The sequence below is a fragment of the Cibotium barometz genome, chromosome 41, assembly GCF_041138505.1.
Source record: "Cibotium barometz isolate CiBa-2024 chromosome 41, ASM4113850v1, whole genome shotgun sequence".
NCBI lineage: Eukaryota > Viridiplantae > Streptophyta > Polypodiopsida > Cyatheales > Cibotiaceae > Cibotium > Cibotium barometz.
In genome coordinates, this window is record NC_141086.1 from 5253706 (window position 1) to 5325794 (window position 72089).

Sequence of the window (72089 nt, forward strand, 5' to 3'; positions counted from 1 at the left end):
GGTAAAGCAGGCCATCACCACTTTGCGTACTCCCACTGGATGCATGAGATCATTGAAGGAAGCCTTTACAACCACTAAGAAAAGAGGCGTTGAGCAACTATATGGGTTGAAGTCCCACGATTGGCACAAGATGCTCCAAGTAAGTGTTTTCCAAGTCTTGTACGTTGAAATTAAATTTTGTAATGCCATAAACCATACATACATGTGCTCTTATCTGCGCAATTCATACTACCTACTAGCATCGACCATTCTGCAAATCAGAGTTTGAAAAAATGTATTTATAAGATGGGCGAGCTTGTGAGGTATGTAAAACCCATGTCAAATCACCCTTCATTATACCTTGCAAAATGAACGTGCATGAGTTATAACGTACTATTAATTTATTTTTCAGATATGTTAGTTCCAAAGCAATTGATCTAGCCACGTTGGATGATGCGCGTGTTATGGCACTGGAGGTGGTTTATTTGGTAGAGGAGACTTTTCCGCCATGAACCATTCTCACGTCAACTACATCTCATTGTGCATTTAGTGGACGAAATTGCTTTATGTGGCACTGTGCATGCACGTTGTATGTTCTTCCTAGAGCGCTTCATGAAGACCTTAAAAGACTTTGTGAGGTAAAGTGCAAGGCTCGAAGGAAGCATGGCCAAGGGTTGGTTGATACAAGAGTCTCTTGTATATATTTTAGAATTTCTTGGTCAGGTGGACAGCTCTTTGCTACGACTATGGAGCAATGAAGAGGACTTGAGGATGACCTCTATTGTGCCTCAAGGAAAAGGACAGAGTAAATAATTGATAGAACATTGATTGATGATCTCAATTTCACTTGCATCCTTAATAGTGATGTGATGAGCAGATGGGTTACAAGATATGAGAATGCAAAGACAAAAAGGCAAGCAGAAAGAGCTCTCTTTTGGAGGCAACATGGCTCTCGTAAGGCATACCCTAAGCATCTAGCAACACTTCTGAATGATATCCATGTTGATTGGTTGCATGAGGAAATGGAGAGAGCAGAGAGCAACGAGGGGCTGCATATCACGGCGGAAGAATGGGAGTATGCACGAGGACGCATGTTAAAGGTACATAGAACTAATGTTTGCATTAGTTGTAAAGTGATTTGCTTTTAATAGTTATTCACATTGCTTACACAAATATTGCTTCTATTTTGGTCCAGTGCACTTTGTTCAATGCTATATGGTGTGAAGGCAAGCATTTTCGAACACAAAGAATTGATGAAAAGAGGAATACACAAGATTGCAGTGTCATTAGTAGTTTTGAGAGAGCTAATGGAAAAATGGATGATTATTGTGGCACAATCCAAGACATATTTAGGCTTGACTTTCGTCGCTTCTTTGTGTATGTTTTGGATGTCAAATGGCAAATGAACGTGGTGGAAAAAGGGCCTAATGCAACGATAAAACGCCATGCAAGTGGCTATGTAACTATTGACTCTACAAAGTTTTGGCAAACAAAGAAAGATAGGCTCGTATTGCCACAACAATGTGAGCATGTATGCATTTTTTTACTAATGTGTTTCATGTACATATATATCTAAGCTCGCGTACCCCTTGACTTTTGATATGCTAATTAATTACTGCAATATGTGTATTTGAGTAGGTTATCTATCTGCCAATGGTGCATGACATTAAATGGTGGTACGTCATCCCTATTGCACCACGTTCCAAAGTGATGTATAATACATTCACTGATATGGAGCATATGGAGGATGTAACAAGCCGCAATGAAGATGATGTCGAACATGCCAATGAAGATGTTGTGATCGATGATCAAGAGATAAGAGATGATCATGATATTGAGGATGATTGTGCCATTTCTCATGATCATGAGAATGACCCAACCATTGAGGATGATGGTGATGTTGATGAGGATGATCAGGACATCGATACCATTATCAATGGACAGAATATTGATAGTGGAATAAATTTAATCGTAGCCTTACAAATTGATCAAATGGATATTGATGTTGATTGTTTGGCCAGGATGGATCTTATTGAAGATGAGATTGAACCCTAACCAATCCATCACTGTATCGTTCTAAATTGATGACATTTCTATTGTATATGTTGTCTTTTAATTATCTCATGATTTATTTTTAAATATATTTCATTGTTGTAAATGCATGTAGTGGGATTGTGTAATGATATATACTGTAATGTACTATGAAGCCACTAGTAGATCTTCTATCTGAGATACTACCAGTCCAATCAGCATCTGTGTACCCATGTACACATATCTCTATCCCAGTCTCATAAAATAGTCCACAATGCAAAGTAGACCTCACATTTGGATGCATCTCAATGCATCCAAATGTGGTTTCCGTGCAACAACCCACTTGCATCCAATGGCTTTCTTGCCTTCAGGCAATTGCACTAAATCCCAAGTCTCATTTCCATATAGTGCATCCATCTCCTCATCCATAGCTTTCTCCCAACACACATTTCCAACAGCCTCATCAATGCATGTGGGCTCTACAACCTGCACAACCTTTGCCATATATGCATAGTGATGTGCCACATAACCATCATAGGTAAACCTCTGCACAGGGTTTTTCACTCTTCCAGATCTTCGCAGCTTTTCATTCATGGCTTCCATAGCCTTCTTTACACCAGGTGTTCTCATAGCTGGGATCCCAAGATCCTCATCAAGGCTCATCTCTGAGCCACTAGACTCTCCATCAACATGAGAATGCCCTTTAGAAATGTCAGGCATACCAAGGGGCTCAACCACTTTCTCTTTTCCTTTACGTGAGGTACTAATCACATTTGCAGGATTGGTATTATGACGCAACCTGCCACTCCATGGTCTATCAACTTACCCACTAGATGAGGACTCTCCTGGTCCACTCAAAGACTGTGATTGCTGACCTGCATTTTGTGCAACCACACTTCCACTCACATCAGCCCCAACAGCTTCTTTTTCAGCAGCATACCAGCTGCTCATCTCATCAAAGACATCCCTGCTTACCCTCAACTCACGTGTAGCAGGGTTATAACACCTGTATCCCTTTTGCTCAAGGGAATATCCAATAAACACACATTTTTCAGCTTTTGGATCCAGCTTAGTTCTCAGCTCATCTGGCACATGCACATATGCAATGCATCCAAAAACTTTCAGATGAGACAAATCAAGTTTTCTGCCAGTAAACCTCTCCTCTGGAGTTACATCATGTATGGCTACAGTTGGAGTCCTGTTCATGATGTATACTGTTGTAGAAATAGCCTCAGCCCAATAGCTATGCGGCATATTCTTCTCTTCCATCAATGCTCGCGTAATCTCAGCAATGTGCCTATTTTTTCACTCAGCAACTCCATTTTGCTTTGTGGAGTGTATCTGCATGTAAACTTTCTCCGAATACCATTCTTCTTCAAAAATTCAGAGAACTCATTGGAGAAGTACTCTCCCCCTCCATCTGACCTTAGGCACTTTACATATTTCCCTGTTTGCTTTTCAACCAAAACTCTAAAATTCTGAAAGTGAGTGAACACCTCACTCTTCTCCTTCATGAAATATACCCACACTTTCCTTGTGTGGTCATTAATGAATGTCACATAGTACCTGCAGCCTCCCATAGACATGGTTTTCGTAGTAGGACCCCATACATCTAAATGCACAACATCTAGTGCATTTCTGCTCACATATCTGTTACATGGAAATACATGCTTTGTTTACTTTCCAAATTGGCATGCTTCACATATTCTCTGCATACCTTCCACTTTAAATTTTGGTAGCCCTGCCACAATTTCTTTAGTCTGCATAGACTTCATTCTTTGCACATTCACATGTCCAATTCTTTTATGCCAAATGTATGTGTCTACAACAATTCCTGAACCATTTGCAAACATCACAGCACTCATTTTAGGCATGTCTACATTCAACATAAACATTATGCCCACTCTATTGCCTTTTGCAACCAACCTGCACTTGTCTTTAAAGTCTTCAACATAACAACCATCAGGGTTAAACCGAACCTGCAAACCCTGCTCAATCATCTGGCCAACTGAAACCAGATTCTTTGTTATGTTCAGAACGTGAAGTACATCTGCAAGATACTTCACTTTACCATCCTGCATAGACAATGGCACATCTCCAACATGGGCAATCGGATGAGCAGTGTCATCCCCTGTTGTTTCCACAAAACCTGGTCGTTCAAGGTTTTTCATCTCCTTGAACCACTCCCCATGACTTGTCATGTGGTTCAAAGCACCTGAATCCACATACCATACATCATCTTTTTGTGCTGCTTGAACATTTTCAGACATGGCATTCACGACATGCTGCATAACAGACAACCTTTCATTATCCTCATTGTTTCTGCTTGAGGATGCATAGTTGTTCTGCTGCACTTTCCCATTTTGCATGTCAACCTGCTTCTTGTAACATTCAGCCTGCACATGTCCAGGCTTACCACAATAAAAGCATTCACGTGCATCATTATATTGCCTTTGCCAATTTCCACGTCCTCTTTGACTCCCCCTACATCTGAATTTGCCTCTTCCACCTGTGTGTTGTTAATGTTGTTGTTGTGTATTCTGGGACTGTTGTTGTTGTGCTGCTGCTGCTGGCCATAATTTTGATTACCTGTTCGGCCACCTCTTTGACCGCGTCCACGGCCTCCTCTACCTCGTCCTCTACGTGAACTTGTGTAGAAGGCGTGTTGCTCTGAATTGTTTTTGTTTTGTGAAGACTGTTGGTCTTCACCCAAGCTCTTCTCTTCTATAATCAGCATAGACACCAAATCTGTAAAGTTGGGAATGTTTTCCTGAGTCTGAATAGACATCTTGAACGCCTTGTATTGTGGCCCGAGACCACGTAAACAGACTTCCACCTTATCATCATCATCTACTGACACACCAATAGATGCAAGGGATTCCAAAATACCCTTTATCTTCAATGCATAGTCATTCACAAACATGCTCTTTTTCTCCTCAGTATGTTCATTCTTCAACTATATCTTACGTGCCTTGGTATTTGTTTCATAGAGTTTTACCAAGGTGTCCCACACCTCCTTGGGGGACTTGGCATCCTGAATGTGCCCAATCATGGTGTCCTGTATACTAATGGAGAGCCAATACATAACTTTCTTGGCTTCTTGGTTCCAGTCTTTAAACTCTTTCACATCTGTAGCAGTCGGATTTATGTCCGGTATTCATGCTCACCTTCTATGTAGTCCCAATAGCCATTTCCCACCATCAGAAAATTCGTCAACCTGAATCTCCAAGCATGGAAGTTGTTCTTATCAAGCTTCTCAGCCACAATCTGGGTTATGCCATCATTTGACATCTTGCCAGACACACAATTTTACCAGAAACAACACTCTGGTTTGTCCTACACAAACTGTTGTATTTTCTAGAGCGGTACTATAGTACTCTCAAATGTCACAACCAGTGACTTCAATATGCATACATACACCCAATGGCAACTGTTGACCTCTTTGCAGCACACACTGTGTCTGCACAGCCAATCTGTCTTCCTGCAGTTCTTAAAACAGAGTTCTACAGAGAATCGATGACTTACCTGCTGTGCTCGAAAACGTCTGCTTTCTGAAAAATGGAGGTCCAAACGCGCCCGAAACGCATTTTTGGCCGGGAAATTTTGTCCGATAGGACAATATAGTTGCCCTATCTCAACCTCCTCCATGGTGCAAAGGCAACAGTACATTTTGGCTCAGAGAGATGATGCTTATCTCTCTACAAACATGTACTTTTCTTCTTAGAACTAGGTTAAAAACCATGGATCTTTGGATGAAGATCAAATATCTCAGGGTGCTATAAGAAAGACTTGCACATTCTACCAAGATTCCAGTTATATGTCTTATGAATATGTTGTGAATGTGCAAGAGTGTTGTCTGAGAAGTGAGATTTATGATGGATGAAGGTATTGGTTTTGGATAAAATTATAACTAGATAATGTGTGTTGAAATTAGTGACTATTATGTTGGTTTTGCTATTTATGTCAATTATCTTGAGTAAATGATTAATTATATTGATTCAACAATTTTCTTCCATTTTTTGTTTATGACTTCTTGTACCCTCCACGTTTCTACGTGGTTGTGTGGATAGTAGCTTTGGAGTTTCTAAATTGTATATATGTTTCCACAAAGTTTAAGACTTGTACTATTAAGCTAAAAAAGGAAAATTCAAAATATGCATTTTCATGGAAGGTGTGATCTTTTCAACACATGTTTTCAAAATGTGAATAATACAAAAACATGGTAGAAAATGGAAGCATGATCTCAGTGTTTGGATTAGCATCTACTTCTCCTCAATGTCATGTAGACCTTACAACAAAATGTTTGCCAAGATTCGTTCATGCACCTCCGTGCAGACACGATACACTGTTCTATGGCCTTTAACCTTATACTTTACTTGTAACATTGGGAACTTGATTACCAAAACTGCATCATCATGCATTATTTAAGTGTTGCATCATTTAGTAGGAAATAATTGCTTATGCTACCCATAGGAAGTTTTACATAATAGATTCCATACACGACTTCGTCTCTAATGTAAAACACATTGCCCCAGCCATCCTTCACTTGCTCAGAGAGGAATATTTTGGGTTTCTTGCACATCACCATGTAAAAGTCCTTGTTATCTTCATTTGTAGGGGACCTAAGTACCACAAAATGGTCACGCATGTCAAGCATGTCAACCAATTGGTCTTTAATCCATTGAGTATGTTATATCATCCTGATGTAGGTCTATTACATTATGTCTATTGATGGGCTCTAGCTTGTGCAAGGTCCATAGGCCCTACATGAGATAATTTGGTACAATTATCCCATATGAATGTATGAGAATGAAAAAAATCATGATAAGCCTCTAAACAACGCTTGTGTAGGATCTTTTCCTGACTGAAACCCAATATGCACTGTGTTAAGTGAGTTCCTTTGATGGTATGGCATGTCCATGCGTTAGACCTGTCAACATCACCCACATTCACTTTGACGAAGAGCCTTTTCTTCACATCATCTCCCATCTTCCAAGTCAACCATTCCACGTCGTGTGCATTTTATAGCTTTGCACCATTTGCATCCAATTGTTCGGCGGTTAGTGCATGCTTTATGACTACATGGCACCATCATGTTCTCCCTTGCCATGGCATAAACACATACATACATACATACATATGTGTGTGTGGTACACACACACACACACACATGTGTGAGTGTGTGTGTCTATATATATATATGTACATATACACACCTATGTGTGAGTGTATATATATATATGTACATATGTACATATATATATACACATTCACACGTGTGTATATGTACATATATATATATATATATAGACACACACACTCACACATGTGTGTGTGTGTACACACACACACACACACACACACACACACACATATGCATGTATGTGTATATGCCATGGCAAGGGAGAACATGATGGCATATATATGTATATATATATATATATATATATATATATATATGTACATATGTACATATATATATATATATATATATATATATATATATACACACATGTGTCTCTATATCAAACAAAATGTATGCAGTAATTTTTAAAAATGTTCTTAATATCTATAGGCTATCAAAGCATAACTTTGAACAATAATTTACCACTCTACATTCACGTCCATGTGCTTCTATAAAAATGATCAAAGTACTATACTCATGAGCACAAAAAATTAACCTCTACATTCACATCTATGTGATTGTATAATGTATCAAAATAATATGCTCATCATCACTAAAAAAATGTATCCTATATAGAATGATATGGTCTAAAAGGATTCATTTTGTTGTATGTGTGAAACTAACAACTTCAACTAGTATATGAGAAACTAACATTCTATATGGAATTCTACTACCTAAAAGGGTTGATTTTGTAGTATTTGGAATGATATGGTCTAACATGGTTCGTTTGATAGTTTGTGTGAGAAACTAACATCTTCAACTAGCATAAGAGGAAGTTTTCTTATATCACTAAATCTATCTCAAATCTAATTTTAAACTCCAACTAAAGTGTATTGATTATAATACAGGTTATGTTACAATATAATGGAGGATATGTTGTGTATGACTTCAATTTTCTTATTTATATTAGTAAGTTGTTTGACTAACATTTTGAGAAATATAATTTATTCACACATTTTTGGCTAGAATAATAGCCTAAAAGTTTTCCACCATGAACGATACATGATAGCCTTGTTTCACTACCATATGGTAATTTTTACCATACTTGATTGTCAAACCTTGCATTATTTTGGGCCTACAAAAGTAAAAAAAAATCTCACAACTATATGAGGTTATGTTGGATAAACTATACTAATGTTAGAATTGTAGATCTATACATAAAGTATCATGAATTTCTTTTAAAATTTTTTTACAAGAAAGTCATAACATCTTACAAGAGCCATTTGTTTTTGCAATTTGTGATACATTATCCAAGGTTTGAAAATTTGGGAAGATTACCCAAGTTGGCTTTTTTTTTTTTAAAGGTTGCATAGAAAAAACACTAACTTGTTTCTTATATGCAAATAAGTTTTTTATGAAGGTTTATAAATATTATGGTTTCTTTTTTATAAATGCTTTGAAGTATAAAATGTGAGAATCTCAATGTACTCTTTAGTATAAAATAGATCCCATCTTAAGAATACATGTGCTACCTCATGTACTAGTTGATGAGCCACACAGACAAATGGAATTTTTGGGCCCATTCAATAGAAGTTATTTTTTATTTTTACTTTGAGACTTTTAAATCTCAATTTTCATATCAAATCATATGCAATTCAAAAATAAAAAGAATACTTTTTGCAATGCCTAAAAAAAGTAAGAGACATGATAGACATGATCACTTGGCATTGAACTTTTAATCAAGCCCAAATGACTAGGGTAGAGATCGAACAATGTGGAATGAAACATATCAAACACAGGTCTAAAGTAGGCTTCCTTAAGAAGGTTGGATATAATGCAAATTTTAATGCATTTGACCTAGTGCAATCTTTTCATACATTTGCTTTGATTAGTTTATATTTAGAAGAGATCCTGGGCAAATTTTCTCAAATATCAAGGTTATAAAGACCATCATATTATTAAAAGTGATCTTGACATTTTAACCACCATGACATGTATAATTATGACAAACACTAATGCTCATTATGTAGGTACTGACATCAAAGATGGATTTATACTGCATGTGTATAGGAAAATCATACATGAATAATGTAAATTTTTTATCTTGGTGTATATGAGTAATAATGTAGATGTCCTTTCTACATAAAGTTGTTGCAGACAATTTTACTTTTTGCTTTTCTCTAAAGTAATCTTCTCCTAGTCAACAACAATGCATTTCACACATGAAACACTATTGTTTCATGTGATCATAAAATAATATTGTTTTGGAAATGTGTGCTCTTAAAATGCTTGATTATAAAAATAACTAGAAAATTGTATGATAAAAGAAAACAAATCAATGGACATGCTTCGCATTTGAAGCCTATAGAGCACCAAATTCACACATCTTGCAACTCATTCAAGGGTACAATGAAAAGAATTATTTTGAGATTTTGTAGTCTCAAGGTTATACCCTAGGCCATGGACATTGAATTAGATGGCAAAAGGCAACAAATTTGAGGGAAGGAGGTAGTTCCACAAACATGCTTTATGTTTAAAGCTTACATTGTATCTTGAAGACACCAACTTCAACTAATATTACTAGAAGATCTAGCCTATAAATCTCAAGATCTCAAAGTCTTCACTTCCACAATAAAACTCCCAACTTATCGAGGACTCTAGAAACCAACCAAGTGAAATATTAGCACAATAGACCCACTAATTAAAGCTTTACCCAACTAGGTGAAATATTACTACATGAGACCAACTAAAAATTTCACGTGGTGTAAATTCTCAAGTGAGGCCAGATTTATACAATGTTGTAATTACATAATTGAAAATGTTAAGAAATAGTGAAAGAGAAAGAGGAAGGGGGGAGGGAGGGTGTGTGTGTGCATTGGGAGGGGGGAGGGAAAAAAGAGGAGTTTGTGTTCAGAGAGTTGAGAAGGTGACTAAAGATCATAATAGTGCTAAAGAAGTGTTTTATTTTCAATCAATCAAATTAAAGGTCATGCTCCATATGTATGTTTGTATGTATATATACATGTGTGTGTGTGTGTGTATGTATATATATATATATATATATATATAATCAAAATGTAAGATATTTTATCATCAATTCCAACAAGGGGAGGTAGGGAGGGGCCTTGAAGAAGAGGAGTGATATATATATATAATGAAAATTTATGATATTTATCATCAATTCCAACAAGGGAAAATACACCACATAATTTTGAACAGTGGGTCATGATGTTGGGGGTAATAGAAGGATGGTGCAAGGAAATAAAGGGTGGGCATGGGTTAATTGATTGGAAGTTTGGAGACGCTAGAAGGGGACGTAGGGAGGGGCCTTGAAGAAGGGGAGTGAGACTTGTTGGTAGTCAAAGTGAAATGCAAAGCAACCGACCTTACTTACAACCTGCCCCACCACCATCCACTTTGGACATGACGCATCATTAAAACGAATTCACATCAAGGCTCGAGCCTAGAGGTGCCAAATAATTGCAAAGGCAGGGTGATGGAGAGAGGACACCCATGCAATGGCCTTCTACGGCCGGGTTGAAATGCTCATTACTATGATATCATTGTGTAGCTATGATCTCTCTCATATCTGTATATACATATATGTTTATGTAAACATGCACACGAGCGCCCCCTACATTCTTTACAAATATTTCACCACCTCACGAATGAAAGCAAAACCTAAACATAGGAGAGAGAGAGAAGCATTGAAAGACTAGAGTGTAAATAGCTCATCAGCTCACGAATGAAAGCAAAACCCAGAGAGAGAGAGAGAGAGAGAGAGAGAGAGAGACGATTCTGCTTCTATCTAGCTCTTCTTAGGTTTTTCGTTGAATCAAAACCCAGAGAGAGAGAGAGAGAGAGAGAGAGAGAGAGAGAGGGACTAGAGTGTAAATAGCTCACGAATGAAAGCAAAAGCCAGGATGGAGAGAGAGAGAGAGAGAGAGACAGAGAGAGACGATTATGCTTCTATCTAGCTCTTCTTTAGGTTTTTCTTTGAATCATGAGTTAAGGTGTGTGTAGGGAGCGCTCGTGTACCCTTTTAGAGAGTGAGAGTGTGTCTGAGAGGAGCGTTGACATGGAGGGAGAGAAGCCAAGATGTAATTGTGCAGCTACGATCTCTCTGTCTTCTTTTTGAATCGTGAGACGCTGAGCTATGTTGTACAGGGAGCGCTCGTGTGCACGTTTAAATGGGGGAGAGGGAGAGGGTGTAGAGAGAGGTAGATGATATATATATAGAGAGAGCTCTTCCCTAGGTTTTGCTTTGAATTGCCCTATTCGCGACTCGAGCCATTTACATATATAGAGAGATACTGGCGTTTATAGAGAGAGTGAGAGCCTTGAGTTGTAACATCAGTGAGGTGGTCTCTGTGTACACTGTATAAGCACAGTGTACACAGCGCTCGTGTGCACGTTTATATATATACATATATATATAGAGAGAGAGGGAGAGAGAGAGGGAGAATTCATAGAGCGCCCGCGCTACTATCGTTTACATGCGCTAAACTAGAGAGAGAGAGAGACAATAAATGAATATAAATATAAATATATGGAAAATTACAATATATAAATATAAGTAGAGAGAGAGAGAGCCAATAAATGAATATAGATATAAATATTTATATAGAAAATTACCAAAATGACCCTACTCACTGGTGAAATTCCCAAAATGACTCTCATATTTTCAAAAAATGATGCTGAGAAATTATAAAATTGGCATTAACTTTTTCTTGAATTCCCAAATTGACTCTCATAATTTGGATTTTTTAGATTGAAATTGGGTATTTCAAGATTGATTTTTTCCAAATGATTTTTTCCTTGGGTTCAATCAAGGAATTCCAAAGTATAAGAATCAAGTTGGGAATTTAATAAAAAATAAGGTCAATTGAGTAATTTCGTAGGGTCATTTTGGGAATTTTGAAAATATGAGGATCATTTTCGGAATTTCACCAAAAACTAGAATAATTTTCTTTAAATAAATATATATATACACGTATATACATACAGAAGACCTAGACCTGCTAGCATTTACATAAAGGGAGATCAATTATATATATAATTATATATATATATATATATACACACGTATATACATATAAAGAGCTACTAGCATTTATACAGAGTATATGAATAAGTAAGGAGATTATATATATATCTAACAGGAGAAGGATGCTAGAGTCAAAGCACTTACTTGCGCCTTTGAAAACCTTTGATAAACACTTGCGTGCGGCATCAAAGTTGCTTTATTAATATTTCACACCGTTTGGAGGTGGTTTAATACATGATATTACGAACCCAGCTCATTCACGCTAGACAGAGGTTCTCTTTTTCTCTCTCTCTCTCCCCTTCTCAAGCTTCACCTTTCTTGCACTGTGCATATCATGTCAACCATGGGGCCTCCATTTTTTCTCCAATGCTTGCAATAGACCCTACCAAGCTGCTAGCGCGGAACACAACAGTAGTTTCACTCGTTCCTCCGATTTGTAACAGTCTATAATACTCCTTGCAGCTAGATTTATAAGCTTGGATAAGCTAATTGTCAATCCATCCATCACATACAAGCTAGGATAATTAGCAAATTTAGGAAGAGATATAATCTCCTTGATGCTATAATAATTACCTGCTTGATTTGCACATGTTATGATAACCAGCTGCTTGAGATGCACAGGTTATGGTGATTAGCTGTTGGAACCTCAGTCAGCAGATGATTTGCTGTGAACAATTGACAAGATTTGCACAAACTTCTTAGTGAGGAGATTCTACTTTGCTGCGATTAATTGATCGCAAGCATATCCTATCAGAATGAGGAAGCGCTTGTGGTCTCCTGATGAAGATGAGAAGTTGCAACAGTATGTGTCTCAGCATGGTTTTGGTAACTGGAGCGAAGTGGCCAAGAAGACAGGTAAAAATTAAGCTCAAAACCAACATAGATCTAGCTAATTGTAACCCTATTAAGCTGATATTAAGCCAAGTAATCACTGTGCTTGAAGTCGCTAATAGTACTTATGTATATCTGATCATCTTCTTATAGTCTCCTCTTAAATACACTCTGAGAAAGAAGGTTTTTTTCTTCCTTGTTCCTGCAGGCCTGCAGCGCTGTGGGAAAAGCTGCAGGCTGAGATGGATCAACTACTTGAGGCCAGATTTGAAGCGAGGGAAGTTCTCGGCTGAAGAAAAACTGATCATTGTGAATCTTCAGAAGGTTTTTGGCAACAGGTTTGCTCCCACCACTTGATTTTGCAGCACAAAATACACAATAACTGCAAAATTTTAGCCATGAAGCTGCATGGCCACTAATGAAATCACCCAGGGCTTACTATCAATACATGCCCTAGGTTACCTGAATTTTCTCAGACTACCCATTTTACGGTTTTACATATAATTCATCAATACATGCCCTAGGTTAGGGTTTGGAAAATTACCTATCAAAATACAAGCTGCCCTAGGCTATTTGAATGATCGTCACACGGTGCGCATTCTAGGGCGTCGCAAACGAGAAGAGTTAAGGTCAGCTCGTCTCATGGTGTGCATTCTAGGGTTTTGGCATAGGAGGAGAGTTAAGATAAGCTCGTCTCATGGTGGCCATTCTAGGGTTTGTTAATAGTGGCCATGATAGGGTTTTTTGATCTAATCCTTTGTAGGCATTCTAGGGTTTGGGAATCAGGCATGCTAGGGTTTGTGAATTAAGCACTCTAGGGTTTCTTAATCTAATCTGTCGCTAATCTTAAAATTAATGCAACGATGCCCATGGCAGGGGTGCTTATTGGCCGGAAAAGCCCTAACAGTACCTAAGTCTAATCTAGATAACCTGAATCCCGTTGCTTAGATCGATTCGGTAATTTCTGTCCTAGGGTTTGGCAAACTAACAAGGTTGATTAGCAGCTCATTAGTGTTCTAGGGTTTGGCAGATTGATATTTTTTTTTCCGGTGTTGGGGTTTCTCTGTTGTGTTCATGTATCGCAGCTGGTCCAAGATAGCCGCCCATCTACCCGGTCGGACAGACAGTGATATCAAGAACTTCTGGCACTCGCATTTCAGAAAGAAGCGCCCCCCACAGATTATCAACAGTGCCATCCCTAACTCCACCCAAGATCCTGCATCGGCGTACACTATCAATAATGCGTATGTGTTCAACACTCCACATGGATTCAATACAAGTGCTGCTGCAGAAGCCATCGCCAGAAACCCGCACAGCTCCATGGCGGCGGCGGCTGCTGCTGCTGCTCATCAGGCTTCGCATGCAGCATCAACAGGCCTGGCAGCGCCCTTCTCCAACAACAGCACTAACCACACCATAGCTCTGACCAATCCTCATGATAGGTTGTGCACCAAACCGGATAATTTCATGCAGATTATCAACCAGCAAAGCTCGATCCCACCGCCAAGTGCCAGTAGTACCATGCCATGCTTGGAAGATGAGGTTCAATTTCATGCAGCCAAACATCATGAACATCAGCATCATCAAGGGTTGATTAGTATCGATTCAGAGCTGATTGGTGCTTTTTGTACTCATAATGGTACTTGGTATAACGGGAGCAAGCTTCGTGAGAGGGTTATTAGTGGTGATTCCATTGCCTCGAGCAGCAAGGACACTAGTACCCTTCACATGTTGATGTGCCAAAACACAACAGCGAGCAGTGATGCAGCTCACACACCACCAGAGGGCCTTGACCTTGTGGTTTGGAGTTGTGTGAACCGCACTTCACAGCCTGATCAAGAGCCCATACCCGTGCACAACATGACAATCAACCCACTTCATTCATAGACTTGTGAGTGATAAAAGATGCCGAGTTTGTCATTTATTATTTCCTAAACTTTGTAATGTATGAACATATATAGAAAATAAAGCACAACACACATATACACACGCACAAAAGGCCTCACATCTCTTGTAATTTGAAGAGCTCATCCACTAGCCGTAGTCCTTTCCTCAAGTTTCTTTCTAGACACAACAGTTCAGATGTTTTCTAGACACACCACTTGAGATGTGCTCCTTTTGTGTCCTTTTGTGTAGCGGGCTTTTCACACTTGATTGAAAATAAACTCTTGTATTTAGAGTGTTAACTTTTTCCACTATGTTATAGGTTTTCACAAGTGCTTATGCCACACACCAACTATGACCCTTCCAAAGTATCATCAAAATATAGGATTTTGAGGCATCAACCTTTGTGATATTGGAACCTGTATACATGGCCAAAGAATGACCTACACCTTCCTTAAGTACAGTAGTAGAGTTTTTTACAATGTATCTTTTTTCAGTTTGTCTTTGCTACTATTTTGTGTGTCTTTCTTAAATTAGGAGTCATGCTTAGAGAACCATTAATAGGATCTATTTTCTAGAGAATTTAGAATACTTAAAATTCTATTTTTGGAATTCTTCCTACATAGAAAGAAAATTGATTGGAGAAGTGCTTGGCCCTTTATTGTTCATTTTTTCAGGAAAGATAGATTAACTCCCAGTCCCTATCATGGGTATAGATGTCAATATATGCGTTGGTAAAAGTGTCAATATATACGTTAGTATGTGCCTTGGTAAAAGTGATGGTATAGCCATTAGTAATTGAAAAACAAAATATTTTTGTATCGAATTTTTGAGAAAAAAACATTAATAATAATTGATTTACATAAACTTCACGATTGTTTATCTTCCACAATATCTATTGCTCCGAAGAGACCAATTTCTAATGCTATCTGTATATTCTCTATATGTGAGGTGGTGGCCACAATAAATAATTGGCATCTATAGAAGGATCTGAGGAGATACTATCAGTGGATTTGATGGAAGTTGGTGAGGCATCATCATCATCATGGTGGTGTTCAGCATCATGATTTCTGACATCATCGTGGTGTTCAGCATCATGATTTTTGACATCATCATGAATTTCTTAATTATGATCATGAGTGTGATCTCTAATAATTTATAAATCTTGGGTTTCATGATCTAATAACTCATTTATATTCAAGGTATGATCTACTTCTTCCCTTGGAGATTATGCAATAGTAGTTTCCTCCTCCATGTCTATCTTAAAAAAATTGTTTACTATGAGGAGCAACTTGAATTATGTGCACCACTATTTCAAATTTAAAGGGTGGTTGAAAAATTACATGTTATTCTTTTAGTAAGTGTTTTTCTCACTAAGTGCATGCTACAAAAGATAAAGTACTAATCGATAATCTTTAGAGAAAATAATACTTGCTCACAATATTGTGGTAGTATAAATGTATCTCGAAGGTCTATCCACAACTAAATGGAGTCAACTGCAACAAATCCACTATTGTCTCTTCTGCTTATTACGGTTGGACTATTGGTATGACTACTTTAAAGCATTGCAAATTAAGAATAAATATGTTAAACTATCTAAATCCAACTCCAATTATATCTTGTATAGTTCCCACAATAATTAAGAATGGAGAGTTAGGGATAGGTAAAGTAGAAGTGAGAGGGGTAGGAAAGGCAATGGGATGTATGGAGATGAGTGATTGTAGGATAGTTGAAGTGTCTAGAACATTAAAGATGGGGTATAAGCCCAAGAGACTTAATTGCTTAGCCCTATACGTAGAGTTTAGTCAGTTCCAAGCCATAGACGCTTCAAAAACACTACGCAAATCAAGGTCATCTACACTACGGGTATGGGAGATGTACTAGATTTAAGCTCTATGCATGATCTATATGCATGCATGCATAGAGCCTATGTATGCTCTAATATAGCACTCCACGTTTAAAAAAAACATAAAAACATTATGCATGATGCCTTATGCATAAAGCTCATGCACAAGCTTTATGTATAAAACCTTATGCATTAAGCTTGCCGCATAAAAATACAATGGAAAAGAATAAACATAAGGCCAAAAGCATGCTCTATTTGAGTGATGCATTCTCTATACATAAACATATGTATACATAGCTCACATAGAGCATGTGTATGCGTTATGCATGCTCTATATGATCGATACATATGCATAAACACATGTATGCATAGCTCACATAGAGCATGTGTATGTGCTATGCATGCTCTATGTGATCGATACATGCTCTATGCATAAACATATGCATGCATAGGTCACATAGACCATGCATAGCTCAGGGGCTGCACTACTTACTGAGAAATCGTATATATCACGTATGTACCTTTACCTTGATGTCCCATACAATCAAGAGGTATAACTCCAATCCAATAGCATGTAGCTATAGTGTAAAATGGTAGGTGAGTAGTTATAATCCTCTACACAAGAGAGCATAACATAACCTAGCCTCAAGCTAACATCAAGAGACCATAGCCTAAGCTTGAAGATAACATAGCCTTGGCCTCCAAGCCCCCAAGTCTCCCTTGAGTGTGCCCCATGCCCCTATTATATAGGAGGGCCCTCAAGTGACTCCCGACTCTCCATTTCCCATGTGTGACCCTTGGATGCCTGACCCTAACCTTAACCCTTAAGGTTAGTCCTAACCCATGCTCCACTAGAGCTTGTTCCCATACTCCCATGCTCACAAGCCTAATGTGGGTTAACCTCCTAGTATATGCACACATAATGTGCATATAACAGATGGCGTTCAAGGTGGCCTCGGTGAGAGGGCCGTAGTAGCGTTTAAGTTTGCTACCATTGAAGTAACCAACCATCTCAACACCATCAAGTGTTTCAATGCGCACAACGGCTTGTGGTGTGATCTCAAAGACTAGGAAAGGTCATAAGCCCGTGAGCTTGAGCTTTTTCTTGTGCATTTTGGTGTTAATTAAGAAGACCTTGTCAGCCTCATTCATCTGTTTGTCCTTGAGCTGATCATCAAACCATTGTTTATGCCTAAGCTTCTCTATAATCATGATGTAGACTACAAAGAGGTGGGTTTCATCAAGCTTTTCAAGTTTGAATAGGTGACAACTTAAGATATTTTCGATGAGTTTCTCGTGCACCACGACACATAGACTTGAGACCAAGAACTCCATGGGTATGACCGCTTCAGTACGGTAGGTTAAACTAAAAGGGGTAGCATTGGTTTACTGCTTTGTACAAAAATCTATGGGCCCAAAGTGTTTCTGACAACTTTTGTTCCCAATTGTGCGACTGGCCTCCACTATTTTCGTGAGAATGGTACACAGAGTTTTGTTTGTGATTTCAACTTCGCCATTCGCTAGAGAATAGTAAGGGGAGGACTTCCTATGGGTGACAAGGAACTCTTGCAAAAGGAATTTGATTACCTCGTTCATGAAATGTGTTCCATTGTCACTTACAAGCTTGAGAGGACAATCAAAGCGTGTGATTATAGACTCATAAAGAAATTTAGCCATCGATCGAGCATCAGCTTCAGATTGCACGAGCTTCTACCCACTTGGTGCAGTAGCCCGTGGCAACAATTATACATTTGGCTTAAGTGTATCTGGCTGTCGGACTAATGGGTCATCCTACGAAGTCTATGCCCCATTTTCAAATGGTTGTAAGGACACAATGGGGTTTAGGGGCATGTGATCCTTGAAATGAGGAATTGCTACATGCTAGCATTCATCACATCATTTAACATACTTAGTAATGTCAGCCATTAAGGTGGGCCACCATATCCCAGTTGTGAGAACCTTAGGAGCAATGATCTCTGCTACAAAGCGCCCGCCCCAGCACAAGCAGAGTGAGCATGTTCAAGGAGGAATACATAATCGTATTCTCTAACACAACGTTTTAGGATTTTGTCCTTGCCCTGCTTGTAAAGTTGACCTATGATAAGTTGGTAAGGGGCTCCCTTTTTTATGAAATGACAGGCACGGTCCTTGTTGAGGAGAGGATCAATTGGTAAGCCATTGGCTAAGAAGTGAGCCACTTCTTTGCCCCATAGCAAATTTGGAACAAGGTGGAGTCTGGTAAATCATCATCTACTCGCACTAGTTGTTCGCCATTGGGGATCCTTGACATGTGGTTTGCAAGAACATACTGAGAGCCTTTCCTCACCGTAACGGTGGAGTCCGGTAAATCATCATCTACTCGCACTGGTTGTTCGCCATTGGGGATCCTTGACATGTGGTTTGCAAGAACATACTGAGAGCCTTTCCTCACCGTAACGGTGAAATTGAACTCGAGCGAGATAAGCAGCCACCTGGTGATTCTTCTTATCATACATGGCTTCTTCACCAGGTACAAGAGGGCTTGATGGTCTACAACAAAGATAAACTTGGTCACCAAAAGATAATGGGGTGGAACTTCTTAACCATATAAACAATCTCTAATCCTTCTCTCTCAGTTGTGGTGTAATTTCTCTCAGTTTCATTAAGTTGGTGGGGCTGGGCAAAACTGATGGGGGGAAGTCCATCTTGTGTTCGCATCCTATGGCAAATACTAAGGCATCAATATGGACATGGAAGATGAGATCCCAGTAAGGGAATCTAGGGATTGGAGCACTTGCCAAGGATTTTTTTAATGTGGTTTAGGCCCTTTGGCATTCATTTATCCATTCAATAACTATAAGGATACTGTAAAGGGGTCTAGCAATATCAGCATACATAAAAATGAGTCGCCGATAATAGTCGACATGTCCCATGGAGCAGTGGACACCCTTGATGTTGGTAGTTGGGGGCAGCAAAAGAATGAGTTGCACTTTGCTGTCATCAGTCAATATTCCTTACCTCTAGAGAGAATGTGTCCTAGGATCACTCCGTGTCGAACCCATAATTGGCATTTAAGAGGGTTCAATGAGATGCAGTATATTCTGCATCGCTCTAGCACCTTGCGCAAATATGTAAGGTGCTCCTTTCAGGAAGAATTGACACATAGGTCATCCATGAAGACTTCTAGGAATTTTCGAAAAAATTCCTTGTAAGCCGTACACATTAAGCGTTGGAAGGTTGTTCCACGGGAACACTCACGGGAACACGGATATTATGGAAGAAGGCCGGAAGCAATTAATGCGAGAGAGCAGGATTGTAGCCATGGAAACATAAAGACGCACATAATTTTTTCATATTTTTGTGCCGAAGTGCAATGTAAATTGTTTTAGGCCAATGTGGAACCAAATCTTTCATGTCCATATTATTTTGGCTCAATTGGGAGAACATAATAAGGATTTTCCAATCTCATATGCTAGTCGACAGTTGAACAATGCTGAGAAGAATTATACCACAACAGAAAGAGAAGGTTTGTCCATGATATATGTAGTGAAAAAGTTTCGCCGTTACCTTTTGGCAAACAAATTTATATTTTTTGTGGACCATCAAGCACTGCTATATTTGGTGAATAAGCCTTGTGCAACTGGAAGGATTGTGAGGTGGTTTGTCATCCTTCTTGAGTTTGATTTTGAAGTGGCAGTCCAAAAAGGAACAACTCATCTTAGGGCAGATCATTTGTCTCGAATCATCTCTGGAGAAGCTCCTGTGGGTGTGGATGATGATATGTTAGATTCAACACTTTTCCTTGTAGAGACAGCTCCTAAATGGTCTGAACCCATCTTGGAAATTTTGACAAGTGGGCAGATACAACTAGCGGGTCCTAATGTGGACCTATGGCGACCATTCCAGTTAATCTCAGGGAGATTATATCGTCAGGGTAATGATGGAGTGTTGCGGCTTATACCTAACCCTGACCAATATGAGGAGATCTTGGAATGGACACATGAGGGTATTGGTGGAATCCATGCATCAGCTACTACTTGTGTGCGACGTATAACTCAGGATGGACAATGGTCGCCTACCATGCATGCGGATGCTGCAAAATTTGTTCGTAACTGTGCTTCATGTCAAATTCAACAACCAATTCATAATGTCACATTATTCCAAATTTCAACTACACCAAGTTGGAGCAAGTATATTGTGGACTATCTTCAGCATGGTCATATTGATCGAACAATTCCTAAATATCGAAAGCATGCTATTGAAGCTGAAGCGGCCAACTATATGCTGATAGAGGGCCAATTCTACAAGAGGGGCAAGGATGGCGACTTGCGCATGTGTGTATCTGAAGCTGACTACTTGAAAATTTTGACTCATGCACATGCAGGTGTTGGGGGTGGATACTTTTCGGGCAATACCACAACTAAGTTGATTAGGTGGTCTGGGCTTTAGTGGCTAACCTTACAAATCGATGCTGAAGAATATGTAAAACATTGTGACGATTGTCAAAGGACCAAACCTCCCATCACAAAGGACAATATGCCATTGCGGCCTATGTTAAGCACACGTGCTTAACATAGGCCTATGTTAAGCACACGTGCTTTTGCCAAATGGAGTATTGATTTTTTCGGTCCCATTAAACCTCCAGCTCGTCACACGCATGCCGAATATATTATAGTCGCAACTGACTATTTGACTAAATGGGTAGAAGCAAAGGCTACAGTAAAAAATGATGCCAGAACCACAGCCAAGTTCTTGTATGAGTACGTGTTTACACACTATGGCTTATCTATTGAAATTGTTAGTGATCAAGGTGTGCACTTTGTGAATGAGGTCATAGAGTTTTTACTTCAAGAATTTATGGTAATTCACAAGCGTTCGGCATCCTATCATCCCCAGACCAATGGTCAAGCTGAAAGTACTAACAAGATTCTCTGCACAGCACTCACAAAGATTGTTGAGGGACATAGGACTGATTGGGAGCAAAAGTTGCACTCAGTTCTTTGGGCATATCGAACAGCCTATAAAACATCTGTGGGCATAACCCCATTTGAGCTTGCTTTTGGGCTAGATGCAATTCTTCCCATTGAATTTCTTGTACCTACTCTACGAGTTGCTAAACAATTGGACTGGAGTGGTCATGAGCTTTCTCAACGCATTGATGAATTGGAAAAGCTTGATGAGATCCGCTTATTGGTGGTAATGGGGATGTATGCCGAGAAGAGGAGACAAAAGCAATGGTATGATCGAAATGTAACAACTGGCTGATTCAAAAAAGGGGACCTTGTGCTCTTGTACACACTTAAGAAGCATAAGCGAAAGCTCAAGAAACGTGGCCTAGGACCGTTTGTGATTAATGAGCTTACTCCAAGTAGTGCAGTGCGTTTAGAGACACTAGAAGGTGAGCAAATGCCTAACTTCATTAATGGAAGTCATCTCAAGAAATACAATGAACCATTAACTGAAGCCATGCTTCAACAAATGCATGCTGCCCACACACGGAAAGAAGCACATGACCTACTTAAACGTTAGGCTCAAGAAGAAGCTAAAGCTAGAGTTGCAAAAGCCAAGGAGCGTCGCAAGGCCTTTGTGTTGACCTTACAGTTGGCTACTACTGATGAACAATATGTCGATCCTTTCAATATTCATGTGTGTCTTCATCTTCATGAGACTACCTACTTTGTCTCTGCCTTAATTGCCTCTGGTGCAGATTATAATGTTCTCTCATTTGACACATGGGTAGCCTTGGAACAACCAACACTTGTGCACATTCCTATTGACTTACGAAGCTTCTCAGGTGAAGATAACCCTATAGAGGGAAAATGTGTCATTATGATGTCCATTCAGGGTCACCAAATGTCAGTTCCCTTTTTTGTGGCTAGTAAGTCCAAGGCAGTGGTAGAGGTTGTTCTTGGTCGATCATGGTTAAGTGCTACCATTTGTTCATTAGATTGGAAGAATAGACAATACAAATTGCAAATTGATTCTGATTGCATCTTGGGATCTGCTGCTCCACGAGTTTTATCATGTCAAAAGGGTGGTAGTTCTACCTTACACAACCCACTTTCAACATCTGCTCTTCAAGCTCCAAGACAAATGATGTGGATAATCGATGAGTCCTCAAATGAGGGCCATGGCTGGCATGTTCCAACTACTCTAGTCACTGCTCAAAGAAGGCCAGGCAAGAAGGAATTGTCAATTTGGCTACCCAAAGATGCGTACAAACTTGTACCATCTAGCCTAGTTGATAAACCTCCTAAAAAGCATATCTTTTCCAAGCCTAAACCTCAGATTGTTACCCAAAGCATGTTCTTAAATGAGGGTGCAACAGCACTTTGGCTTCCCAAATGCCATGGGTTGCTAGAGCTAGAAGAGTGTATCAATAAGATTCCAAAAGCCACTCTTGGTTTTTCATATCAGTGGGTGCAAAAAAAATCAACACAACCTCTTCAAGATAGGATAGGTGGTCATGATAGCACCTACAAATCTCCTTGTGTTGACCTTCCCAAAACATGTATTGAATCACCAGTTGTCCCAACTTCTCCTTGTTACACAATTCCACCATCAACTCGTGTACCTAAGACAAATCCCAATTTTACATGAGTCTCCTTTGAGCATAGATTCTAGCACTTCACTGCCTAAATCCTCTTATCTGGCTCAAATTCCTCGACAATTGCTAACCTTCCCACCTCTCAAGAAGGACATACCCAAAACCAAAGGTAAGGCATTAACACTACAATTGAAGCTCTTTGGTAGATCAGTGTTTGAATAGTCTCACTTTTACCAATGTGGTTCCTTCTGCCTTTACAGGATTGTGTTCTTTTTGAGATGATCTTAACTACATTGTTTTTGATAGGGATTGTAATGATGGATATGAGTGTATAAAGTTTGAAGTTTCTAAATTTCATTGTTTTACGCCCAGATACCTCCTGATGGATACTTGGCAAGATACATGTCCACCATGCATTGACCCTGATAGTACTCAACCTGAACATCGCGGGGGTTATAGTGCTCCTCCTTTTCAAACTCATTCTAGGTACTTTTATGCTCCCTTAGGCAAAATTTGCTATGGGCATCACTTTGTCACTTTATTCTATCAATAGCATCATCCATTTCCACATTGTCAAGAGTGTGCACGACTCGTATTAGGGGAAGCTTCACACATTTGTCAAGAGTGTACACGACTCGTATTAGGGGAAGCTTCACACATTTGTTGGCTACGCTGCTCTTACTTTTGACGATATGGCACTCGCTTAATGAAACAAATTGTGGGAATTACACCCCAACGCCATAACCTTCTTGATATGAGAGTACCAGACTGAGGACCAAATCAACGTAGATTACCTGAGGAGGTTCAAGCACAACAATGGAGGGATACATGCATAAATGACTTGCAACCACCTATCTTGCAAGCCCTTCTTCCCCCAGCCTCAACATGTCAATTTTGGATCACTATGAGCAACTATATTGAGCAATTCCAAAATCGGCATTGTCTACTTAACCTCCCCATAGAACCAATGCCATATTTTAGGTGGTTGCAAGATCAGGGTGCCTAGTTTTGTCCACTCAGGCACCCTCTAAACAGTAAAAAAACAGGCATTTATTTACCTTTAGTGGCTAATCTCTCCTAGTAAATGAAGGAATTTCGTTTCAAGTTCTTTTGTTGGAACATCATATTCAAAGTTGGAAATATAGTTGCATAATTTGATTAAGCATTAGATAGTCAAAAGTCCTCGTTTTCTTAGGTACAAAGTCAATGTATACACCCTGTCCCAAATTTGAACTGATTCCATAAAATGCTAATATCTTTTACATATAAACTCATATGAGATTCCCACTTTGTACCTTAGATCTTCACATAATATGGAGCTTAACTTGATTTTTTGAGAAAATTTTAAGATATTTGTCTATTTTCTTTAAATATTTCAAGGTCTTTAAAGTGTTATAATATACGCCACTTTTTGTACCCACAATAGCTACCACTTAAAATCCTCAATCTTGTAGATCAAAAGAGTGGGTAGATACTGAGACATTAGTAGAATGTGGTGGTTAGTAAAAATTGCAAATCCAATGGTTGGATTTTTAATGATCTCTTTTTCAAAATTCTTCCAGACTATCAGAAGGCCTGTAAATATTAATAATCTAATTGGTAAAATTACATTTTTGATGTGAATCATCTAAAACCTATAGGGACTAGTGTGCTTGTAATGGTGCATCTATGGAAAAATAAATTGGATCACTCTAAGTATGAAAAGATCATTTGTTTATCATTTCATCATATTTTTTATTAATTTTGATTAATTAGACTAACTTATATTAATTTAAGTTATATTGGGTTAATTTAAGGACAAGCGTATTTTCTATTATTTGCTTGATCTCATTTTAAGTACCTTGCCTCCCAAAATTTACTCTCCAAGCATTGTCCCAGTCTGGATAAAACTGGACACCCTGATCTTGCAACAACCCTTTTAGCGAGGAAGCACTCCTTCCTCTACCACCTTCTCCAGAGGTCGGCTTTTGTACAAGGTTGTCCTTGCATCCTGAAGTGATTGATACAATCTTTCCAGCAGAAGTGGACACGGATCCACCGCCAGTGCAAGGATAAGCACATCAACTCCACAATAAGATCAACAAGCCAGGGTACTTTTCTCCCAGTGGGTTTGTGATTGGCACCAATAACAAATTTTATTCTTTTCTTTTCTTGTTTGTTAATAAGACATTTTGCAGAGATCTTAGCAAAACAAGAGCATACAAACATGCTCCAACAGTCCACCTACCGTGCACACAAATTAGGAAGGGGGGAGACATGCAATGCCTACAAAGAGCAAAGAGAAGCAATCTGCACATCAGCAATGCATCAAGACAAACGCGCCACATCAACGAGCACTACAACAGGTGTATTCAAATCATAAGCTTTTGTTCTTTATGTGCTTTTCACTTTTACATATATTGTTTACATGTTCACACACAGTTGGCTAGTTTCAGTTTTAAATTAGTTGTTACTATTGGCGAGTGGTTTCTAGATTCTTAGAGGACTTAGTAGAAGACATTTCTATTTGAAGACGGTGTAAGATATATACCAACGGAGTATGCCAAGTTCTTAAGCTCTAGAAGTATATTAGTTATCCCTAGTGGTAGCTACCTCTTAGGTATGGGCTAGGTGCTACGATAAACACTTGTAGGACATTGAGACTGCGGTCATAACCTGCGGTGTACAAACACACTTGCCTTTGCATAGCACTATCTACCACTTAGTCTCACTTTTACTAGTCTTTACTCGCTTCTTTTAGCACTCTTTAAAATTCTAATCGGCCTTTCACTTGCATGCTCACGGGTGAGATTTTCATTTCTGGTTTTTTTTTCAATAAAAGGTTTTACTTGTCTTCCATTGTTTTTTGTAGCTTTTGTTGCTACCGCGCCCGAGGACATGCGGGATTTAGGAAGGGGGAAATGTTCCACGGGAACACGGACTATGGAAGAAGGCCGGAAGCAATTAATGCGAGAGAGCGGGATTGTAGCCATGGGAACATAAAGACGCACATAATTTTTTCATATTTTTGTGCCGAAGTGCAAGGTAAATCGTTTTAGGCCAATGTGGGTTCTAAATGAGAGTTCTAAGTGTATTAAGCAAGGCTCACTTATCGGATTGTCCGCCCATGTGTGAAAGAGGCCTAGGGTTAGGGTTAGTGGCATCTCTATAAAAGAGATGTGAGCTAAAGAAAGGGGACGTTTTTGGCCATTCTCATAAGCTATTGAGTGAAGCTCTTGAGCTCTCAAGCTATGGCAACTCTCTAACTCTCTCTCTATTGTACTCTAATGAGCATCAAGCTCCACTTCTTTCTCTTAATCTATTTTAGCATCATTAAAGTAGATTAATCTATGATTAGTTGAATGCTTCTTTCTTTCTCTTGTGTATGCTGCAATGCCATGCTTGTAGTATGTGTGTGTAGTCTCCATTGATGCAAGCTCTTGCCCACTTCATTGGCAATGAGTTATTCATGGATAGACTCTCTCTATGAGCTTGTGGGTTTGTGAATGTTACATTCTATGCTTGCTTAAGCTTGTGGGTTAGTAGATGCATGCTTATGGGTTTGCTAGCATTAGGGAATGCTAAGATTTAATCAATGTTTGAATGGGATTAAGAGATTGCCATGCATTGCTTGTTCTCTTGATTAGTGTAGTGGATTTAAGGGATTGAGAGATTGATTGAGGTGTTGAATGGTTGAATCGTCAAGTGTATGTGAGCTCTCCCTCAAGGGATAAGCCTTCATGCACTAATCGGGTCGAGTCCTCGGATTGACATTGTGTTTCTTAACACATTTGTTGATCGGTAGTACTCTATGAGCACTATATTGCATGGTAGAGAGAACCGCTCTACAAAGGTTCTGGGGGCATTGGTTAACCCAAAGGAGGGCATGACTCTATATGCGTATGTTCCACATTCAGAAGCAAAAGCAGTAACTTTCTACTGGTCCTTGGGATCAATCAGCACCACCTGGTTGTATCTTGAGAATCCATCTAGGAAGCTATAATATTCCTGTCCTGCTACTCTCTCTAGCACATGCTTAGTGAATGGTAAAGAATAGTAATCCCTTATGGTGGCGGCATTGACCTTCTTGAGGTCAATGCCACCACCATTCACTAGCACATGCTTAGTGAACGGTAAAGGATAGTAATCCCTTATGGTGGCGGCGTTGACCTTCTTGAGGTCAGCGCATATCCTAACTTTTCTGTTTTCCTTGGACACTATCATGATCGGTGATACCCACTCCATATGTTTAATTTCATAGATGAATCCGACATCAATAAGTCTTTTAATCTCTTCATCACGGACCATCTTGGAATATTTGGGATTCATTGGGTAAGCTTGTTGTTTGACTGGCGTGACTCTATCAACCATGGGAATGGTGTGCTGGACCACTTCTGGGGATACACCCTTCATATCCGTGTACTTCCAAGAGAACCAGTCTTGGAATTCAGTAAAGAGAGAAATGAGTTTGGCTTCTTCTTCCTTTGAAAGGTCTTTTGCAATGAATACAGGCCTCATGTCTTCACCCGAGCCTACCAAGTTCACTTCCTTAACCTTCGTTGGACCATCATATGAGGTCTCAGGTTGCCCACTATTAGGCCTTTGAGCCGAATCGTATTGAACAAAGCGGTCAACCATTTGAAAGGTCTTAAAATGCTTGGGCACCTATCGTGTTTCTTTGGCTTTAGCACTTTCCTCGTCAATTCGCCTTTTAGCTTCTTTTTGTGTGAGTGCAAACTTTTTGTTGCATGCCTTACGTGTGAGCGGCAAAGCTTTTGAAGGACTAGTTTTGGTTGAATGGATTCAACTAGCTGTGGGACAGTAGTGTGGACTAAAAGAGAACTGTTTGCAAAGTCTTTCTGCCACATTTCATTGAAATGCTCATGGCACCCACATATTTCAACTAATGGGTTTCAGAACTGTCTAGGAAGATGTACCTCTTTGGCCTAGGGAATCCTTAGGGCCTGTGAGTTTTATGGGAGTGTGTAATCCTTAGGGCCTGTGAGTTTTATGGGAGTGTGTAATCCTTAATGTCTTGGCTCAAGCAACTTGTTCAAGCTCTTGCGTGGCTATATTGAGCAGATATGCCGAACTAAGAATATATAACAATGTAAGATCTTGCCCATCCACTGTGGTAAATATTGTACCAAGTTTTCTAGGCAAGATGTACAAGGTAGCGAGGATATGCATCCAGTTCTTAGATTCTTCTAGCTCTGGAATTGGTATGCAATCCTCACTCTCCTTTTCCTCTTCCAATGTTTTATGGCATGTCTAGCATAGATGAACTTCAGTAGTTCGTGTAGTTGTGACTGAGTCCTCTGCTTGCAAATGGTCTGCCACTCATGGGGTTTACTTTCCACGTGCATAGATTGATCTTAAAGTTAAGATCTTTTCTCCAAATGTATATGTGGTTAGTATCCCAATCATGGATTATCTTGGACTCTCGCATAAAGGGTTTGCCAAGGATGCAATCATATGAAAGTAGCTAACATCCAAAATTAATCACCACAAAAGTGTGGTGGTAGGTGGTTCCCAGAATCTTAATTTTAAGATCCCTTAGTAGACCAATGGATCTAGCGGTGGCTCCATCACAACAAGTTTAACTAACAATCACGTGTTATGCAACTCCTCATTTTTCCGAGCATTGTTTAGTCACAATGCTCACTCTAGCTCCTCCACCCAAGATTGCAATAACTTGGTGGCCGTTAAAAGTTATTGACATGGCCGCATTAAGTTCATCGTCTCCTTCAAAGTATTATCTGATCATGTTCACTCAAAATGTAGGAGTCCCTTTTACCTTAAGAGGTATGTGGAATTATTCTTCCTCAGATTCATCAGAGCTGTCAGGCTCCATGGCTCCATGCATGCATTCCATGAGTCCCTTTTACCTTAAGAGGTATGTGGAATTCTTCTTCCTCAGATTCATCAGAGCTGTCATGCTCCATGGCTCCATGCATGCCTTCCATGGCTCCATGCATGCCTTCCATGAGACGTCCCTCCATGTAGTCTTTCAGATTGTTCCATAGGCTTGGGCTACCTTGGAGCAAGGTGCCGATAGGATTTTGGACCTAAGAAGAGAGGAAAGAAGAGAGACCTGCAATGTCTCTTGGAATGGAGGCTGTCCTTTGAGGAAGTTTGAGTCTACTTTGTCTCATGCTTTTTGAGGTGTATGGGATTGGAACAGGGATTTCTGCATAGGTTCCCCTATGATGTTCACCTCCCAGGTCTCTAAGATATTCCACCACCTTGTCTTTATATTAGGGGGTAGCTTCTTCTTTTGTTAACTCTTGTAGAAGTGGTTGGTATGGAAGCTCTCAAGGATAAACCTGCGCAGGTCTCAAGTTTGAGACAGATGGGCATGGTTCAAGGTATATAGTAGGAGGATCAGCTTCCAACTGAGCTTGGCATTCACGAACTAACTCTTGGGTAGCTAGGATTTGGATATTCCATAAGCTTTTTGGGTAGCTGACGGGGGTCAATGGGTTCTTGGGTATGGGCGACGGCATGTAGCATATCTTCTTCTTCAGATGAAGAAGTCGGAGGATGAGTTTTTGTGTCATAGTTAGAACCGCTTTTGATAATCACTTGGCTTTCACCCTTCCCAACCATAGTGGCTTTCTTTTGTGAGCGCCAAGTTACTCGAGTCGAGCTTGTTCAGGGGCTCTTTGTTGGTCCTATTTTTGAGAGGTTGATGCCTCTGCAGCAGCATCATGTGTTGCGGCCCTCTTCCTATTCGGTAGTCTAGTTACTGCATTGAGGGGGACTGCTCAAACGAAACCTTTCCTAACACTCAACACGTTAAGGCTGGTGCTCGGATTAACTTCATGAGCCTTTCCAGTTTTTCTTAGTCTTAGGGGGTAGTCTTTTTACATATGATCGATACCATATCCAACGCATAGTGGATTCATGGCAGGAGCACCTGTGCAGGAGAACTCACCATTCTATTCCTATTGGGACACTCAGCGACTTGGTGCGGTCCACCACAATTATAACACTGTATGGCGATCTTCTCATTGTTCAATTCATATCCCTAGCCCACAATATCGAGGCTGCTAAATAAGTACATAGGGTACATTTGATCACCGTCTGTGACATAGTGACTAAGAATTTGTGAAGGCAGGCTCATGGGCTCTTGGGTTTCATAAGTGGAAGTCTCCAAGATATCTTCCTAATTTCCATCCTCGAGGAGTTTTGTGAGGGGTATCCGACAAACTGGTGCGACTCTGGGTAACAGGGGCTGTGGTAGGAGAACTGGGGGTGGTAAGGGCATTTCTGGTACCCTAAGGATTCCTCTTTGGGTCACTTATTAGATAGGTTGAGGAGCGTTGTGATGTGCAGGAGCTCGCAAAGCTAGCGGTTTCCTAGGGTTGGTGGGTAATACCTGAGGCATAGCTTAAGCTAAAGTAGTTTTGTGATGGTAGCAGTTAGAGATCTCATGGTTGCCCAACTTTACACTAGTAGACCATACAATAGATACTTGGGAAGAGTCTCAGATGAGGACATTTAGTGCGAGTATGGTTTTCTCAATAGGTCGGGCACCATACAAGTTCCCTTTTAGGATAAATATGTGGATGGCCCCCTCGATTCCGACCTTGGTTGATTCTCCATTGCTGGGTCATTTGTTGCATTAGGGCGGTGGCCAATTTCTCCACACTTTAGCCAGACATGGACTCCTTACCCTTTTCCTTAAGTTTTGTGCTAGTGGTCTTGAAGGAGGCTTTTGATGTGCCTCTTTGGAGTTGCTGGGAACTTGTTCCCTTGAAGTTATCCTCAAAATTCAGAGCACTCCTACAACACTATTCAAAAGAGGTGTGTCCTAAGGCAAACAAGGAGTTGTGCAGGGGAATATCTTCAAGTCTCTCCAGAAATCTCCCAATTAGTCTCTCAATCATCAGAGAACTTATCTGCAGTAATAGAGTGTGAGTGGAGATATCTGACTCCGTTTATGTAATCTCTGATGGTTTCGCCCATATTTTTATTTGACATTATTGATATGTTCAACAGTGCTCCATTGGGTACCTTGACGAGAATACCCCACCTTGAAAGCTTCTATTTAGAGCCTCGAAGGAATCTTTATCTTCCACTTTTAGAGATCTGAACCATTGGCCAGCTTTGCTATCCAAGGTAAGGCCAAAGGCACTTATCTTAGTTTGAGCATCTATATAGACAAATGCTTCGCAGATCTTATTAAAAATCTCTAGGTAAGTAATGGGGTCACATGTTCCATCAAACTTTGTGATTAGCTTCAAGATATTTGCTGGTTTCATTCGTTCCTACCTAGGTTGAACTGGTGCTGCAGGGGGAGTAATGCCAGTGGCTACCCCTCCCTATTTTCATGGGAATCCTTAACATTTCAGGTCTCAACCCTGTCCTGGTAGGAGCAAGTGTTGTAGGTTGGGGAATAGGTTATGGAGGAGTGGAACCAAGTGGATAGTAGACCAGCGGGGGTCTTTGCCCCCTCTAGGAGGACCAGGTGGACCAGGTTGTGGCCCACGTGGTCCCGTTTGATACACTAGGTGTGCCCCCTGAGATGGGTACTACTACTGATGGACCGGCGGGCCCTGTTGTTGTGGCATTGGGCGTGGGTAGGCCCATTCTCTTTGGTATAATATCTCAGGCCTTTGGGAAGATGGACCTAGTTTTTGGTTTAACAAGGTTTTCAGAGCTCTGAATGAGTCTTTCACTCCCAAGACAGGTATGGCTCTACAGTCTGGTAGCTGGGTCTAGGTTTGATGGCTCTCACTCTAGCCAACTTCCACTCTAGGGTCTAGAGAAGGAGTGGTTCCACTTTCTTAAGGTTGATTGATATCTCTCACTCTGGGTTACGGTTCTACGGACTCTATTTCCCAAGATAAAATTGTGAAGCCTTGATGCAAGGCTTTGCTTAGAATGAGCTGGAGAGATACAAGAAGGTTCTTGGACAGATGGTCTGTCTATACACTGTGGTTTGGGCTCTCTTGCTAGAGGGTCTAGAGTCCCTCGTCCACTACTAGGGCTCTCGCTAGTACTGTCAAAGACAAGCACCATATGACTCCACATGATATTTACAGATGGGTCCAATCTAATTTGTGAAGGGGCGTGTGGAGAGCTCACTTTGTCGAAGAGAGGGTTATTTCTCACCAACCTACCCGAGCATAGGTGCATGGGAATATCGCAGTACTATGCAGAGCCCTCTGAGAAAAGAAGAGATTTAAAAAAAAGAAATGGACATATTCTTGTGAGTGATTGGGCATATGCTCCCTGAGGTGAGAGAAGGAACGGGCGTTCGCTTCTCGACTGGCATGGCATATGCTTCAAATAAATCAAGATGGAATGGGCATTTGAGGAAGGGAACGGACGTTTGGAATGAGATTGCAAAACTGGAACAGGCGTTTGCTTCTGGCGGGAAGGAACGAATGTTTAGAATGAAGCCGATTGGAACAGGTGTGGCAAGCTGATGTCGCGGACATTCGCTTCAAGATTGGCATAGGCATTTGCTCTCAAAGAGGAGAAGGAATGGATTTGCAAGTTTATGGACTGCGTGGAACGGACGTGGCCACTCGAGACTTGAATGGTCGTTCGCTCTAGGATGAGGAGTGAACGGCATGGAAATACTTGGAACAGACGTGCGCTTCGGAGCATACAACCATGACACTATCAGGTAGGGAATTTTCAAATTTGACTGGCCTACAAGTCTGACAGCCACTCTAACAGTACAAAAATTTCCTAGTTTAAATACACTTCAATGCACTTGAGGCCCAATTAAATGCAATTAAACTAATTTTAATGCTCTTGTCAAAATTAGGTAGCCAATCTACCAGATTTGGGTTGCAAGCGCAGAAGGAACGAGTGGTGTTCCCTAAACTTGCCCGGACGTTTGCTTCTCAGAGAGGCCTCGCAAAATGCAATTTCACATGGAAACCTCTCCAATCACTAGCTGATTTAGGCACCTTCCAAGGGTTTTGATGTTTTTGTTTTTACAAAGAGCTAGAGCTAATCTCTAGCTACTTATTGATACCTACAGTGCATGGTTTAAGTTAATGGATTGAGATTAATTGAGTGATTAAATGAAAATGTAAACATGAAGAAAAAACATAGAAATTGAAAATTGCTTGAATGTTAAGGAAAAATAGGGGCTATTACTTGCTTCTCCTTGCTCACGGTGAAGACTCAAATGCTCCGATGCTCAATCAATGATGCAAACTCTGGGTAATCTCCAACAAAACACAAAAAAACAAATAATGTTAATCAACCAACTAGTGGATTTGCATTCCAACCGGGTAAAATCAAGCTCTAGCTAATGAATCAAGTAGAGGACCCGAAGACAAATGCCACTCCTTAGAAGCGGCACCAAAGATGTTAATGGATTAACATGCTACCTCACAAGCACAAGAGAGAAAAAGAAAACAGTGCATGCAATGGTAGAATTCGGTGATTAGCACTTGGCCAACCCTATTAGGGTTAACTCCCAGATGTGAGACCGCTAGGGGCTCACTCTACACTCTCTTTGTGTCACCCAAAGAGAGATCCAAGAAAGCTAGGTAAGAGAAAGAGGGAAGAAGCTATGGACATCTCAACCTCTACCTCACGCCAATCGTATGCAAACAAGACAAGGTGGAGAGCAATGAGAAGGGAGTGAAGAGAGAGCAACACCATTCCTATTCACATACACCAATAATCAGAAGCAAGCAAGACACCATAAGCTATGGACATCTCAATCTCTACCTCATGCCAATCGTATGCAAACAAGACAAGGTGGAGAGCAATGAGAAGGGAGTGAAGAGAGAGCAACACCATTCCTATTCACATACACCAATAATCAGAAGCAAGCAAGACACCATAAGCTCAAGAGGGAGAGAGAGGGAGAGAAGGCAAGAATCAATCGAGACAAATGGGATTGTCCCTTTTCATATTTCATGAAATGTCTTATATACATGAGCTCATATTTACAATGTCCGGCCATCCAATTACAAATGGGGGTCTAAAACTAGTCTTCCTAGTTTAACTAGCTCTATGTACATCAACTCCTTAGGACCAGCATTACACAAGTCGTAAGCTTGGTCATCCCATGTGTCATTTATAATTTGTGCTTAGTGCAATTACAAAAAGATAAATTACAAAGGAGGTATAGTAGCCTGCAGGAAAGGTCATGCTAACCAAAGTGGTTAACAAAAGTTTAAAGTTATAAAGTTCAAGTATGTATCTAAGCACTCTAAGAACCCGGATAATCATGCATTTTCCAAAGCAAAACTCCTTTCACCTCCGTATCACACCTACTTGTTGACCTTAAGATATCATGCACTTTGATAACTCACCATAGTGTCTCAAGCTCCTCAATCAAAGGCTTGAGGTACACATTCATGTTCGCCACCTTATACTCTTTGTTGATTGCCACCCCACAGAGGGAGGTTGCAATTCACCAGTACTAAGTAGACCATGATGTGGACTTGAAGCCAAATGGGTTAACAGCATCTATGCCCAAGCCAAGATGGGGCTCATCTTTAAACTCTGGCCACCATCGATGCTCCACATGTTTCCATGCTGGTGAATTGACTATGATCCTCATGATGCCATCTTAGTTGAGAAATAAGTTGCATGCCATGACATCATGAGTTCTGCAATCCCCTTACATTTAAACATGTGTTAGATGCAAGGAATGAAAGGAAAGTGTCTCAACACCTTTTGGAAAAAAAATCTCCTTTTAAATCATATCTAAAGTAGCTCTCTTCACATCTTGGACATTGTGTTGCATCTTTATCAACCCCTCTAAATAGCATGCAATCATTGGGACATGTGTGTATTTTTGTATAATCCATACCTAGCATAGAGAACAATTTACGAGACCCGTCTCGTGAATCCAACAATAGATTTTGAGGAAGAAGAATATTCTTGAGAATCCCACAACATAACATAAGAAATTATATGTCAAAATATCTACAAGAAGAGCATATAAAATAAGAAACATTTTCTATTTAACAGAATATATTGATTGGATCTTACCTAAGAAGACTACTGACACTTGCATCACTCCATCCATAAGTTGTTTGCAAGTTTAATAGCTCCAAGTTTGCTCAGAGTGTAGAGTACAAACATCCCTCATTCAAAGGGGTGCTTGTCTCTCTACACAAGGTTTTCTCCTCTTGTGACATTGGAGCTTGCTTTGTACCATTTATGACCTCCCGTTCAAACAAATCATTCACCATGTCTTCCACGATGAGATCTTCTTCCTCCTCATGTGGCAATGGTGGAGGCACCTCATTTATTGGTTGGCGAAAATGATTCTCAATTGTGCTTTCTCTTTGAAGCCTTGCCACCCTTTGCAATCTACCTGATGTTATTGAATGGTATGGGATATTGTATAAAACTATCATGTCTCTCCTCCATGTCATCATCCGCACTTGGTCATGCTCAATGTCTCCATGAAGCTTATACGGACATGCTCAATTTTTATATAACATTGTTGTATATATTGGCCCTTGCATTGATCACACATACAATTTACTTTTTCTCTCAATCATGCTTTAAAACCTTAGGGGGTTCACCTAAAAATATGTAAGTATAGCACATGAGTTTAAATAAAGGGGTTTTTTAATTCAAATATTTACAGAAAGACATTCATAGAAGGGGTTTTTTAAATTGATTTTGAAAAAAACCTATAAGTCTAAAGGGTCATTTTATTCATGAAACATTCACCCGTAAAACGGGTTTTTAAAATATCCCTTGAACGTACGTGATACATAGGGTTTTTAAAATACCCCTTGAACGTACGTGATACATAGGGTTTAGTAGTGCACCCTCCGAGTTCGAAACCAACATCCAACCCTTGATCACTGTTAGATATCTAAAATTAGACCAAAAGTAAATTAATATTAGAATAAAAAGACCTGCTATCCAGAATTGACAAGTGGAAAGTGGCCGAGGGTTTCGCTGCTATATAGCATTTATAGCAGCAACATTTTGTTACTCAGTAGGTGACCTGCAAACTAGTTCTCCCACCTAAATCATCACCGCCACGTTTCTTTGTACCTACCCCCTTGTTGCACATGGCCAAGATGACAGTGGATTGATGGAAGCTCTTCCTCCCACCCAAATTGTTTCAATCCCTTCCACCTCTCCCTCCATCAAACCTCATCCCTCTTCCAAGGCATGTGCTTCTCTCCCTCTATTATGCTCTCAAGCTTTCATAGAAATCTTCATTCCTTTCTTATTTTCTCTCAAGTTTTCATGGAAAGCTTTAACCATGCTCTCTATGTGAGCTTTTCTTTTCCTTCCTCTCTCTTTGCCTTGCCCTAACCCAAGCTTCTACATAGAAATGCAAGTAGAGAGCTTTGATGAAGAGCTATCCATCATCAAATCTCTCTATTAGGCTTTCTATGTAAAAGCTAGGGTTAGAGTTTCATAAATCACAAGCTCTCAATCATTTGAGCATTAGAGTTAGGGTTAAAGAAACTCACCTTGTTTTTAAACAACAACCCACAACCCTAGCTTCTTGAGGTAAGAGCTCACTCCTTTCTATTATGCTTTTAACACCATAATAGATAATTTGGGAAAAATCCCATTCCATTTGAAAAATGGGATCATGGTGAACCTATCCAAGCTTTTGTCAAAACCCCATCATGTGACATATCATTAGAAAGATCTTGAAGAGTAGGATCTAAATCTATAATGTCCGACCAATTTGGAGTTAATATGCTCAAGATATGGCCAAAACTATGTTGAAAAGGTAATTCCCAAAGTATGAGATTTTTCCCAAATTATCTAATATTGTCTTTTTTAGGACTTTTAGGGTTTTATTCTTTTAGCGTTTTGTGATTTTTTTGGGTTTTATGCTTTTAGGGTTAGCTCTAAGCATGCATAGAGCTCTCAATGCTCTCAATATAGGCATAGATCTCCCAATGTATGCATAGAGCTCTCAATCACTTTGTTTAATCTTAAGGTTTGTAATCAGTTTGTGTAATATTTTATTTTGTAGGTCCTACACTAATCCTAGACCTCTTTGGCTTCCCAAAAAAGAGGTAAGCACTCTATTTCTTTTAATTGTTTATGCTTCTCTCTACATTTATTGCACCCTTGGTGGCGGGTTTAGGTTTAGTTTACAAGCTTTATGCATAGGCTTTCATAAAGCTCTATGCATAGGCTTGCAAGATTATTTCAAAGGCTTGCAAGCTTTATGCATATACTCTATGCATAGGCTTTTTGCATAGTCTTGAAAGCTTTATGCATAGGCTTGCATAAAGCTTCTTGCTCACTTTGTTTAATCTAGTAATCACTTTTTTTAATCCTTTACTTTATAGATCTTGCACTAATCCTCTCTAGCTTCACAAAAAGAGTTATCCTCTCTTTTTATTTTAATGTTTAATGCAAGTTCTACCTTTATTGCACCTGTGGGTGCTGGGTTTAGGTTTAGTTTAGACTTGTATAAAGCATAGGTTTGCAAGCTCTATGCATAAGCTTGCAAGCTCTATGCAAAGGCTTGCATAAGCTTGCAAGCTCTATGCTAAGCTTTATGCCTAGGCTCTATGCAAGCTCTATGCAAGCTGTATGCATAAGTCGTAAGCATACGGATTATGCAGATGACTCAATGCATTAAGTCTACATGATGTTACAAGCGTTTGGAATCTCATCACCACAACAAAAGAACAATAAATACAAGGAGAACGAAGTGGAAATCATTTAGTGGTGATGATAAGAACTCAAAATCTTGTACATCATGTGGAGATAATGTTTATAAGTATATGCAAGAAGCTTGCATAAGAGCTCTATACATGAAGCTTGCAAAGAGCTCTATAATGTTTATGAGTATATGCAAGAAGCTTGCATAAGATATATGCATGAAGCTTGCAAAGAGCTCTATGCATGAAGCTTTATGCATAGGCTTCATTTAAACTTTATTACATGTGCTACTAATCACTTTTCTTAATTTTACGTTTTGTAGGTCTTGTACTAATCCTCTCCTTTTTGGCTTCACACAAAAGAGGTAAGCTCTCTTTTTCTTGTAATCCTCAATACAAGATATATGTTTATTGCACCCTTGGGTATCGGTTTTCGGTTTAGCTTAGTGCATAAAGCCTATGCATATGAGCTCTATGCATAAGAGCTTTATGCATAAGCTTGCATAGGCTCTATGCATAGAGCTATTTTGCATAGGCTTTATGCATCAGTTTTATGCATAGAGAATATGCATAGGCTTTATGCATAAGATCCTATGCATAAAGCGTATGGATAGGCTCTATTCTTAGCTTTATGCATAGGCTCTATGCATGGTGCGTATGCAAGCTTATGCATAATTTCTTTATGCATAGGCTCTATGTGTAAGAGCCTATGCATAGAGCTTTATGCAAGCTTATGTAGAAGAGCGTATGCATAAGAGTTTTATGCATAGACTCGTATGCTTAGGCTTGTAAGATTTATGCATAAGAGGCTATGTGTAGGCTCTATGCATAGACTCTATGCAAAGATTTATGCGTAGGCTCGATGCATAAAGCCTTTATGCATAGATATTTATGATGAATGTTTTATGATTTGAGAAATTGACTCTTATGCATGTATTTGGTTTGGGTTATATGTAAAGGTAATGTCGATCGACCCATCAAAGGACCGTGAACTTGCTCAATCTCATCAACCAAAGATATAGGCAGCATGCATGGACTCAGTTCTCACAGACACATGTATGGTTTAACATCCCTTTCCATATACACATAGTTTATGCTTTATGCATTTTGTAAGTCAATTTATTTAGTCTTATATGTAGGCCAATATACCATCGAGCCAATTGACTTCATAACGGCAATCCACTCCATATGGCGAGTTTTCATTATAATTCATGTGTGCATCCCTTGGACTCAGGGATGGTCCGGGTGGATGATTTTATGCATGATTTATGCATGTTTATGCATAACAATTATCTAGAGAGATCTTAGGGTTTTAACAGTGGTATCTGAGCAATCTCTAGTTAATTGTTGTTATTTTTTATTTCTTATTATAATTTTTGGTATTTTTTTGAAGTAAATTTTAATATTTACTAATAAAAATATTATTTTGTTGATTTGTGTTGATGATTTACACATGGATCATCGATATGGTGATTGGAATGTGTGTTACTACTATTCAATGGATGAATCGATGTTGCGGGGGAATTTCGTGAGTTTAATGCTATTTTTTCTTATTTTTTGTGGTTTAAAACAAGCATTAATGGAAATTTTTATGAAAATACCACATATTTTACTATCGGTATTTCTGGTAGAATGAATTCCCTAAGTTTCTAGAATTTTTAGGAATTTTTTCCTAATTTTTTAGAAATGTTTTTTGCATTTTTATGGTTAAAAATGTATTTTTAATGCATTTTGCGGGTTTTTTCGCGAGTATGCGATCAAATTTCTGTCGATTTTCAGTTGAAATTCAGGGGTAGCATGTTGATTCATGGAATTCTCTCTTGTGTGCATGGGATCCTCTTCGTCTCTCAAATCAGAATTTTCTCTTCTATTTTTCTCTCCCCTATGAGCACTCCTCTTATTAGGCAAAAATAGATTAAATTTAATCATAATTAAACCTTAATTATGATTAAGGTAATCTTAATTATGGCTTAATCTTCTCTTAACAGAGAGAAGAGAAGATGGAGTGGAGAAAAAGAGTATGAGAATTGGAGATGGAGAGGAGGAGAGAAGAGAGAGAGAAGCCTCTCTCTCTCATTTTTCTACGCGCAGGCTACTGGGGGGGCAGCGAAAAAATGACCCCCCCCTAAAAACATTTTCCATAAGCTTCTATGAAAGCTTATTAAGCTTTGTTTTTTTTAATGAGTTTTTTTATTTAAAAAAACCTTTGTTTTTTTTTAAATTTTTCAAAAAAAGAAGCTTGGAAAAAAGCCTTAAAAATAGAGGAAATTTGACATTTGAGAAAAACAAATCTCTGAAAATTTTTCTCTTAAAACCTTTTGGCTTTTCATCTTCCGAGAAACCGTTTGGCTTTCTGCTTTCCCGAAACCTTTTGGCTTTTCGAATTTCAGAAAATCGTTTGACCTTTCGGATTTCGGAAACTTTTGACCTTTCACATTCTGATTTTTTTTTTGTCTTTTCATTTTCCCGAAACTGTTGGCTTTCCATATTCCGGGAAAACTGTTGGGATTCCGAAACTTTTTGACCGTTCGTATTCTAAATGCGTTCGGGGTAAATTAAAATTTTCAAAAAATTCATGAAAATTAGACAAAGGGTATTTTAAATTTCTGGAAAATGTGTGGTTGGTGTCTGGCATGTGGTGTGTATATTTAAGCGCTCGTGACCATTCAAATTCCTTTAAAAATATATTTTTTGATTAAAAAAAGAAAATCCATTAAAATTATAAATTTTCATTGGATTTGAGAATTGTCGGGTGGAATTGGAAATTTCATGAACGATGGGAATCTCACGAGAATTTAGGAATATTCTAGAAATTATTTTTAAAAATCCTAAAAATTGGTATTTTTAATATATCAATGGTATTTTGGTAAAATTATTTGTTTATTTTATTGGGAAAAATATAGGTTTGGAATGCCATAAGATAGGTTTAGTGGAGTTCAAAATTATCATATTTTGAGGCCTTAAACAATTAGAAAAATTTAGAAAAAAATCATGATAAATTTTTTTTTCCAAGAATTTAATATTTTCGAGGGTTATTTAATGTTGAAGTACGTTTTCTCATGCCAACATTAGATAGATGCGAGTTATTCGCATATTATTAATATGATTATACCTCATATTAGTAGATATTTCTGTTTGGATTAATTCGAAACGATGTTTTCATGATTTTTATCATTATTTAGTCATTATTTTTGGACATGTTCCATACTTTTGATGGCTAGAATCTGCGTTCAAAGTGTTTCTCACCTTTGACACTTTTTCATGATAATTTATTTTGCACTTGTTTAAGTGTGGTCCATGCTTAATTTTCTAAGCCTAAGACAAATTCTATCATGGGTCAGTTGATCGGTTTGTTTTGTCATCAGGTTCTGCCTAGATCACTTGTGTCTACGGGTTTTTTAATAAGTGTTACACACATGTGTTTCACTTGCTTACTTTGGAGTTTTGCTTGAATGACGTCAAAGGCGCTAATAATTCAATTTTTTTTCTAATGATGTACTCGGAAAGAGTTATTCCTTGATGTGGTCATAGGTATATAGAGACAGATTTTATTATGTGAAAGTCTGGGGATAAGGCCATCTTATTTCTTTTATATAGGATTTTATTGATATTTTCCTAGATAGCATACCAGGGAGTTTCAAATTGTTAAGGTATGTATGGGTGGTATCATGGTGGTATGGGACGCTAGTGATCCCTCACATATATTATCTTATGGGATAATTTGGGCTCAATATTGTTGCTTTGCTTACATCACTTAGCATGTTGACCTCAACATTCAAAGACAATCTCATTTTCTAAATTCACTAGAAGTTATAGTGTGGGCATTCTCTAGATAAACTTCTTTTATCTATAGCCCGCATGTGTTGATGAGTGTAATCTTGTCGGTATTTTCACTTGTTGAAATCTTTTTCTTTAGAGTACAACGAGTTTATCTTGTGTTCAGATTAAGAAAATTTGGATTTTTCCTTTGTTGGCATTTCTTTATCTAGTTCCGTACTTTAGGTGATTTATACAGTCAACCTGATGGTTTACAGATGGACATATGTGACTCATCGAGACGTTGATGACTCTCTATGTTGATATGGGTAACTCGGGACATCGATAATTCCAATGATGGAATTTTTCGATAATAGTTTTAAACATATAACTACAAGAGCTGGGGGTGGTTAGGAGGTTTGAGCTCCTACAAGAGAGAACATGAGACCCCGGGGGATTCAGAAGGGGAACCTTACGATATCACGTGAGTGTACACTAGGGGGGTTTTTTGCAGATGATGCATAAGCTTATACATTAGGGGTGGGGGCCCTTTTATGTTTTGGCTAATCTTAAATTTAAGTTAAGGGGGGGGGGGGGGGGAGAGGGGGGGTACTAATCTTTACCCTAGATGTAGATGTAGAAATGACACACAAATACTCATTTGATAAGTCAGTCTCACTGGGTGTTCATGAACTAAGCCCAAAACTAACACTAGGTCTCCTTCATTGATGGTGATTCTTATTGTTAATTATGGTAATCAAAGAACTAATCGTGGCTAATTAAAGGGGCTAATGTTTAGAGAAAATAAGAGAAAAGGCTATGGAAAAAGGTGTAAGAAATGTTCCATAGTAATGCATTCCTATAAGCAAATTAAGCATAACATGGCCACATGAACACCACCACACCCACACCTATACCCTCTCACTCTTTCACTCTTTGATTTTGACCACAAGCTGGTTCTCCTAAGTTGTCCTTATTCTCTTTTGGCATTTGTAAATATTTACTCTATCTTTCTAGTACACTTTGCTTTGCACACTTTGCAAAATTGCCCAATCACCCAAAGACAAAGAGACTATCTATCAGAGGATTAAATAAAAAATGGAGTAATGGAAGGCTACATGGAGTCCCAATGTTGTAGATCCAAGAATATGGGTTTTAAGGGTGGTTCAAATCAAGGAACTTGAGATCCAACCTTGTAAGTCATGATATAAATAGTCTTTCATAATATAAAACAAATATATCATTAAATCATTCTCTCTTTAATATAGGTTTACTATTTTATTCTAGTGTCTATAGTAGTGTAATATACATGTGTCTTTTCAATATTGCGACTGTGTGACCGCTATTTGAATAGTGAATTTCTTAATAGAACCCTTCATTCAGAATTTGTGATAGGAAGGAAGTCATGTGACCGCTATGTGTAAGTCTTGGGACAATCTATGAGAGACGATGACCCTAGAACTATCAAAGCAAAGATGTGCATTGAAGGACACCATTACAAATGCCTTAATACACTATGGATCAGCGGTGGTGAACCTAATAACTAAGGAAACCATGATAGATTTGGGCTTGGAAAAGATGTTATAAAGTAATTCGGTTAGTTGGCTTGCCAACAAAAGTAGAAATTACTTGCCCTCCCAAGTATGTGTACACATGTGGCCTATCCCATGAGTGAGGGCTTTTCACACGGTTGACCATACTCACCCACGAATGTAACTTTAACCATATGTTTTCTTAACCATGGTGAAATGGAGCCAATTTTATCCCCAAAAATGGAGGGGGGAAATGGGGAAGAGCGGGAAAATGGGTTTCCTATCCTGCACGTGACTTTTGCCCTATCTTATGCCCTGTACTTTTGCCTCTTCAACCTCCATTGCCCTGGCAGGTAGTACATCGTACCTTCCAGTTTGACTATCTCCCACCTCCCGTTACCTCGAATATCCCTACTGGTATTTCAGCGTTGGAGTTTGCAGATTACTCTACTATTTGGGCCTGGAAGTTAATGATGATTTTGCTGTAATTTGTTCCTCATTTCCTTTACTTTACAACAGGTTTTGCTGCTACTGCAAATAATGCATTGAGAAGGCCTATGTTTCTACTTCAACTCACATGTTTTTGGTTGGAATTTGTTTACAGGTGCTGTAATTTGTTACTAGTTGCTAGAGTAGCTGTAAGCTTCGAAAGGAGATTGTTGGCTTGAAGCAGCTCTAATTCTTCCATACTTTGCTCCAGGTTTTATGTCCATTTCATCCTTCATTTTAAACATGTTAATGATGGTTTTGCTGTAATTTTTTCCTCATTTTCTTTACTTTACAACAGGTTTTGCTGTCCATTTGAGATTATCTTGTTGGGCACCTTTTTGTTATCTAGCCCTTTTATAGGAGTATGGAGAGGCATGATATTGTGATTGTGTTAGATGAGGGTATGGCTGAAAATCATGTGTTGGGATATGTTCATCTTAAAACCGGTGGTACCTACAAGGACTTGAGAGAAGAGATCATCCGTGATAATCTCATCATAGATGAGTTTATATTTTTGGGAGGATCTAGGAAAATTCCAATACGGGCCAAGCAAGAGGAGAGATGGATAGTTGATGCTGCAGAAGTAACCATCCAATTGAAAATGGAATATGATACACAAGGCAAACGCCAAAAAGTGGACTCAGTTGGAGATAGCAATAAAATGCAGCCAAAGTGTACAGTGTCTCCAGATTTATGTATGCATGATCTTGCTCAAGGGTGTGAAAGCTACAATATGGTGGATGATTCGACTACGTGTGGTAGTGTTTCTAAGAATCGATTGAAGAGTCACCTTGAAACACCATCTGAGGTCAAAAAATGGCAGAGGGAGATTAAGATAGCCAAAGAAAAGTTAAGAGCAAAAGGCCGACATGATAGATTTGAGCTCATGTCAAAGGACAAGGATGGTAAAGCATTGTTTCAGATTTGGTGTGAGGAGTGTGATTGCTCTTATGGTCAAGGGGGTCCTGACACTTTGTATAATTACACACACTCACACATCAACTCAGCATCCCATATGAGGATTATTGGGTTATGTGAGCAAGAGAGCCATAGAAAAGACAGCCTTGGTTCATTGGATGACATTATGGAATTAGGAAAAGAAAAAGTAAATGAAGCAATGTTGGAGGTTTCAACCTTTGCAAGTGAGAGTAATGTGGTGTTTCAACTAGTAACAGAGACTATTGGAGATTATAGCACTCTATCAAAAGTCTATATAAGCTACATGCTAGATAACAAGTGGATACCACTATTTCCAAAGACAGGATCTCTACGACAATGCATGATTGAGCATATGAAATCCAAGCTACATATCACAAAGGCTAGTGGCATTGATTCTAGTAATCAAGTGAAGAGGGCTGGTGGTCGCCCATCCAAGGTGACAATTATAGATAAGAAGCAAAGAGATCTAAGTGGTTTTTTCAAGAAATGTTCCGCTAAAGGTAAAACTCACATGTTCTAGCTGTGTTTTCCATCAGTTTTGTATTTTCCAAGTGAACATTTTTTCTTATGCTCTATTGTAATGTTTTCTTATAGACAATGACACCTTGCAAACTGCCAATGCATCACGAAAGCCATCAGGTATTTCTCATATGCTTCTATTTTCAATCATTATTTTTGATTTTTTATAGAGATGTTAGGTGTAGCTAGTCATATGGCTTTTGGCTCTCTCTCCATTAGGCAAATTTTCAAGCTTCTATTTTCAATCACTATTTCTGTTTTTTTATAGAGATGTTAGGTGTAGCTAGTCATATGGCTTTTGGCTCTCTCTCCATCAAGTCTATTGGGAACTTAACAGATTCCTCCTTTGCTCATAGGGAGTAGCTTGCTTGCAACCTTGTGTTGGGGTTTTTGGCAAGGGTCATATAACTATGATGGGAATGTGGTTGACTTGAAGCCCTTTTTGGATGATAGTAAGGGAGGTGGCAAATGGCACAATGAGCCAGCAACTAAGGCAACAATTATGATGGGGACAACAGAGTTCATTGAAATTAATGGCACTTTCCGTCATAAGGATTGCAAGCGGATATGTTTGGAGGGAACATACTTTGATAATTTGCAATGTGGTGCATGTGCTACTATTCCTAAAGAACGAGACTTTCGCATGCGAGTGTATCGACAAATTCGATCTTCAGACACTCGTGGATCAAGAGACACAGGAGGTGGTAGACGGTTAGATTATTTGACTCATTTAGAGTTATTGAGAGTAGCAAAAACAAAGTCCACAATGGTTCGGGTATTGAAGAAGGAGATAGCATTCACAAGAACTGAAGTTGTTGCATTGAGCGTGAAGGTTAGAAGTCTTCGGGAGAGCACTATGGAAGCCATGGTGAGGAAAGATGTTAGAAAATTTTGTCAAGATATAATCAATGCTCATGAGCTAGGTCTATTTGAGGGAAAGAAGGCATTGTGGAACTTCTTTGTTGACATTTCACAAAACATTTCAAGAGTAGGTCAAGGGAAGAGATATTCCAATACAACAAAGGAATTATTTGAGACTGTCAAGATATGGGGAGGGACAAGGTTGCATAATTTCTTATCACTTAACCTTGGAGGTCCACACATGTCCACCACAATGAGGTCCACAAGAAAAGCACTTTTCTTTCGAACTGGTTTACAAGAGGATATATTTCAACATGCAAGAGAAGTTTACACTTGTCACATGATGAAGAAAGGTATACCCTTGGGTAGTGTGCCAGTTCTTCTAGCTGAGGATGAAACAGTTGTGAAAAGAATGGTGAGATGGGTGGCACGTGATGATAATTTGGTTGGCTTTTGTGGTAAAAAGCTAGAACACACTTGCATTCCAGACTTTGTCGTGCAAGTTGGTGATGGTCAAGATGGATATCTTAGAGTTGTGGACGCTTTTCAACATAATGTGATTGCTCATTATGCAAGGGTATTGATAGTGAATCCTCTTCTTGAATTCTTGCCAAAGCTAGTTATATTGGTGCAATTGACATGTAATAGGTTTGATTCCATGTTTGTCAGAGAACAGTGGGAGAGCATTCAGCTTTCTTGGAACATTTTTCTAAGGGATGTGGTAGGTCCATTGATAGGACATGCTTCAGATGGGGATAGTAGGCGCAGAAAGTTGATGTTGCAAGATTACTCTTCTTGTCAAGGTCCCAGGTTGTGCATTCCTTGGAAGGGTTGGCCCTTTACAGCACACATCACATTTGATGGGAGTATCAGTGGTTTGCATGATCAAGACTATATCCATAATGGAAAGAAACTTATCAATCCTTTGGATAGTGCATCTAGAAGGTTGGTACTTGGTAGAGAGCTTGTGACTTTGAATCATGTAGCAATTGTATATCAATTATTCAAGGTTGATGAACATGGCTTGCAAGAAGGGGATATTGAGAGGAAGGATAGACAAAATTGGAGAGCTGCACAAAGGATTGCTGCAAAGAAAGTACAAAAGTGTTTGAAGTTATTACAAGAAGGCTATGGTGCTCACAAAGAGCGGACATTGGGCACACGTATGTACTTATCAATAGTAGCATCTTACATTGATATTTTCTTATCACCTACCTTAGACTTGTATGGTCGTGTGAAAGCTGCAGGAAAGGTGTCTTTCTTTTTCAGGTATGCAGAAGTTGCTACCATTGCTATTAGTGATATATGAATAAAGGATTTTGAACGTATTTCCAAGGTTGATGTGGCTAATACTCATGGTTCTTTCTATATGTAGGATTTGGCGCATGTGGATCACTAAGCATGATGCATACTCCCTAAAGCAAAACTTTATCAGTAGAGAAACATTCATTGACATTCAATTGTCATGTCACTTTGTGGTTCTCTTGATAAAGACCTTTAGGGAAAAGCATCCTCACTTGCACGTACCCCTTTCTTGCACGGGATCGGATGCATGTGAGAATTTTTTCAGCAAGGTGGGTGGAATGGTTCGGAATGAAAGATGCTATGATGGCTTTGATTTGCTGAGTAGTACCGGAGCACTTAATAGAATAGCAGAGTTTCAAGCAGGTTCAATTCTTAAATTTCCAGCAGCTCATTCTAAACAAGAAAATATATGGGCTACTTTGGAAAAGGAGAATGGCACTCCTTTGGCCAACCTGGGAGACTATGCTTGTGTGAGTAGTGACAACCATATGGTATCTGCATTGAAAGAGGGATTATTAGAAGCAAAGGCCATAAGTGAGACACTTGGTATGCACGATGAAACTTCTTGGAATGACTCATGGGAGGAGGGAGATCTCTTAGAACTCTTCAACCCTAATCTTGAATATGTGGATGAAGATGAATCATTGGATGATGTTCTACTTTTAGATGAAGATAATCACTTTGATAGTGGTGTTCGAGGTGATCTGGTGGATGAGGAAATTACTAGTGAAAGTGAGCTTCGTCATGTGATTGATTGTCTAATTGATGAGGAGGAGAAGGTGGTTAGTGAAATATCGCCATTTGTTGAAGTGGATGGGAAAGCCATTTCTAAAAGCACACTTGTCAGCCAATTGAATGGAAATCCCACACTATCTAAAGATAGATTAACAAGGGTGAAAAGTGGAGTGTATTTTTCTTTGGAGAAGAAGGCAATGATTCATACAGGAACATGTCTTGGTATAGGATCTGATTGTGCAGTATTGTTTGAAAGCACATCAATAAATGCAAACAAAAAGACAAGAGGAAAAGGAAAAGCTGGGAATACTAGTAAGGGTGCTGTAAACGGCATGTGGTACCTTGGAAGGGTGGCAAGCATGAGGAGAAAGGTTGGAAATTGTCTAAAAGAGACAAGAGGCCCCTTTGATCTATTGGATAGGCCTTTGAATGTTCAAATTCATTTGTCATGGTATCAACAAGCAAAGGGAACTAGGACCTACACATATGACCTTGTTGACAACCAATGTGTGGATTTGGAATCTATAATAGCCTTGGCCAATCTCAACTATGATCGACAAACAAAGAAATACCATCTTGATGAGAATGACTACAAACTTTTCAATGAATATGTGCAGGGCAGAAAAGGTACATTTTCTATTTTTTAAATTTTTGTAAAGTTTATCCATTTTGAAGTTGTCCCTTCCCTTCCCTTCCCTCCTTCCTAGTCCATTTGCAGCCCTACTGCTCCAATCTCTGATGTAGATGAAGGGAACATATGTTTTTGTTAATGTGCTTTCAATCCTTCTTATCACATAGGGATCCTAGGTTTGCAGCATGTAACTTGACAGGGAGCTTATGTTTGTTTTGTAGGATAAATTTGTTGGCAAGCTATGTGGCATGATGCAGCATTTATGAGAAGATGCCCATAGATGTGTCAATGCTAAACTTATGGATTATAGACATGGATTGTTCGGGTGTTACTCTTGTTTAATTTTTAGTTTTTCTAGTAAACATTCAAGATGCATTTTATGTTTTCTACTCTATCAAATTTTGGTTTAGATTCATGGATTGTTCAGGTGTTACTCTTGTGTAACTTCATATTTGCTGCTATTAAACATCCAAGATGCTTTTCAGCTTTTTCATTCTAGTGTTTGTTTTTTAAGGGAGAAGACACTTGTTTATGTTAGTGTGTAATCATTCTTATACTACAGCTTTCTAGCTTGTCCGCCCCAATAACAGTGAATGTAGTTGCTATCTACACTATTCTGAGCAGGTTTAGAGACTGTTGCCAATTATGGGAAAGGATTTGGAGCTGTTTACCTCTGTATTTGGCAATACAACATTCAAATTAGTTCATGTTTTGCAAGTACAGGTCTGCATTGGAAGTTCAGTGAGGTTTGTGCATTGTTTAACCAAGCATTGGCTAGTGGGTTAATGTGATTTTGTTGGTGCAATACCATTCACAGCATGTGAATCAGTGGAGTTTATGCATACATCTAAGATGGTTCAGAATCAAAATCCGAATCTAAATTCGGGAGACGTGTTTGAAGTTTTGGCCTGGGAGGATAAATTGAATGGAACCAAGTATTCCATGTGGAGTTTTATGGTGAATAATGCGTTAGTTGGTAAGAGTATATGGGGCTATGTTAGAGGTGATGAGGCTTGTCTTGTAGATCTAGTTATTGCTTCTGCTACACCTTTGTAAGGAGGTAATGCATATGATATGTAGCTAGCTTCGATAAGGCCAGCTACACCTATTGCTCCCATTGAGGATTAGAGGAGATGGGATTAAGGGATGCCCAAGCTATGCCACTTATAGCCTTGTCCATTAAAAGGATCATCATACCTCGTATCTGTTCCTCCAACATACTTGGAGAATATGTATTGGGCAAGGAAGGAGTCTAGGCTTACTTGAAAAGACATCTTGATAGTATTTCAAGAGCTTTACGTATGGAAATACATTGGTGGATATGTATACTCTTTGTAGATGTACAGCCAATACGTATGCAAAATGGTATAATGTTGCCTTGGTTAGCATGTCGATGTAGGTGATTAGCATGTAATGGATGTAGTGCCAACAAATGAGTGCTCTTATCATCACTATTAGGCATGAATCAAGAACATCTATTTTGATAGATGTAACTTTAACAAATGATGTTATCATCATTATTAGGCTTGAATCAAGAACCACCATGCTAACCATGTATGGTAACAAGTGTGCGGAGGGTGTGCGGAGGGTGTGCGGATGACAGATGGATGTTTGACAAAATACGATAGCCGTCTTATAGTCTTGTTGTTTGACAAAATAGGATAGCCATCTTGACGTAGGTTTAAGGAAAGGGGGGGGACACTAGACTTTTTCTTGTACCTTATAAGCTTAAATAGGGGTGTTTTATAATCCTACATGGATCTTAAATAGGGGGTTTTCTTGAAGTTCATGCACGCAGGTGACGTCCCCCTTTAATGAAGAGTGAATCCCCTGGGCATGAGACAAGCACTGTAATTTGAGGCTCAAGAGTGGAAATTGTTCAGTGTTATTTACCTTGCAACTATGTTCTCTCTAAATTTTTCTCGAAATCCAAAATACATTATTAGAAAAATGTTAGAAAAGCCTCATAAATAGCAACAATATATTTTTGGGCAAAATTGATTCAGGCAAAAAAAAAAGAAAAAAGATTGATAATAACATTATAATTATTCCACTCAAGATAATATATATTATTTGAAGGTAAGGAGAGCAGCTTGAGATGATTTATCTATTCCACTTAGGACAATATATATTATTTGAAGGCAAGGAGACCATGAGACAATCCATATTGATTTAATACAAAAATAGACTGATAGTTTTATTAAATGCCACTCTAACTAATGAGAAGTCTAAAACACGGTATACGCATATAGAAACATACATATAAGGTTAGTGATGCAGGGAAATGATGCTATCGTCTTTATCCTTGTTATTATGACTACTACCCCTTGATTCACCATTTCCACTGCATAAAGCTTTGGGGTGTATAAACCATTGTTCTACAAAGACACAATTACAAGCATAGTCACAAAGCACAACTTCTTACTACTAAGTAGCCTATAATTCCTAAATACTTACTTCGGCAAAATCTTAATGGATTGCTATGCTTGTGTTCTGTTGTGTAGGAGCATAATTGTACTCATCGATGATTGGTAGCTAACCACATCGTTTCCTGATACACAATTTTTTTTGATTAAACCATACTTGTCTAAACAACAAATATTTCAAATCATAATAAATTGTTTACTTACAAACTATCTATAGAACCATGCTTTAGCACTCTCAGGCTGGCTCATTCATCTCATGACCCTTTCCCCATGCTCATCCTCCACCTCTACGAGACAACTTTGGTACAACATGCTCTAGAGTGCCGTATAAAGGCAAGTTTCATTAGGCAAAATATGGACTCTCATTTTTTCCCCTTAAGCATTTCCATAGCTTGTCTCTCTAGAAACATGGGCTCATGGTGAAATTTTTGCAAATAAAATCAAAATTTCACAGAGATTTGCACATTTGGAATCTACTCATCGAGACCTTTCCAATTTGAGAACTTCTCGAATAATTAAAATTTGGCGAATATTGGACATTTGGAATCTTCTCATCGAGACCTTTCCAATGATATATAGCATGATGGGAAAATTTTTGATTTTATACATTTGAATCTACTCATCGAGACCTTTTGAATGATATATAGCATGATGGGAAAGTTTTTTATTATTCAAGAAGTTCTGAAATTGGAAAGGTCTCGATGAGTAGATTCCAAATGTGCAATCTCTGCAAAATTTTGATTTGATTTGTAAAAATTTCACCGTAAGCCCTTTCTTCCAGAGAGATGAGGTGTGGAAATCCTTAATGGGAAGAAATGAGAGTCCATATTTCACCTAATCTCACATAGTCCGGTTTATAGTGTAATTTCCTAGCTAAAATATAAAAATCTCACTTTAAATCTTAGGTTGCCTTTAATTTTACGAGATGAAATTTGTATGTTTTAATTATAAATCCCAGCATTTCTATGATTTTTAGTGATTTTCAAGGCTAACTCCTAGCTAAGTCTAAGAGATACCTCTAATTTTAAGGGCTGAAGAAAACATTTTTTCTAGCACTACTCTAAAACAGGTGTGGTAGCCAATGTGCTACAGGTTTGGGACATGGTGTAGGTGCAAGAGATGTGATGGTGTAGCTGCACAAGATGATGTACATTGTGGCTAGTGTGAGACGACGTGGTGCATTAGTGCCACCACTCCAACTTCTCTTACAATAGGTGTGGGACATGGTGTAGGTGCAAGAGACATGATGGTGTAGCTGCACAAGATGATGTACATTGTGGCTAGTGTGAGACATGACGTGATGCATTACTACCACCACTCCAGCCCCTCCTACAACATCCATGCTGCCATGGCTCCCACCACCATTACGTGAATATGTTGAATGGGGATAGAGTGAAGTGTTGGTTAATGCATAAGCTCTCTAATGCATGTGATCTCTCATGCATTCATAAGAGAACTCTCATGCAAGTTCTTGTGCATCAGAGAGTTTGAAATATTAGAGCTCTCTTATATATAAGAAAACTAGAAGCCCTGTGCACAAGAGAGGTCATTGTTGTGTGCTTTAACATTTAGGCGAAATAATCACAATAAAAAGATGGTGAGATAAAGAAAAACCTTGTCGTTTTTCCAAGGCGGTAGGTTAGTGGATAATAAATTGCACTTTTTATAGAAGGTTTTGGGTTCAAGTCCTCTTAGAAACACCTTATGTTGGGTGTGTTCATGCATAGGTGGGCACGTAGGTTACCATTTTGTTATAGGTATATATTTTATCATATTTTTGATGCTTAATGATCGTAGAAAAATATGTGTTATTTAATGTGTGCAGAAATCAACTTAATGGAACGTGCGAATGTGCACAATGTTATTGTATGTGTGAATGTGCATAAGGTTATTTTATGAGTTATTTTTGTTGTCCACGTGCCAAATGTTTGTACAAATTATTTCTGCACGCTTGTGCATGGCGTTGCTATATTCCTAGTACATATGCTAAAAGAGTTTTGATTATTTACACTTAGTGTGTGAACAAGCTCTAGTGCTTGAGCTATTTTTGTAAAAAGTGGAAAAAGCAAAGTCCAATTTTGTATGCACAACTATTAATAGTTCCTTGGGCTATTTATTGAATACAAGTCTCGAAATACTCATGTCGTGGAAGTGGAGCTACATGCATGAGGAGGGAGATTGCACCCAATCTTGTGTTCTTTGATTTTATGCTCTTGAGTTGTGTTATGGTATCTATGGTTTATTTTTTTAATTTTAAAAATTTGTGGATTAATCAATTTTCCATGTACCTTGGTCTTATAATAGTGGTATGAGAACACGAAAAAATCATGTATTGAATTTGGGTCATGGAGATTTGAAGAAGAAAAATCAAGAAATTGATTTTTTTCCAAAGGTTATTGGCTTGGAACAAATTTTTGAAGGCTTTTTAACAAACTCAAAATACTTGCACGGGAAGAGGAAATCTGCAAAAAGCATGCAGCAAGGATACAAAGACTTTGGACAAAGACAGAGTTCATTCAAAAATCGAAGAGATAAAGAAAGAGAAATTATGGAAGACCTTTGGGCAAAAGAAGACATGGTAATGTGAATTTTGTACACCCTTGGATATGATTGAAGATCAAGGGCAAGGAAAGAAGGCGGAAAACCACAAGTGAATTTGACCACCCTCTTCAAGCAAAAGTGGTTTTCATGGATTCTCAACCTCTTTCTAATCCGTCCATATGGATGAAGTCTACAATTGAAGAGGAGGATTGGGCTTAGCTTTTGGATTGCTAAACCACTAAGCAAATTCTATAATGGAGGTCTCTCAAGTTTTCTTCTTCCTTTCTCAAGCAATATACGCTACGTTGGTGGTTTTCTCCTTTGAAGAGCATTTAGAGAATCTTATATACATATATAGTTTCCAATTAAATTTTTACTCTCCCTCCACAATTCGACGCGACAGACATCAAATCATGAGGGCTTCTTTTTTTTCCCTGGCCAATGGAAATGAATTCAACCTGAAATTTTTCTTTTTCTGATGTGCGTTGGGCACTTTTGGCAGCCGTGGGGGAGAAGGTTTACAACAAGATTACTAATATTAAGCTTATACTATTAAAAAGCCTTTTTCAAAAAAATATACAGCAATCAACGATTTATTTTTCTCTTCTCCCCATCGTTGGTGGACAACCCCACTGGCTATGGCTTATTATTATATAAGCTTTGATTAAAGTTTTTAAAATAAAAACTTTAATTTTTGGTTTAAAAATCCCCTTTTGCGTGGGCAACCAACCATCAAGAAGTTTATTTTATTTTTTATTGTTTTAAAGCTTAATGTATCAGCTTTAAATCTCGAAAGCTTCATATTAGAAAACCTTTTTTTTTAAGAGATCTTATAAGCTTTGAAAAGCTTATACATTTTTGAAGCTGAAAGCCTTCATAGCATACAAATCAAACCGCCTTCATTTTTGAAGCTGAAAGCCTTCATAGCATACAAATCAGACAGCTTTCAAACAGCCGGGAAAATTCTTAAGGATTCTTCTTTAAAATTGGAAGTATTTTTCAAGCTCTATGGACCATGAGGTAATAGCATAAACTTTGGCAAATCAATTTCCTATGTCAATAATTGTACCTTGTTTATCATTTTTGTACTTCAAGTCGACACTTTACAAGCTAAGTATCAACACCTGTAAATTATTGTATGGATATTTTGTGTCTTGTCTAACCACTTATTTTACATCTCAAGTTAATAAGCTTCGCATAAGAAAAGTATTGTAAATATGTATATATATAATTTTGATTATAATGCTTAATACATGTATTTTATTACAAGTGTATATTTTCATAGTTCAAACTAAGTAATAACTATACTTTGTAAATTTTATAAATTAACAATTAAAGTTTGATATTATATTGAAACTAACCTGCAGATTAGTATACATAAAATGTCTGATGATTTACTAGTTAAGTATTCACCTTATGTAATTTGATTACTTGCATAAAATAAAAATTGTTATTTGTCAATTCGTTTTCTTCTAACTAATATTTTGTAGTCCAACCTAAGTAAGTTTCTCCATTCTCCATAATTTTGACCGTCAGTATATGCTTTGCGATATTTGTGTCCTTTTAATGATGTGTTTTGTAGCAAAGCTATACGACACTTGCAAGTATGTTGCTACCCTAAGTAACTTAGAAAATAATTCCCCCAGTATTTCTATGTAAGCTTTATCTTTTAGATAGTGATTCGAGTACTTTCCAAGTAAGCTTCTTATTATTATCCTTACAATAGTGAGCATGCTTTAAATATAATCTTATTGTATTGAACAAGTATAATATTTTTAATTCAATTGTTAAAGAAGTTCATTATTATAACAACTAATTTTTGAGGTAAATCAATTTCTTATAATATTGTTGGAAAGTCTCTTTTTTTGTGGTTTTGAATACAGATAACCACTTTCATAGGAATTTGATCATTCGACAAATTCGTATCCTTTTTCATATCCGACTCTTGAGGTAACATATTTATTTCATTTGATTATTTAACACTTTCTGGTAAATTTCAAGGAGAGTTTTTATGCATTAAAAGTAGAACTTCTTGAAGGAATTGGCCCCTCCATCTTGAACTATTCTTTATGAATTTTTTACCATGTATTTGTCTCGTGGTATGGGACACGAGATGTGAAGGATTCTGATGCATACTTATCTCTAGATTTGTGTGGGATAATTTCTAGTGGTATGGAACACTAGAATTTATTGCACATAGAAGTCCTTAACACAATGTCTTTTGTCATAATTAAGAAAGATACTTGAATTTATGTAGTATACGACAATTGATCTCCTTTGCTCGCAAATAAGCAAACACACATCTAAAGGTCAGTTGCTTATCTAAGTAGGAGGGATGTTACATAATGTCCACCCTTTAGTTGTACGAGGACGCTCGGACGCTAGTGTGCCATCCTAGTGAATTGGTATCATGGGTGACTCCACATGAAATACTGATTACCTAGTAGTATTGGCATAGCTTGAGACCATGCTTGAGGGGTGTCTATTGTTGAGGTGTAAAAAGTAGTGCCTTGCTTAACAACTGTATTGTGGTCAAAGTGAAACAAGTAGACTAAGTGCACATGGTTGTAGTGAAATAAGTGGTTTATACAACTGATGCGCCATGCTTTTGGAGTGTAACAAATGGTAACTCACACCATGCTAGATGATGTGTATATAATGATACTCTTATCATCGTGAAACAAGTGGTGAATGTATGTTGTGCTTGTTTCTATCAATATTTCATATTGGGATTAATTGTACAGAAGGGCCATTAATTGCGATATGTTTATAGAAATGTCATATTGGGATTAATTATCAATTAATTGGGATATGCTTACAGAAATAGGTGATCAGCAATGCGTGTGTTGTGCATAAGGGATCTTGTCTATATCATATTATTATTTGTGATTTAATGATGAGTGCGAGGATCACCAATTTAGGTGTCGCATGAGTTTTCTTGTTGCAGTCCATGTTCACCCGAGTCTCTAAGCCATGCCTTCGTGCCTCTGAGCCATGTTTGGTCAATGAACCTCTGAGAATGTTTGTGGTATTGCATGTCCATAAGAACCTCTAAGCCATGCCTAATTAGAGCCATGTTTGGACCTTTGATTTTACCTTGCAGGTTATGACGTCGATAGCTACAAGCATAATGTTGGTGTTGTAGCATTTTCTTCTACACAACTGAGGACAGTTACTTCCTCAAACGGGAGGACTGTTACACGTATATATTTTATCCTATTTTTGAATGATCATAGAAAAATATACGTTGTTTAATGTGTGCAGAAATAAGTTTAATGGAATGTGTGAATGTGCACAAGGTTATTATATGTACAAATGTGCATAAGGTTATTTTAAAAGTTATTTTTGTTGGCCACCTGCCAAATGTTTGTACAAATTATTTATGAACACTTGTGCATGGCATTGCTATATTCCTAGCACATATGCTAGAAGAGTTTTGATTATTTACACTTAGTGTGTAACAAGCTCTAGTGCTTGAGCTATTTTTATAAAAAGTGGAAAAGAAAAGCATAATTTCGTATGCACAACTAATAATAGCTTGTTGAGCTATTTATTGAATACAATTCTCAAAATACTCATGTCATGGAAGTGGAGCTACACGCATTAGGAGGAAGATTGCATCCAATCTTGTGTTCTTTGATTTTATGCCCTTGAGTTGTGTTATGGTATCTATGGTTTATTTTGTTATTTATAAATTTGTGGATTAATCAATTCTCCATGTACCTTAGTCATGTAACACATCTGCACACCTTAGGGCTGTCATCATTCAATCGTTATGGCGCTTGTTTTTACCCTTCTTTGTGGCGATGTACATCGACATTAGTGTGCAATGCTTGCCCTCCAAGCTCCTTAGGCCGTTATCGTTTGATTGGCATGGCACTTTCTTCTACCCTCCTCTCTAGCGATCCTTCATCGACATCAGTGTGCAATGCTTGCCCTTTAAGCTCACACTCTAGATTAGAGATGATGGTTGCCATGGACATCAAAGATCCCCGCTCAACTTGCGATGCCCAATTCTAACAAGGTGTTCACTCCAATCAGTCGAGTGACTAACATGCGGGGTTCATCCCATGGCTTGTCCACTGCCTATAGAAGTGGCCAATATTGGAACGTTAGTATCCCCTTTTGGTACTCGAGGGTGTGTGTGGTGAGTAGTATGGTGTGTGTAGTAGCCAGGTAGAATTCACGTTTGCACTAGGAATGGAATAAGACATCATGAGTGGGAAAAAAAAGGAACAGCCTTGTCTAATAAACCCCCTACCATTGAACCATCTAAAAGAATACTAAAACAAAATCAGGTTAGAAATTGTTGGAATAGACAAATATTAAAATATACATGGATTTTTAGACAAATATTAAAATATACATGGATAAAAATCCATGGAAAGGGGATTTTGTCACAAAAGACCAACAAACTCTACTATAGTGAAGCATTATTACAGTATGGCAATGACAACATCTAGTTAACTAGACAATTGTAAATTATTATCAATAGAGTCTTTCTTTCTTGTATGAAGCCATGTTATTTAGGAGAGGTAATTGTCTAAAAAAGAGGAGTAATTGTAATACTCTCTCTCTTTCACACACACACACACACACATATATATATATATATATATATATACATATATATTAAAGAGAGCGGCATGAACGTCGCTTACGGTGGTTTAATACACGAAATTACGAACCCAGCTCACACAGTACTACAAATACGTTCTCCCTCTCTCTCTCTTGTAGACATAGGTTCTCTCTCTGTCTGTCTATCCACAGCTTCACTCTCTCTCTTTCTCTCTCTCTCTCTCTCTCTCCCCACAGCTTCACCTTTCTCGTGCTGCGCATATCACGTCGCACTCATATTACCAAGTTTTCTTGCCACAGAATTCAGCAAGTTGCTAGCGTGATAATGCTCCCTGGATTTGCAAAACAATGTTTGCAGCTAGATTAAGCACCTTCGATAAGATAACTAACCATTCGGTAATTGTAATTACATGCACGCTCGGAGGATTAGCAACCTTACGGAGAGGAATTGTTGAATTGATATGCACATCTCATGATAACTGGCAAACTTGAACCTCGATGATTTGTTGTAAATAATTCATTGACAAGATTTTTAGTGAGGAGATTAAAATCTGCTTGTGTTATTAATTGGTCGCAACGAGCGTATTATCTTATCATCATTTATGAAGATGAGAAGCTGCAAAAGTATGCCTTGGAACGAATTGGCCAGGAAAACAGGTGAAAATGAAACTCAAATCCAGCATAGATCTAGCTAATTATGATCCTCTTACGCTGTTATTAAGCGAATTAATAACGGTTCTAAAGCAATTGAAGGCGCTATCACTAGCTATAATATATATACGGCTTATCCTATCTGATCATCTCCATCTTGTCGTCTCTTACCCTTCCTTTTTCCTGCAGGCATGCAGCGCTGTGAACAGTTGCAGAGGCTGAGATGGATCAACTACTTGAAGCCAAATATGAACCGAGGGAAGTTCTTGGCTGAAGAAAAACTGAACCTTCAGAAGGTTTTTGGCAACAGGTTTTCTCCTACCACGTCATTTTGCAGCAGAAAATACCCTACAATTGCAAAATTTCAGCCATATCCCTGCATCCCGAGATTGAAATCACCCATCAATGTAGGTTAGAAATTGCTAGGTCTTGCTATCAGTGTCCTCATATTAGAGTCTCAGGTTACTTGACCCGTCTCAATAAGTGCCCTAGGTTGCTTGCTAGGGCTTGAAAATTTACCTATCAAATCACAAGCTGCCTTCGGTCATTTAAATAATCATCTCAGAGTGTGCTTTCTAGGGTTTGGCAAAAGAGAAGAGTTAAGAGAAGCTAATCTTATGGTGGCCATTGTAGGGCTTGTTAATCCAATCCATTTTGGCCATTCTAGGGTTTAATACTCATAGTGGGTTTTTTTGTGACTAATTAATATATTAATATAACAATGCTCATTCTTGATCATGCGGAAAAGCCCTAACACCAGCTGGGAAGAATCTAAATGACCTGACATTTTTTATAACTCAATGAGTGTACATATATATCACAACTTATTAACTTAGATTAATATCTATATGTATTTATATTAAATTATGAATCTATCTTACCCAGTTAAATAGTTAAATGAGGGGTGGGTTAGCTCATGTTTGGCAAACTAACAGTATCTAACTGTAATAACACGCTCGCGCGTGTATATATGTATATATATATATTCTGGGGTATTTGGCAAACTAACAAACTAACAAGGTTGATGAGCTGATTTTATGTTCTAGGGTTTAGACACATCGCCTTTATAAAAAATATATATATATATATATATTTGGTTTTTTTCCCGGTGATGGGTTTTCTCTCAAGATAGGCCCACCGTCAATAAAGCGCATGTATTCAACGCAGAAGCCATCGCCAAAAACCTGAAAAGCTCCATGGCTCCTGCTGCTCATTAGTTAGCTTCGCATGCAGCGTGAACAGGCCTTTTTTGCAACAGTAACAACAACCACAGCGTAGCTCTGATCATTAATACACTCATGACGGGTTGTGCACCAAACGGCATGATTACATAATCAGCAAAGCTCAATCCCACAACCAAGTGTGCCATGCGTGGAAGATGAGGCTCAATTAACTGCAGGCAAACAATCATAATCATCCGCATCATCAAGGGTTTATTAGTATTGATTCAAAACTTGATTAGTATTGATTAAGAGCTAATAATCGCTGCTCTTTGTACACATAATGCCTACTTGGTATAACGGCAAAAAGCTTCGTGATAAGGTTGTTAGTGGTGATTGCAACGCCTCTAGCAGCAAGGAAACTACTACTCTTCACACGTTTATGTATCAAAACACAACAGCCTGCAGCTCCCACACCACCAGAGGGCCTTGAGCTTGTGGGTTGGAGTGCTGCAGTGAGCAGCACTTGATCACAGCCTGATCAAGAGCTCATACCAAGCGAACCATACCAACAACATGCACAACATGACCATCAACGACCCACACGAGCAAACTCATTTCATAGACTTGCAACATACACACGCATCTGGAGTTCTCATGTAAGAACATATAAGAAAATAAAGAACAAGCACAAAACACACACACACACACACACACACAGCCTTGCATCCCAACTTCTCATGCACTAGCTGCCCTTGTCCTTTTCTCATCCCACACGAGCAAACGCATTTCATAGACTTGCGACATACACATACGGCCTAGCATCTGGAGTTCTCATGTAAGAACATATAAGAAAATAAAGCACAAACACAAAACACACACACACGGCCTTGCATCTCGACTTCTCATGCACTGGCCCTAGTCCTTTTCTCATGTTGACATACATGTTCTCCTTTTGTGTTCTTTTTTGTAGTAGCTTGAGGGAACAAGGGCTTGGAATTTCTTATTAGAGTTTTTTTTCGAGTCTGAGTCTGATCAAGCTTACATGAATCTTATGTTTAAAGCATTGAATATAGCTAAGGTATTTTTGTGTGAAATATTTTGACTTCATGGATTGCCTTGTCTCGAGAATTATCATCGATATGCCAAATTCGCTCCTAAATTTTGGACATCCTTTTTTGAGATAGTTGGAACTTTCACTTGATTCAACCACAACTTAATATCCTGAGACCGATGATGATCAGATAGAGAGGGTCAATCAAGTTACTGTTGAAGACAATCTTAGAGCCTTTTGTGGTCATGAGACAAAGAGATGGTTAAAGTATTTGCACCTGCTCTGCCAAGTGACCCAAATCGAAGCTATGAGTGCTCCCCCTTGATTGTACCTGCTCGCCTCGTTCCCCCCCCCATCGCCTCCCCCTTCCCTCTCGATGCTAACATCTCTGTTCGCCTTCGCCGCCCCCTTCCCTCTCACTTTCGCCTTCGCAACCCTCCCTATGATTGCCTTCACTGCCCCCTATCTTTCGTGTTGCCTCGCCTTCCTTCTTCTCCCCCTACGCCTTGCTCCACCCACTACTTACCCCCATCCTCCCCCTCCCCCTCCTTTTCCCCCTTGGTGCCTTCGCTGGGGCGATGTCCCCTCCTTCCCTATTTCCCTCTTCAACGTGTGTCCCTCCTCCCTTCCCTCCCTTTGCCTTTCCCCTTCGGCCTATTCCATCCCCGTCTTCCACCTTGTCTGGCTTTGCCTCTTCCTTTCTCACCTCTTCCTCTCCGAAGGAGTTTTCTCAATTCTTGGGCATCTTCATTTTTCAGCAAACTTCGGCCTCTTCCGGTCTTCATCCCTTAGGAGAATTCCATGGCAGCCCCTTTGTCATCCCCTACCAAGGCCGGTGTCCATTGCCTATCTTGTAAAGGCCATGCTACTTAGGAGAGGTGATTTTCTGAAAAAGACGAGTAATTGTCATACATATATATATATAAAGAGAGTGGCATGAAAGTCGCTTTATTGATCTGCACACCATTTGGAGGTGGTTTAATACACAAAAATTACGAGCCCAGCTCACACACACTACACATAGGTTCTCTCTCTCTCTCTCTCCACAGCTTCACTTTCTCTCTCTCTATCTGTCCACATGTACAGCCTTACCTGTGCATATCACGTCGAACATAGGGCCTCCCGCATATTACCAAGTTTTCTTGCCATAGACCTCACCAAGTTCCTACCGTGATAATGTTCTCTGGATTTGCAAAACGGCCTATGATAATGTTTGCAGTTAGATTAAGCACCTTCGATAAGATAACTAACCATCCGGTAATTGTAATTACATGCACGCTTGGGGGATTAACAACCTTACGGAGAGGCACATGTCATGATAATTGGCAAACTTGAACTTCGATGATTTGTTGTAATAATTTATTGACACCATTTTTTAGTGAGGAGATTAAAATCTGCTGGTGTTACTAATTGGTCGCAAGCATATTATCTTATCATGATCTTGTCGTCTCCGGCAGAAGATGAAGATGAGAAGCTGCAAAAGTACGACTCAAACAGGTGAAAATTATGCTCAAATCAAGCGTAGATCTAGCTAATTATGATTCTATTTATACGCTGTTATTAAGCGATTTAATCACAGTTCTGGAGCAGTTGAAGGAGCTATTACTAGCTATATACGGCTTATACTATCTCATCATCTCCGTCTTGTAGTCTCTTACTCTGTTTTCAAAGGTTCCTCTTCCTTTTTCCTGCAGGCATGTATTGCTGTGAAGCCAAATATGAACCGAGGGAAGTTGTCGGTTGAAGAAAAACTGATCATTGTGAACCTTCAGAAGGTTTTTGGCAACAGGTTTGCTCCTGATTTTGCAGCAGAAAATACACAACAATTGCAAAATTTCAACCATATCCTTTTTATCCGGACATTGAAATCACCCATCAATAGGGTTACTAATTGCTAGGGCTTGCTATCAAAACATGCCCCGGGTTACTTGAACTGTCTCAGAGTCCCCATATTAGAGTCTAAGGTTACTTGAACCGTCTCAATACGTACCCTAGCTTGCTTGCTAGGGTTTGAAAATTTACCTGTCAAATAACAAGCTGCCTTTGGCCATTCTAATAATCATCTCACAGAGTGCTTTCTAGGAATTGACAAAAGAAAAGAGTTAACAGAAGCTAATCTTGTGCTAGCCATTCTAGGGTTTGTTAATCTAATCCATTTTGACCATTCTAGGGTTTAAGAATCACACTAGCCATTCGAGGGTTTTTTGTAACTACTAAAAATGTTAATGTAACAATGCCCATGCTAGGGCTTCTTGTTAATGTAACTCAATTTGTATATATATATATATATATCCCAACTTATTAACTTGGCTTAACTATATATATTTGTACTAAGTTATTGACTTAGTATAAATTAAAGGCATAAACCTTAGGACACAAAATAAAATAAACAAAGAGAGATCACCATCAACACAAGATTGGATTATTGAATCTCTGCCTGGGAAGAGTGTGGTCCTTGTACCACCACATATAATTATATGTATTAGAAAAAGATTGCTTTTCAAAAAGATAACTTCCAAAAACAAAGAACAAGTGCATTTGCATTTATGAGCATGCAAGCTCTATAAAAAATATAGCAAGCAATAATATAAAGTCTTGGACCCACCAAAAGTATAAAATACTATTTGGTATGTACAACGGTATGAGGCCTTAGCCTTATAAAAATATTGATGTCTACATATGAGACTATAAAAGATATTCATATGTCTTTGAAAATATCTCATAGTGGGTCCAATACATGTTCCACCCGCGATTAACACATAATCCACCACTCAATCATTTCCTTTATCTAAAAAAATATTAGTCAGTGTACACAGTTGATTAAACACATTAATCCTAACTATATCATACCAACGTACATAGTTGATTAAACACATTAATCCTAGTAGACATCATACCAGTGCACACATCTTGATTAAACACATTAATCATGATAGAGGATATAAAAGACACATCCAAAATAAAATATGATGAAATGAAATAATGGACATCCTCATAGAGGTTATAATCCCTATTGCTTAGGTTGCAATTGACCTCAATTGCATGGATGGTATGAGTGGATGAGATTTTGGTAAGATCAAAAAAAGTTTTCTAGCATCCATTTGGCATCTTCAATAGTGGGATGATTCAAGATATTTGAAATAAGTGTTACCTATGCGTGTAGTGTTGTTGGTCTCATGGTCATCAATGATAAAATGAGGTATAAGATATTCTTATTGTATAATGTTAATGAAAGCTCCATAAAATTTATAAGATGATTTTAGCATATGTTACTTCCTTGTGTGCTTAATTTTTCGTTTCATTAATTAATTAATATTTTAGAAGGATATAAAGTGAGACTTTATTTTCAACAGGTTTAGGCATACCTAGATCATTATAAATACGTTTATGTTCACAATTACCTTCTTGCTCGAGAGAAAAGTCATCAACCTGATGATTGACTCGTGGAGAAAAAGATGTCAAAGAAGTGTGAAATCTTGATTCTAAAATTGCCTTGAAGCTTTGATTTAACATACAAAGCAATCTTTGAGAAATTATTTGAAATTGCCATCTAGCTTGTAGTTCTTGATGTTCTTTATTTGCTCGAGATGTAGGACTCTGGATGTAGCCCATCAAAAGAAGTGTCAAAGAAGCCGAAAAATGAAGGTCATTGATGACATGTTTGCTTTGAAATCTTCAATAAAATCCTTGAGCATTTGATTTAATCTTTATAAAAGCTTTGAGGAAGAAACATGAGAGCCTTTGATGCCCAAAATTGCCTTTAAAGATCTTGTGTGGATAAAAAAGAAAGTCTTTTGAAATAAGCATCTTTTTAAAACTTTTAACTCTAAAGCTTCGTAACATCAGCCATCTTTATAGAATATAAAGCTTTATCTTGTGTGTTATAAAGCTTATAGCAAAGCTTTTTAATTTAAGCTTAATAACAATAAGTTTTTGATGAGGATTGAAGGCTTTTTCTATAAGCTTTTTCTAATATAAAGCTTTCTACATAGCTTTTTATAAAATACTTTAAAGTTTAAAGCTTTGAAAGAAATGTTTTAATATAGAAGTTGAAACAAAAGCATAAGCTTTTAATAAACAAAGCTTTAAGAGCTCGCTGCTACAGTGCTCAACCCTGAAGGCTGAAAACGAAGTGAGAAAATCGTCGAAGTGAGAGGAAAAAAACGAGGGATGCGGCCAAAAAAAGAAAAATAAGGTTTCTCTGGGCAGCCAAAAAAAATGCAAACCATTTTTTTAAAAATAACTATATAAACTACAAAGGCTTTAACGCTAGCAATGGGCTGGCAGTAATAAAAAGAAAGAGTACATGCTTATAATCCACCCATCAAGGGTAGGTACCTAATGAGGCCCCCAAGACTTGAACACAAGACCTTGGGAGTAGAGACCAACGCTAGCTATCATCCCAGTGGGGCCGCCTCCACCTCACGGAGGCTGGGTGTGTGTGTGTGTTTCTACCTTCTTCGAAAAAGAAGAAAAAAAAAGGGAAAAAAAAAAAGAAAGAGTAAACAACAAAGACATGCATAGAAAGAGAGGAAAAGAAATGAATGCTACTTCTTCTTTTTTCCCAAAAATTCTTGAGAGATTTGAGCCCTTGAATATGGATTTAGTCAATTTGATGGGGTTAGCAATTAAGTGATTAGAGGATTAAAGCTCTTGGCCTGTTGATCAAATCCATACTCCTGGATTCTTGAGGACGGTGGTTTTGCAAATACACGGGTAGTGGTTTTGGTTTTTGCAAAGGTGGTTTTGAAAACTTAGATATCAAACACTAGCCCTTGATTCTCTTCTTGATCCCATGGCTCACCACAAGATTCCCATAAACCATTGAACCTTTGCCCAAAGGTTTTTTAATGTCCTTCTCTTTACACATTGGATTTTTTATCATATCCTCTCTTTGCCCAAGTGCTTGTAGCCTTGCTGTAGCTTTTTGAAGGCCTTTCTTTTTCCCATCATATTTATCCTTGATTTGTTTGAAGCTTTGGTAATTCCACAAAATCAAACTTTTCACCTTCTTTGCACCAAGTAAATTGAGTAAACCTTGGTTTTTGAATTTTTCTTTAAAACTCCTTCTCCTTAAGTGGTCCAAAGCTCTAATACCACTGTTAGGACCTTTATGGACCTTGAAGAAGGAATTATAATTTCTCAACACAAAAATTAGAGCATAACATATATTTGCACAAATCAAAGACATAAACCTTAAGAAGCAAAAGTAAATAAACAAAGAGAGATGGAAAATAGAGTAGAGACCACCATTGACACAAGATTGGTCCCCTAGGATGAGTGTGGCCCTTGTACCACTCACCCATATTTATATGTATTAACAAAAGCTTACTTTTTAAAAAGATAATTTTCAAAAACAAAGCACAAGTGCTTTTAAGTTTATGACCATGCAAGCTCTACATAAAATATAGCAAGCAATAATATAAGAGTCTTGGACCTACCAAAGGTAAAAAATATTATTTAGTATGTATAAACGTATGAGGCCTTATCCTTATAAAAATATTTATACCTAAATATGAAACCATAAAAGCTGTTCACATGTCTTTCAAAATATCTCATATTAGTCCAACACATGTTCCACCCGTAATTAACACATAATCCGCTACTCAATCGTTGCCGTCGTCCAAAATAATATTAGTCAGTACACACAACTAGTGATTAAACCCATTGCTGGGCGAAAATCGACCCCCCCCAATTTTTTTTTCATAAGCTTTTATTAAAGCTTATTAAAGTTGGTTTTTTTAATGAGTTTTTTTTCATTAACAAAAAAGCTTTTGATTTTTTTCAAAAAAAGCTTGAAAAAAAGCCTTAAAAATAGAGAAAATTTGACATTTGAGAAAAAAAATCTCTGAAAATTTTTGAATTTTTTCTCTTATTTTGGCTTTTCATCTTCTGGGAAACCTTTTGGCTTTTCGCTTTCCTGAAACCTTTTGGCTTTCCGAATTCCGAAAAATCTTTTGACCTTTCGGATTCCGGAAACTTTTGACCTTTCACATTCCGATTTTTTTTGTCTTTTCATTTTCCCGAAACTGCTGGCTTTCCGTATTCCGGGAAAACCATTGGAATTCTGGAATTTTTTGACCGTTCGTATTCTTATGCATTTGGGGTAAATTACAAATTTCAAAAAACTCTTGAAAATTAGACAAAGGTTATTTTAAATTTCTAGAAAATGTGGGATTGGTGTTTGGCATGTGGTGTGACCATTCAAACTCCTTTAAAAATATATTTTTTGACCCAAAAAACTAGAAAATCCATTAAAATTATAAATTTTCATTGGGTTTAGAATTGTCGGGTGGAATTGGAAATTTCATGAACAATGGGATTCTTAGGAAACATGAGGAATATTCTAGAAATTATTTTTAGAAATCCTAGAAATTGGTATTTTTAAAAATATCAGTGATATTTTGGAAAATTTAATTGCTAAAAATTTTCTGAAAAAATATAGGTTTGAAATGCCATAAGATAGCTTTGGTGGAATTCAAAATTATCGTATTTTGAGGTCCTATAAAAAAGTTAGGAAAAATTAGAAAAAAATCATGATAATTCTTTTTCTCAAGAATTTAATATTTTCGAGGGTTTTTTTAATGTTGAAGTACATTTTCTCATTTTGACATTAGATTGATGCGGGTTATTCACATATTATTAATAGGATTGTACCTCGTATTAGTAGTTATTTCTGTTTGGATTAATTCTAAACAATGTTTTCATGATTTTTTACCATTGTTTAACCATTTTTTTTGGACATGTTCCTTAATTTCTTTTGATGGCTATAATTTACGTTCAAAGTGTGTTTCACCTTTGACACTTTTCCATGATAATTTATTTTACACTTGTTTAAGTGTGGTTTGTGCTTAATTTCTTAAGCCTAAGACAAATTCTATCATGGGTTAGTTGATCGATTTGTTTTGGTGGATTTTATTGGATGTTTTCCAAGTTTTATATGGACTCATCAGGTTCTGCCTTGTGTCTAGGAATTTTTTAATGAGTATTACACACATGTGTTTCACTTGCTTACTTTGGAGTTTTGTTTGAATGACATTATGTTCATATATAACCGGATTGATGAGTTGGCCACCACCAACTTTAATGCTTCTTTTGGCATGATTAATGACCATTAGATGGCATGCATTGATTTTTATGATCAACTATGGTTTTTATGGATTTGAGGAGCTTCTATGCTTTTATCCATGGTTTTATAAGGATCTTTTGATCTTTTGGATAATTTCATGTGCTTTGAAGATAGCATTTGCCTTCATTTTTTGCACGTAATTTTGGACTATGTTCCTTGTACTCTTGTACATATTCCAACTCGGATACCTACTTGCTTATGTATCTAGGTGAGTTATTTTTCTACCCTAACTTTATTGTTTATTGGGTAGTTATCATTAGAAAGGTGCAAATAATTCAATTTCTTTTCTAATGATGCACTCGGAAAGAGTCATTCTTTGATGTAGTCTTAGGTATATAGAGACAGGTTTAAGTATGTGAAAGTCTAGGATAAGGCCATCTTATTCTTTCTATACAGGATTTTATTCATTTTTCCAAGATGGCATACTAGGGAGTTTCAAATTGTTAAGGTATATATGGGTGGTATCATGGTTGTATGGGACGTTAGTGATCCCTCACATATATTATCACTTCTAGTGAATTCAAAAAATGAGATTGTCTTTGAATGTTGAGGTCAACATGCTAAGTGATGTAAGCAAAGCAACAATCTTGAGCCCAAATTATTCCATAAGATGGAATAATTTGGGCTCAAGATTGTTGCTTTGCTTACATCACTTAGCATGTTGATAAGATGGAATAATTTGGGCTCAAGATTGTTGCTTTGCTTACATCACTTAGCATGTTGACCTCAACATTCAAAGACAATCTCATTTTCTGAATTCACTAGAAGTTATAGTGTGGGCATTCTCTAGATAAACTTCTTTTATCTATGCCCTACATGTATTGATGAGTTAATCTTGTCGGCATTTTCACTTGTTGAAATCTTTTTCTTTAGAAGTTCAACGAGTTTATCTTGTTGTGTTCGGATTAAGGAAATTTGGATTTTTCCTTTGTTGGCTTTTCTTTCTCTAGATCCGTACTCTAGGTGATTTATACAGTCAACCTGATGGTTTACGGATGAACATATGTGACTCATCGAGATGGACATATGTGACTCGTCGAGATACTGATGACTCTCTATGTTGATATGGGTAACTCGGGACGTCGATTATTCCATGTGTAGATGTGGGTACGTCGGGGCACCGATGAATCCCTAGTTCCTGCTATTATAATGCCATGTTTTCCTACTTTATTCCAAATGGTTTACAAGGAGGAAATTACTTTGAGTATAAATTCCTATGATCATATGCAGTCTGATGGGCAAACAAGGTGTATGAATCAGATTTTAGAGGATATGCTTCGTGCATATGTCTCTAGAAAAACATCAAATTGGAAAAAAATATCTTCTAATGATGGAATTTGCCTATAACAATTTTAAACATACGGCTATTGGTTTTAGTCCGTTCATGCTTATGTATGGGTATCAACCCAGGGCACCTATTGATGTCGGTCTTAAGGACATCGAGCTTGATGTATCGAGGAATTTCTTGCGTGATATGCAAGGAATGCTGACCGAAGCTCGGGATTCTATCAGGCGTGCTCAGGGATAGGGCACGGTTCTATGCTGATAGAGGATGCTCAACTTGGTCTTTTGAACCAGGAGTGTTGGTTTATTTAAAAGCTCCTAAAGATTCTCAGACTTTGTTAATATAGAAAAATACTCGAATTTATCTCTTAGATATTGTGGTCCATTTTGATTTATACATTGGATTGGCACGGTTGCGTACGAACATAAACTACCTCCCCATGTTAGAGTTCATCCAATCTTTCATTTCAATAGATTGAAAGGGAAACTGGGAGGTGAGGATAACATAGTTACTCCTCAAGAACTCGTTGTAGTCGAAGAATTATCCTATGTTCCACATGAACCTGATAAGGTACTTGAATTTAGGGAAAGGAAACTTTGAAGTTGACTAATCCCTGAGGTTAACATTAGGTGGAAAGATAGGGAGATAGAGGATTCGACTTGGGAGTCGGTTGATATTGTTCATCAGTGCAGTTCTCCTTCTTTTCATTGCAAGAGTGCAATGTTTTGAGAGAGGGGAAGTATGTTATATGCACATTATGTGTGCATATACTAGGAGGCTAACCCACATTAGGCTTATAAGCATGGGAGCATGGGAACAAGCTCTAGTGGAGCACGGGTTAGGACTAATCTTAAGGGTTAAGGTTAGTCACTTGAGGGCCCTCCTATATAATAGGGGCATGGGGCACACTCAAGGGAGGCTTGGAGGCTTGGAGGCTTAGGCTATGGTCTCTTGTGTAGAGGATCATATCTACTCACCTACCATTTCACACTATAGCTACATGCTATTGGATTGGAGTTATACCTCTTGATGGTATGGGACATCAAGTTAAAGGTATGATGTATTTTATTATATTTTATGTGTGCATCCCTTGGGCTCTCGAGGGTGGTCGAGTAGATGAGTTTATGCATGTTTATGCATAACAATTATCTAGAGAGATTTAGGGTTTTAACAAGAGTGCCATAACATTTTCGACGTTACAAAGTAGGTACACAATTCACACAAGTGCAAACAATGGCTAAATTATATTACAAGATGTGAAATTTACATATCAAGCTCTGACAAGATAAGCCAAAATTGAAATTTACGAATCAAGCTTTGACGAGATAAGCCAAAATTAAAATTTACGAATCAAGATTTGACGAGATAAGCCACAATTTGCATACAATCTATACAATCTCAAACAAAGATGTGAGCCGACCAAAATGTGTATGTACAAGGGGAAAGACATGGGCAAGGCTACTCTATGCGGAGCCCTCACTTAGGATCAGGCATTGGTCCCTCTACAAAAATCATATAAGAATCTTTTTTTGGTATACCAAAACAAGATCTAACATGACAAGGCAAAGCAAGTATACAAATCATAAAGGTAAAGGCTTGCCGCACTTACCATATCTACAATGCAACCCCAATTGAGGTTGGTGCCTTCTCACTCAAGTTTTTTCCAAAAGAAAGTATGTGTTATGGCGGCGAGCAATGTCCTCCTCTTCTCCCGTGCCGGTCGACCAACCACTTCATTCTAAAAGTACCAAAACAACAAGATAAGCATTGATACTTACAAAGTAGACATAACATCAAATGAAACATACAAGATAAGTGTTGATACTTACAAAGTAGACATGGAATGTATCCCAACCACCGCTTCCAAGGTGAGAGCTTCCTATGCTTTTCATTCGGGCTTTGGCCGCATCCTCTTGTTGCTTGTAGCGTTGGGGATTTTGAGCATGCTTTTGCTTCTCCTCATTCCAATCCTTGGTGCCAATGTACCAAGGCTTCTCACCCCCTGCCTTCACTCTCCTAGTGACATCTCCCCACCAATGTTTCATGACATCCACCATGTGGTCCTTTATCCACCTCTTATGGGGATGACATCACTACCGTCGACGACCGCCTTGTACTCATCCTTGATTTAATTTATGACTCTATCTTTCTTGTCTTTATCCAACTTTGGCCATAAAGTTATAAAGTCATTTGCAAAGACAATGTGGCAAAGCTCGTGGATGCGACTCTTTATCTCTTGCCCAACATTATCCAAAACCACATTGCCATTGACAATTATGTAAATTTATTCTCCATTGGGTGTGGGCTGTGTGTCGAAACATCGTGATGATCGCAAGAGCATTGAGTGCTTTTGGCGTTAGATGGGGAAGGACGCTCACATGGGGGCGTAGACCCATCCGTGTCCCCACTTGAACAATAATCGCCTCCACCTCCACTACTACTTGAGCGTTGTCCTTTGTGAGTGGACGAGCGACCTGAGGGAGGGGTTCTAGTGGCTCTTTATGGGGTTTCTACAGGTGAACTAGGGTTAGCGGTGGTGGTGCCTGATGGTGCGACCGGAGTGCTCGCCTCTCTCCCAAAATATTGTTGTGCCATCGCTCTTTGCTCGGGCATGGCTTGTGCTAAAAAACCCATAAATTGGTCAGGCGACATGGCATAT

At 38.4% G+C, this 72089-nt stretch overlaps 3 protein-coding genes across 3 annotated transcripts; all 3 read left to right on the top strand.

The window, feature by feature from the left end:
• Positions 1 to 12402: 12402 nt before the first annotated feature.
• LOC147614626 (uncharacterized) lies at positions 12403 to 15363 on the top strand. The gene is made up of 3 exons (XM_086779706.1): positions 12403 to 13037; positions 13222 to 13351; positions 14099 to 15363. Exons 1-3 carry the CDS (start codon positions 12938 to 12940, stop codon positions 14898 to 14900), a joined length of 1032 nt encoding a protein of 343 aa, XP_086635832.1. The 5' UTR covers positions 12403 to 12937; the 3' UTR covers positions 14901 to 15363.
• A 30216-nt stretch (positions 15364 to 45579) lies between these two features.
• LOC147614627 (uncharacterized) lies at positions 45580 to 47244 on the top strand. The gene has a single exon (XM_086779734.1). It carries the CDS (start codon positions 45580 to 45582, stop codon positions 47242 to 47244), a length of 1665 nt encoding a protein of 554 aa, XP_086635860.1.
• A 73-nt stretch (positions 47245 to 47317) lies between these two features.
• Positions 47318 to 48622, top strand: LOC147614628 (uncharacterized). Its single transcript, XM_086779735.1, has one exon. It carries the CDS (start codon positions 47321 to 47323, stop codon positions 48620 to 48622), a length of 1302 nt encoding a protein of 433 aa, XP_086635861.1. The 5' UTR covers positions 47318 to 47320.
• The last annotated feature ends 23467 nt before the right edge of the window (positions 48623 to 72089 follow it).

Excerpts from the sequence above, each read along its gene's own strand:
- LOC147614627 (XM_086779734.1), top strand. The coding sequence starts at position 45,580 with ATGGGGACAACAGAGTTCATTGAAATTAATGGCACTTTCCGTCATAAG.
- LOC147614626 (XM_086779706.1), top strand. The coding sequence starts at position 12,938 with ATGAGGAAGCGCTTGTGGTCTCCTGATGAAGATGAGAAGTTGCAACAG. Across the intron at positions 13,038-13,221 it reads CGAAGTGGCCAAGAAGACAG|GCCTGCAGCGCTGTGGGAAA; the intron begins GTAAAAATTAAG and ends TTGTTCCTGCAG. Across the intron at positions 13,352-14,098 it reads CAGAAGGTTTTTGGCAACAG|CTGGTCCAAGATAGCCGCCC; the intron begins GTTTGCTCCCAC and ends CATGTATCGCAG.
- LOC147614628 (XM_086779735.1), top strand. The coding sequence starts at position 47,321 with ATGTGGATCACTAAGCATGATGCATACTCCCTAAAGCAAAACTTTATC.